The following is a 72089-nucleotide window of genomic DNA, read 5'->3' as shown; positions in this document are numbered from 1 at the left end:
ATCCGGCCAACTTATCCCCAGAATCCGACGTCTTCTCGGTTTCCATCGTCTGCAACTTTTCAACCAAGGGGATATCAATCGTCACCATGGCAGTCGATCCTTCCCTTCTCGTTGTTTCAATCACCGGTTCCAGGATACACCGGCGAGGTTTAATAGTCGGATGGCCAAAGTTTCTTTCCGTTCTCAGATTTTGGACGAGCCCAAATTTTTCTTCCCATCGCGGTTTAAGTTTCGCCAGCGCCTCCATTGCAGCAGCGTCCCCAGTGTCCACAACTCTTTTCTTTTTTTTTTTTAAGGAATTCTGACATATTGAAGTCTTGAGGAGATACAGCCTTCCCTTGTCCGCCATTGAAGGTTGAAGAAAACCCTAAAAATGGCGGCTCTCTAAAACCCGACTTACCCGTGGCCAAGTTTCCATATTTTTCATTCAAAATGCTTTCCCTCATCTCCATGAAGTCATTGGCAGCCTTATTTGCTGGAAAAATCCCATCAGACACCGGTTTCATGAACCTCGACGTTTCGTCTTCCACGGCGCGTTTTTTTGCAAAAAACCCTAGATCCAACGGCGCTTCGAATCTCGTTGTTTCACCGTCCAAGTTAACTTCCTTCTCAGTCTGAATACTTGCATCGGCATCCAGAATAATCCCTGATCCATCAGTCGCCGGAAAATGGTTGCGTGTCCTTTCGCTTTCTTTGCCGGAATTTGCTGTTTCTCCATAACGTCCGCCGGAATAATCACCAGAACTCCGGCCAGCCTCCTCCCCGTCTTCCTAAGTGATGGCCGGACCATCGCCGGCGGTTACATGGCCGGCCGGCGTTGACATAGAGGCTAGGTCACAAGTGTTCTCCAAAATACACCTTCTCCAAAAATTCTCTCTCTAAAAATTCTCTCTCTAAAAAATGGATTTGTTTTGCATGGTTTTATTAAAACAAGCTTGTTTCCCTTTTATAATAACTTGTAGTTATTATTTTGCTTAGGAATTTAACACACAAATTCTTGGGTCTAGACCTACGTTTGGGTCAAGTTTCGTCGATTTTTTAGAATGCTCAAAATTTAGCTGTTTTGCACGATTTTATTAAAACTAGTTTGTTTCTCTTTTATACTAACTTGTAGGTATTATTACGGTTAGGAAATTTACCACACAAATTCTTGGGTCTAAACCTACGATTGGGTCAAGTTTCGTCGAATTATGAGAACGTTCAAAAGTTAGCTGTTTTGCACGGTTTTATTAAAACAAGTCTGTTTCCCTTTATATTTACTTGTAGTTATTACTACGCTTAGCAAATGCATAACACAAATTCTGGGGTCTAGATCTACGTTTGGGTCAAGTTACATCGAATTCTGAGAACGTTCAAAATTAGCTGTTCTGCACGGTTTTATTAAAGCAAGTTTGTTTCCCTTTTATACTAACTTATAGTTATTATTACCCTTAGCAAATTTACAACACAAATGCTTTGTTCTAGACCAACGTTTGGGTCAAGTTTCGTCGAATTCTGAGAACATTCAAAATTTAGCTGTTTTGCACGGTTTTATTCAAGCAAGTTTGTTTCCCTTTAATACTAACTTGTAGTTATTATTTTGCTTAGGAAATTTAACACACAAATTCTTGAGTCTAGACCTACGTTTGGGTCAAGTTTTGTCGAATTTTAAGAATGCTCAAAATTTAGCTGTTTTTCACATTTTTATTAAAACTAGTTTGTTTCCCTTTTATACTAACTTGTAGTTATTATTATGCTTAACAAATTTTTTTTCGGTAATGGTAAATTTTATTAATAAAAATATGGTACAGTACAACAATTAATTGGGTAGTCCCTCGACAGGCCAAGGGATACGCCATAGTCTATAAAGGGCCCATGTACTAATCGAACTGGAAAGATTAAGGCTCAGAATCCTCTGCCTAACATCATCAATAATATGAGAAGCCAATACATTAGGCGGGTGTTCACTTTGTTGGAACCGTCTGGAGTTTCTTTCTCGCCACAAATGGTAAACCAATGACCCAAGTAATGCTCGGTATGCTGCATTGATGATATGCTTCCCTCTCCATTTTTTTACTGCCCATTCCACATCCATTGCCCATGTGCGATTGGGCCAATCGAATCGAATTATTTCCCGTATGGCTATAAGGCATCTTCTGCTATATCGGCATCGGAAGAATAAATGATTATGTGTCTCGGTTGTTTCTTCATCACAAAGAATACACCCTCCAATGTGTGTGAGCCAGGGTTTGTCTGTCGTTGGCAATTTTTCCTGAAAAGCCATCCATAGGATAAAACAATGTCGTGGGATCTTTAGTGAACCCAAAAGTAGTGACGTCCAGCCTACTTTTGGTCCGGGCGGGCAGATAAGTCTGTATAGGGCTTGGGCTGTGGGTCGGCCATCCGGGAAACGCCAAATGATTCTATCTTCTCCACCATGGATCTCGGGTAGTGTATAAATAATCTGAAGGCATTCCAAATCCGTTATGAGGGGCCAGTGCCATTGGCCCTCATCAATAACCGTATTGAGTTTGGTAGATTCATCAAGCCCAAGTAAACTCGGTCCTCGTGGAAATCGAGAAATCAGGGGGCCCAGGTGATGCCATGGATCCTTCCACAGAAAGAAGTTCCTCCCATCTCCAATATAACACTCCACCATTGGTTTGATAAGGCTGCGTAGATGAAGCAGTTTTCTCCAACCCCACGATCCACCCTTCTCGTCAACAGTCCAAATGGAATTATTGTGTAGTCGTCCGAGCTGTAGCCACTCAACCCAGATAGACGTTCGGTCACATCTAATGACATCACACAACTTCTTAGTCATTAGTGCTCGGTTCAGCGCATCAATATCTTTTATTCCAAGGCCTCCTTGCCCAATCGGTTTGCAAATATCCTTCCACGCAACTTTGGCATAACCCGTCATTGAGGTGCCTTTCCAAAGGAACCTTCGAAGGCGTTTCTCAACTTCCTTAATGATCGCCTTCGGTAGTATGAATGCAGAAGCCCAATAAATGCTCAATGTTGAAAGTACAGATTTAATGATTTGTACCCGCCCAGCATATGATAGCGACATACCCTCCCATCCCGCAATACGTGCATCAATTTTGGACAGAAGTGGCTGACAGTCTGATATAGTCAATCTAGATGAGATTAAAGGAAGGCCTAAGTACCTCATCGGGAGATGTCCCTCTTGAAATCCCAAGAGCGATAGCAACTGACCTTTCCTTTCGTGTGCAGATCGGGATATAATAATGTGGCTTTTTTGAATATTCAACCGAAGGCCCCACCATTCAGCAAATCGGTCCAGTCCCACCTTAAGAACTCTGACCGAGTCCAAATCAGCTCTACAAAACAGCAGGAGATCATCCGCAAATCCCAGTTGGAATACTCTTGCTAGCTCACACTTCCAGTGATATGTGAATTGCATATCCTGCTCAATTAATTGCAGATAACCAATATGGAGAACTTCCATAACAAGCACAAATAGGAATGGAGATAAGGGATCTCCCTGATGAAGTCCTCTCGTTCCATCAAAGAATCCATGAGGATTTCCATTAAGTCCAACCGAAAAAGAGTTCGTCGAGATGCATTCCTCTATCCACCTTGTGAAGGTTGGTGGAAACCCAAATAGTTGCAAGGTCGCCACAAGGAAGTCCCATTCAACCGTGTCATAGGCCTTTCTAATGTCCACTTTAAGTGCGCATCTAGGGAGAAGTCGCGTCTGATTATATCCTGTGAACAGTTCCTGAGCAAGCAGAATGTTGTCTCCAATGCTTCGTCCCGGGATAAACGCTGCCTGACTCGGATTGATTAACTTGTCCAGCACCACAATCAATCGTTGGACAAGTAATTTAGCAATGATCTTATATAAAACATTGCAGCATGATATAGGTCTAAAATCACCAACAGTCATAGGATTATGTACCTTTGGGATTAAAGCCAATAATGTAGAGTTAACTTGCTTAAGAAGTTTCCCGGTGGTGAAGAAATTCAGTACCGCCCTTGTAACCTCGGTCCCCACCACTGGCCAGGCTGCCTTAAAGAATCCAGATGAGTATCCGTTAGGGCCTGGAGCCTTGTCCTCAGAAATGTCGAACACGGCATTCTTCACATCTTCCGGTGTAAAAGGTAAACATAACTGGCGTGCCTCCTCATTGGTAATAATATGCCTCGCCCAAGGTCTGAGATAGGTAATATCCACCAATGTTTGACGTCTGTTACCTCCTAAGAGGTTTTGATAATAGGATACAAACTCATGTATAACCTCCTCCGGTTCTGCGTGAGTGCTTCCATTTTCATCATTGATCTGCAAGATCCTCCTCGCCGCCCTCCTTTGAGCGATCTTGCGGAAGAAAACCCTGGAGCATTGGTCACCCCCCTTCATCCACTGCATCTTAGCGCTTTGTTGTAGCATAATTTGTTCTATCTTGACCGCTTTAGCATACACAAAACGACAGCAGTGTTCAAGGTAGAGGAATAGTCCATTTTGTCTGTCCGAGCTCACCAAGTTTTGTGCCTCCTCGAGAAATCCCTTCGCCAATTGGACGTTATGTGACAAATCCCCTTTGTTCCTCCTTTGTTGTCTGAAGACCGGTTTCAGGGCCTTAAGTTTACGTGTCACCGCATACATAGGCACGCCAATCACCTCATGTTGCCAAATATTCTGGACACTGGGGATGAAATCAGGCGATAGGGTTAGGTAATTATCGAACCGAAACATACCTCGATTGTTATGATGCTGTGAGTCCCCAAATAAGACCAACGGCGAGTGGTCCGAAGTACGGGGTGTAAGACTATGATATGATGAAGTAGGAAACCGTGCTAGCCAGCGATCATTGATGAGTATCCTATCCAATCGTTTCCATAGGCTCCTCGTAGACGTGCTGCAATTGTGCCAAGTATACCATTCACCTTGCATAGGCATTGGCAACAATCCAGCTTCCTGAATACTACTGTTGAAATCTTCCATAGCAATCCTTATATCTCCCGAGTTGCCACACACCTCATTAATCTTGCGGACTGCATTGAAATCTCCTCCCACCAGCCATGGAACGTCCGTGCACTGTGTGGCAAGGGTTTGTAGAGAATTCCATAAGGCACGTCGACCACTCACTTCAGAAGCACCATAAACAACAGTAATGATAGCAATTTCATTGTCAGCCCTATTCGTGACTCGACAATGTATGAATTGTTCACCCAAATCAAGAATATGGACATCAATAGCATTATCATCCCATGCAAGCCATATACGGTTTCCCACATTTGCATAGTCAACAAACCATTTCCATTGAGGTAGTAGAAAAGATTGAATATGCATCACATTAGTAATACGAACGCGAGTTTCAAGGATGCCCAAGAAGTGTAACCTGTATTCCGAGACGAGATCCTTTAAAGCGAGCTGATGGTCTCGTTTATTCAGCCCACGTACATTCCAGACGGCAATATTCAGCATGGGTCATGTCCAATGGGGTTGCTTGTATTAGGACCCCCAGATTGCTCATATGTATCGTCAATAAGATGTAGAGCTTCAAACGCATTATAAATGACCACTTCCTTACCCCGATTATCCTGGCTATTAGTATTACTTCCAGTAGGGTTATCACCATTCTTCATACCATTAACCACCTCACAGTCCTGACGCGGCTTCCGTACCCTAACGTGTTCGGTTGTGGCCCGGGCGGTGAAAGGTTTTGGTACATACACAGCCACCGGTGGTTTTGTTGTTTTCTTGGGTTTAGTAAGTGGACATTCCTTAGTCGAGTGCCCCATTGTCATACAATCCAAGCATTTTTTTGGGAGCCATTCGTATTCGACGTCCACTTTGCATGGTGTCTCCCCGCCATCTTCATCTGGAGTCATGATGATGACATGATTTGGTAAATTCTGTGAGACGTCCACCATCACGCATACTCGAGCGAAGTCCAATCTCGTGCATGCTCTGGTTATCGCATCCGGATAAAGTGGTTTTCCTACTCCACTCGCGACAGTACTCAATCCATCTGTTGTCCAAAATTCCATCGGAAGGTGCCTAAGCTTGATCCAAACGGGCGCTTGTGTATGTTTTAGTTTCCTCATGGCCATCCCTGGTTCCCATTTCTGGAGAACAATTGGTTGTCCTTGAAATAGCCACGGTCCCCCCTCGATCACCTCCTCCATGTCAATTACTGATTTGAATTGAAAGAAAAAGAAACCATTAGTTGTAGCATTGACCTCACGAAGTGCCGGCCACACCGAATGAGCATATTCTTTTAAGTGGTGGTAATATGGTCGCTTCCCAAGAAAATATCCAACTGCAGTTGATTGCCATCGTTTTGATCCATCACGAACGATGTCCAAAGATGGCCGAACCACAACCTCTCCATTTTGCCTCATCGGTTCAACATATGAAAGTGTTTTCCGGGTTGAGTTATTGAACGCACGTGCAATTTTATCATCACCAAAACAATTCTCCAACGTTGTTTGAAGCGGAATATTCCCAACAAAAATGCCCGTATGTGAATTAGCAACCTTACCGTTTCGAAAATTGTTGGAGGTGTAGGAATCCGTTACTGTAGCAGTTATTTTAGCAGCCGCAACTGTAGCAGCCGGCACTGTAGCAGCCGGCACTGTAGCAGCCGGAACTATAGCAGCCGGCACTGTAGCAGAATTCGGATTTGCAGCTGTAGCAGTTTCTGTAGCGGCGGACGCAGGTGCTGTAGCCAGCGGAAAAACCTCTCCCACAACCGGTTCTTCGTCTGCAGGTGTGTCCATCGCCGGCTGATGGTATACAGTGGTCGGCCGGATAAATTCCGGCGCCGTCTCAACAGCGCGCACGCAGCGAATAGCCCTCGGAAACTGATCGGCTGCCGATTTCGAATTTCTGATTTCCATCGACCGGTTCTTCGTCCTAAGACGTTGTCGGGAGGTCTGCCTGAAGTCGCGGGCAAGAGGATACGAATTGACACTAATATCAGTCGCCGGCAGAGTAGGCTGTTCGACTTCCAACCGCGACCGTTCGCATCCAAATCGCGCCACCCATCTCCGTTTGAGTTCCATTAGTGCTTCCATGGACTGAGCGTCTCCTTTGTCGATCACCTTGTTCGCTAAGTGAAGAAACTCGTCGATATTAAATCGTTCATTCGCTGAGATTTTTGAGTTCTCGTCAATGGCGTCTCCCATGGCGGTGCCAAACCCTAATTATGAACCAGACGATTCCGGCCGCAAGTTTCCATCTTTTTCATATGGTTGGGCTCCATTCATCTCCATGAACGTCTGATTGCCATTGGATTCGTAAAAATCTTCGTCCGTCGCCGGCTGGAGTTCGCGCGACCTTTCGTTTTCCGCAACCGTACGCGGCTGTTCCTCGTCGAAATCCACCAGGGCATTCCCCACGTTCTGCCCGTCGCCGTTCCCCAACTCTCCGACGTTCGTTTCCTCGTCGCCGGCGTCTTCACCGGCCGGTGTTGATGAAGATGTGGGATTAGGGTTGCATGTGTGTGATTTGGGTGTGCTAGTGTGTGAGAGAGAAATTGTAGAGAGAGAATTTTTGTTGTCCATTTGCATGTTTTATGCTTAACAAATTTACAACACATACTTGGGTCTAGACCAACGTTTGGGTCAAGTTTTTTCGAATTCTGAGAATGTTCAAAATTTAGCAGTTTTACACGGTTTTATTAATCCAAGTTTGTTTTCCTTTTATACTAACTTGTAGTTATTATTTCGCTTAGAAAATTTACAATACAAATGCTTGGGTCTAGACCTGTGATTGGGTCAAGTTTCGTCAAATACTGAGAAATTTCAAAAATTAGCTGTTTTGCACGGTTTTATTAAAGCAAGTTTGTTTCCCTTTTATACTAACTTGTAGTTATTATTACGCTTAGCAAATTTACAACACAAATGCTTGGGTTTAGACCAACATTTGGGTCAAGTTTCGTCGAATTCTGAGAATGTTCAAAATATCGCAGTTTTGCACTGTTTTATTAAAACAAGTTTGTTTCCCTTTTATACTAACTTGTAGGTATTATTACGCTTAGAAAATTTACCACACAAATTCTTAGGTCTAGACCAACGATTGGGTCAAGTTTCGTCGAATTTTGAGAACGTTCAAAAGTTAGCTTTTTTGCACAGTTTTATTAAAACAAGTTTGTTTCCCTTTTATATTTATTTGTAGTTATTATTACGCTTAGCAAATGCATAACACAAATGCTTGGGTCTAGATCTATGTTTGGGTCAAGTTTCGTCGAATTCTAAGAACGTTCAATATATCGATGTTTTGCACTGTTTTATTAAAAAAGTTTGTTTCCCTTTTATACTAACTTGTAGGTATTATTACTTTTAGAAAATTTACCACACAAATTCTTGGGTCTAAACCAACGATTGGGTCAAGTTTCATCGAATTCTGAGAACATTCAAAAGTTAGCTGTTTTGCACGGTTTTATTAAAACAAGTTTGTTTCCCTTTTATATTTACTTGTAGTTATTATTATGCTTAGCAAATGCATAACACAAATGTTTAGGTCTAAATCTACGTTTAGTTCAAGTTTCGTCAAATTCTGAGAACGTTCAAAATTTAGCTGTTCTGCACGGTTTTAGTAAAGGAAGTTTTTTTCCCTTTTATACTAACTTGTAGTTACTATTACCCTTAGCAAATTTACAACACAAATGCTTTGGTCTAGATCAACGTTTGGGTCAAGTTTCGTCGAATTCTGAGAACATTCAAAATTTAACTGTTTTGCACGGTTTTATTAAAGCAAGTTTGTTTCCCTTTTATACTAACTTGTAGTTATTATTTCGCTTAGTAAATTTCACACACAAATTCTTGGGTCTAGACCTACGTTTGGGTCAAGTTTCGTCGAATTCTGAGAACCCTCAAAATTTAGCTATTTTCCACGATTTTATTAAAACAAGTTTGTTTCTCTTTTATACTAATTTGTAGTTATTATTACGCTTAACAAATTTACAACACCAATTCATGGCAAACACGGTTCGATATCCTTTAACATGCCTGAATTTTTAAAACTTGCACATACGGTTATTTATGATGGTGATAAACAAGCCTTGAAAGCGGTGAGTGACTTGAAAAACAAATGGACAGAACGATTTGGGGACGAAGCAACTACGCGATGCTTCGCACCATCCAAGGGGGCAACAACCACGCCGTTTTTGCCAAGGATCTTACGGCCGGCTATGAGGAATGTCCTGCCATCGGTCAGATGAATAGAGATTACAGAAACGATGTCAAACTGTCCGGATCCGGTTCCAACTAATTCGCTGGTTGGAGGAGGAAAAGTGGCTGACTTCGTATCAAACTCTAATCACATAGCAATTGTTGATGAGATGGGGTTTAACTCGGTCAATGTTGACCTATTCACTAATTACGTGGTCAAATGTGTTGCAGATAGGAAGAAGGAGACTTGTGTTGATGTGGTCAAAGGTGACTCAGTCAACAATGACGATATCAACATTGACTTGGTCAACAACGTAGTTAATGTTGACATGGACAACTACAGGGGGAAGGAAACTTGTGTTGAAGTGGTCAAAGGTAACTTGGTCAACAATGATGAGATAAACATTGACTTGGTCAACGCTGCAGTTCATGTTGACATGGACAACGAAGAAGACAGTGTTGACACGATCAAGGATGGTAATAGTGGTGGTTTCGGAGTTAGACGAACTTATGAGACAAACTCTACTTATAGCGGCTTACTTATAGGGAACATTCCGTTGCAAACAAGCTCAGATCCAGTCGTGGATGACAAGATTGCTAACGCGTTCAACAATTCATCTCGTAAGACTCTCTCATTCGGGACAATACAAAATGATGAAATTGTTGTCCGACCTACGATAGAATCTATACAAAACGGAGCTAGGCGATGGGAATCCACTGAGGTTGGTTACTTTCTGGGAAAGCGACCATATTTTTATTATGTCCAAAAGTTCGCCTTGTCAGCTTGGCCTGATTTACGGGAGGTTAAGGCCACCTCAAATGGATTTTACTTCTTCCAATTCAAGACAATTACATATATGGAAGAAGCAATTGAAGGAGGACCGTGGTTGTTCCATGGGCAACCGATTGTACTCCAAAAGTGGGAACTGGGAATGGCATTGCGAAAACTCAAACATACACAAGTCCCAGTTTGGATAAGATTGAGACATTTGCCGGTTGAACTATGGACGGTTGAAGGTCTTAGCACGGTGGCGAGTGGAATAGGCAGACCCCTATATCCGGATGCGATGACGAGAGCATGCACGAGATTGGACTTCGCTCGTGTATGCGTGATGCTAGATGTGAGTTTCAAATTACCAAAGCATATTATTATCATGATGCCTAAAGAGGAAGGAGGAGAAATAACATGCAAAATTGATGTTGAATATGAGTGGCTACCTCCTAAATGTACAAGTTGTATGACGCTAGGACATACGACAAAGGTTTGTACGTTCACCAAGCCGTCCAACCCAGCTAAACCACCGGTATTTGTCTATATTCCTAAAACGATACCTGCAAGGCCACCACCCATGCAGCCGACTCAAGGGATGGACAAACAGAGAGAGGGACGAGAGCTTCCTCACGGGGAAGACCAAGAGAGAATACCGCCGACTCAAGGGGTGGACAACCAGCGAAAGGGACGAGAGCATGAGCTGCCGACCCAAGAAGAGGACAACCAAAGAGAGGGACGAGAGCGTCCTCGTGAAAGAAGGCTAAGTCGTGAGGAAAAGGGTAAGGCAATTGCCATGTATAATACGTTTGATGCTCCACAATTGCTAGATGATGCAGAAGATACACCTCGGGGTCATATACCGAGACAGGAGACTGAAATACAGACTTTACATCATGTGTTGACCTCATTTGGAAGGGGAGCAATCTCAGACGACTCATGGAATGAACACCTACCACCATAGCGTTAGTAATAGTCGAGGATACTAGAAAGCGAATGCATAGCATCATCTTGCCTAGATCAATCAGTACACGCGCTTTATTTAGACTGAGGCGTGTCCCTTGGCCTGTAAGGGGAAACACCGCTAGTTGATCGAATTGCTTTATTTTCTTTCTTTATTTTTTACTTAATGCAACTTACTTTTCTCGAAAAAAAAAAACCGTGCAAAACAGCTAAATTTTGAACGTTCTCAGAATTCGACGAAACCTGTCCCAAACGTTGGTCTAGACGCAAGCATTTGTGTGGCAAATTTGCTAAGCGTAATAATAACTACAAGTCAGTATAAAAGGGAAACAATCTTGCTTTAATAAAACCGTGCAAAACAACTAACTTTTGAACGTTTTCAGAATTCGACGAAACTTCCCAAGCATTTGTGTTGTAAATTTGCTAAGCGTAATAATAACTACAAGTTAGTATAAAAGGGAAACAAACTTGCTTTAATAAAACCGTGCAAAACAACTAAACTTTAGATCTAGACCCAAGCATTTGTGTTATACATTTGCTAAGCGTAATAATAACGACAAGTTAGTATAAAAGGGAAACAAACTTGTTTTAATAAAACCGTGCAAAACAGCTAACTTTTGAACGTTCTCAGAATTCGACGAAACTTGACCTAATCGTTGGTCTAGACCCAAGACTTTGTGTGGTAAATTTTCTAAGCGTAATAATCCCTACAAGTTAGTATAAAAGGAAAACAAACTTGCTTTAATAAAACCGTGCAAAACAGCTAATATTTTAACGTTCTCAGAATTCGACGAAACTTGACCCAACCGAAGGTCTAGACCCAAGAATTTGTGTGCTAAATTTGCTAAGCGTACTAATACCTACAAGTTAGTATAAATGGGAAATAAACTTGCTTTAATAAAATAGTGCAAAACAGCTAAATTTTGAACATTGTCAGAATTCGACGAAACTTGTCCCAAACGTTGGTCTAGACCCAAGCATTTGTATTGTAAATTTGCTAAGCGTAATAATAACTAAAAGGTAGTATAAAAGGAAAACAAACTTGCTTTAATAAAACCATGCAAAACAGCGAAATCTTTAACGTTCTTAGAATTTGACGAAACTTGACCCAAACGGAGTCGAATTTCGAATTCAAAAAATTTCTCTCTCTAAAAAAAATGCTCTCTTCTCTAGCACACACTAGCACACCGTCAAATACACACACTAAAACCCCAAACCCCTATTTTCCTGCCGGCAGCCATGGAGACGCCGGAGATAAGGCGGCCGGTGGAGAAGACGACATGGAGGAAGGTGGAGGCGAGAATAATGGAAAAAAACAACAGGTTATGGAGGAAAAACAGCAGATTTTTTAGCAGTTTTGTGTAGAAGACGAAAGGTCAAGTTCGTCGAAAACTAGAGATTTTCTGTTAACCGAGGAAGAAGCACGGATTGGGGAGAAGGCTGGCACATCCCTGGCTGAGAAAGAACGTAGATCAGCCACTGAAATCGACGGAAAAATATGGCAGCCAAAGCAGCATTTTTTGGAAGACGAAAAGTCGGGCGCCCTTAATACGCTGGCAGCTGGTGTTTCCCTGAAAATTGAGGGTAGATCTAATCTTATGGAGACGAGCGGAAGCAATTCGAACGAAAAAGGAGGAAGTTTGGCAACTGGATCGATGGAGATAGAGGTGCCGCCATTTTTAGGGTTTTCTTCAACCTCCATCCATGGCGGACGCAATGGTGTGTCTTCTCCACACGACTTCAACATCTCTGAATTTCTATGTCTTGCAAACAAAGTTGTTGACAATGGTGATACCGGTGCAATGGAGGCCTTAGAGGGGCTCAAAAATCGATGGGAAGAAAAGTACGACAATGGCGGATCCAAAAAATCGGCGACAAATCTGCCATTTGGACGAAATCCTATTAAGGCTCGTCGAGGAAGCTTTTCTCCGGCCATAGAAAATGAAAACAGTGCCTTAGCCGGTTCCGCCGGCGACGAGGAAACAGATGGCTGGTTTTGGCAAGAACACGACGAGATTTGGGGAGAACTGATCGAAAAAAATGGTTGTCCTTCATCTAGCCAGATTCTGGCACCGGCGAGGAAATCCGGTCGTCTGACAGATGTAAAAAAGTTAAGGGGATCTGCTGACGCGTAGACTGCATCAGCGATGATGTCATCACTAAAGTCACATTTGCTGATGTCATGGCCAATGTCACCCCTACTGATGTCATCGCTGATGTCACTGAAGATGTGGAAAAAAACAGATTTTCTACTACACAATTGGGTATTACCCCCACGGGAGTGTTTGTCAGAATATTTCATTGCACGCAAATTCATACATGTATGATAAAATTGCTCAAGCTTTTAACAATTCTTCGACACCTGGTAAGGGTATGAGGAAACTGAAACATACGCAAGCTCCGATATGGATAAAACTTCGACACCTTCCGATGGAATACTGGACGACGGAAGGATTGAGTATTGTGGCGAGTGGAGTAGGAAAACCCTTGTACCTTGATGCGATAACGAGAGCATGCACGAGACTGGACTTCGCTCGTATATGCGTGATGATTGATGTAACACAGGAGTTGACAAAACATATTATTATCATGACGCGAGACGAAGATGGAGGGGAGACACCTTGCAAAGTCGATGTAGAATACGAATGGCTTCCCCCAAAATGCACAACCTGTATGACATTGGGGCACACGGTGAAGGAGTGTGCAATTAACAAGTCCTAAAAACCAACAAAGCCACCAATAACAGTGTATGTACCAAAAACAAATGTCCCACCTACAATACCGCCTAAAAAGGAACGAGAGAAACCCAAAGCTGCCGAACCGAAACCCACTAAGAGTGAGGTGCATGTCAAATGAAATGTCTCCAACAACGTGGATAGGGGTAAGGCGATTATCCTCTATAATGCCTTTGATACCTTACACTTAATTGATGATGCAGACGAGACTTCTAGGGGTCCTAACACATGCAACCCCGATGGAGGTGATCCATGTTGAACATTGCCATGTGGAATGTCCGAGGGCTGAACAAACGAGACCATCAGCTCGCTTTAAAGGACATGGTCTCTGAATACAGGTTACATTTCCTAGGTATCCTTGAAACCTGAGTTCGCTTAAATAATATCATACATATTCAATCCTTTTTTATGCGTCAATGGAAATGGTTTGCTGACTATGATACTGTTGGAAATCATATTTGGTTAGCTTGGGATGAAAATCTTATTGATGTTCATATTCTTAGCATGAGAGAACAATTTATACATTATTGTGTCACTAATAGAGTTGACGATGAACCTGTCTTTATTACTGTTACTTATGGTGCTTCCGAGGTGATCGCCCATCTGTCTCTTTGGACTACATTAGAGACATTAGTTGAACAGTACACGAACATTCCGTGGCTGGTGGGAGGGGACTTCAATGCTGTCCGAGATCTTAATGAGGTTTGTGGCATATCAGGTGACATCAGGATGGCCATGGATGAATTTAATACCGATATTCAAGAAGCAAGATTGATGTCATTGCCTATGCAAGGCGAATGGTACACGTGGCACAATTGTAGTACGAGCACGAGGAGTTTGTGGAAGCGATTGGATAGGTTCCTTATTAATGATAGATGGCTCGCAAAATTTCCCATGTCATTCTACCATAGCCTCACTCCGCGTACGTCGGATCACTCACCATTAGTCATTCATGGGGACACACAACAACAACACGGAGGTATGTTTCGATTTGATAACTACCTTGCCCTATCATCTGATTTTATTCCTAGCATGCAGAATATCTGGCAGCATAAGATGGTGGGTGTGCTTATGTTTGCGGTGACACGTAAAATGAAAGCCCTCAAACCGATCTTCCGAACGCTGAAAAGGAACAAGGGAGACTTAACACTCAATGTACATTTGGCCAAAGGATTCCTAGATGAGGCGCAAAACTTGGTGAGCTCCGACAGACAGAATGAACTTTACCTGTGCTTGGAGCACTGCTGTCGGATTGTTTATGCAAAAGCGGCCAAGCTGGAACAAATTATGCTACAGCAGAGAGCGAAAATGCAGTGGATGAAGGATGGGGACCAATGCTCCAAGGTCTTCTTTCGCAAAATTGCTCAAAGACGGGTGACAAGCAGAATCTTGCAGATAAACGATGAGAATGGCACCACCCACACAGAACAAGGGGAAGTCGCTCTTGAGTTTCTCGCATACTATCAAAACCTCTTAGGAGGTACCAGACGACGTGTACCGATGGATATTCGCTACCTTAGACTGTGGGCGAGGCATATTATTACCGATGAGGAAGCTGCTCACCTACTCCTTCCATTCTCACCGGACGATGTTAAGCAAGCAGTATTCGATATTGCAGAGGATAACGCACCGGGACCTGATGGCTTCTCATCAGGATTCTTTAAAGCAGCCTGGCTAGTGGTAAGAAGTTACAAGGGTGGTGTTGGAATTTTTTGCTGCGGGGAAACTTCTTCTACACCAAAAAAATCACACACACTTGCCCTAGCAACCACAACCACCGCCGGCGATGAGGGAGGGGCTCCGGCCGACGAGGAGGAGAAGGACGGTGATAGGAGACGGCCGAAAACTTAAGACCGACGACTGGTTTCCGGCGAAAAACATGTTTTCATGATGGAAATCGAAAAGACGCGCCTGTTGGGTGGCCGATCGGAGGCGGTTTTAGACGAAACTGATTCTCCTACTTGCTGCCATGGATTTAGTGAAGGTAATGGACGGTTTTTGGCCAGAAAAGGCGACCTTTTTAGTGCAGATTTGATAGACTCAAATCTAGGGTTTTGCGCCGTCGCGGATAGTGAACAGACACGTGAGGAAGACGAACCGACTCCGGTCGTTTTGGCCATGACAGACGAACAGTTGCTGATCTCTGAGGATGGTGACACTATTCCAGTTCATAAAGCTTCTAACTTGGCCGGGAATGAAGGAGACAAGGTGCGCCGCCCTATTCTAGGGTTTAATGGCGAACCTTTGAACAGCGACAATGGCAGACAGCAGGAAGGGGTGTTCAATATGCTGGAGTTTCTTCATCTAGCCAACACTGTTATCGACGCCGGCGACCGTGAATCGAGAACGGCGCTGAAAGATCTTAAATCGAAGTGGAAACGTCGCTTTGGGAAGGAGGCCGTTGCTCGCTGTTTTCCGACAACAGCACCACATAAGGTACGTCCGATCGTTAAACGCAAGCCATGGAGAACGCTGATTTCGACGGGGGATGGAGGACAAACGGTCGGAAACTGCTCTGGTTTGAAAATGGGTTTGCTGCCGACGAAAACTCGATTTTCCGGCGACTTTGAAGGTGGTTCCGCATCGGAAAAGATGGAAAGGGGTGCTGGATCAGATTCTGAACTGATTCCGGCGAGAAAATCAGAAGTCCGACCGACGATTGCTAGGGCTGACGTGGAGCGGGTGAATGATGATGTGGCGCCGGAAATTGATGATGCAGTGGCTGACGCAGTTGCTGACTGTTCTGCTGATGTCACTGCTGATGCAGACTGTGATGTCACTGCTGATGCAGACTGTGATGTCACTGATGATGCAGATTGTGATGTCATTGCTGATGCAAACTGTGATGTCACTGCTGATGCAGACTGTGACGTCAACAAAAAGATAGAAAATTTCAGCAATTTTGCTACGAATATGGCTCCGATTCCGCTGTTTATTGGGAATATTCCGTTGCATGCTAACTCGAACATGACTATCGATGACAAAATAGCTCATGCATTTCATAATTCAACTCGCAAGACCTTATCTTATGTGGCTCCAACGGTACAAAATGGAGAGGTTATAGTGCGACCAACATTGGATATTATACGAAACGGATCTAAACGATGGAGGGCTACCGCGGTGGGGTATTTCCTAGGAAAAAGGCCGTATTTTCATCATCTGAAAGAGTTTGCATTGTCTGTATGGCCGGGCTTGAAGGAGGTCACTGGTACTAATAATCAAATCAGTAGCTGATATGGAAGATGTTATTGAAGGAGGGCCGTGGCTATTTCTGGGGCAGCCTATTGTTCTCCAAAAATGGGAACCAGGGATGGTTTTAAGGAAACAACAGCATACACAGGTTCCTGTGTGGATAAAACTTCGTCACCTTCCAGTCGAGTTCTGGACAGAGGAAGGCCTTAGTACGGTGGCCAGTGGAGTGGGTAAACCACTTTACCCGGATGCAATTATGAGAGCATGCACCAAACTAGACTTCACTCGTGTATGCGTAATGGTGGATGTGACCTCAAACTTACCAAAGCACATTATAATTATGAATCCGGATGAGGACGGAGGTGAATCACCTTGTAAAGTAGACGTTGAGTACGAATGGCTACCACAGAAGTGCAACAGTTGTATGACATTGGGACACTCTGCTAAAGATTGTGTTCTCAACAAACCAAAACCAGTTAAACCACCGATCGCGGTATATGTACCCAAAGTGGGGATGCTGCAAGAACCAACAAGGCCTGAACGGAATCGGAACCACCCTAGGGAGGATGATGATACTACTAATATACCATCCCGGCCACCACATATGCCTTATCGGAATAAGAGTAGACCACCACCAGCTTCAGTGGTAGAAAAGCAGAGGGAGGGACGTGAGTACACTAGAGATACAACCGGCCCAAGTCGTGAGGAGAGGGGTAAGGCGCTTGTTATATATAATACTTTTGATGCACTTCACCTACTGGATGATACAGATGAGTCGTCTCGGGGTCCTAAGCATAGCAGCCCCATACCTAGTGACCCATGTTGAATGCAGCAATATGGAATGTTCGTGGCCTGAACAAACGAGACCATCAGTTGGCAGTCAAAGACATCGTTGCTGAGTTCAGGTTACAATTTCTCGGTCTCCTTGAAACTCGTGTTCGTATTAATAATGCAGCTCAAATTCAATCTTTTCTCTTACCCCAATGGAAATGGTATGTGGATTATGGATCTTCTGGTAATCGCGTGTGGATTGCATGGAATGATAGTTTTATTGATGTTGCTGTGGTTGAATGTGGAACACAATTTATACATTGTCTTGTTACTATCCGTGCAATACATGAGTCAATTGTTGTTACTGTCGTTTATGGAGCTATTAAGGTGGTTGATAGGAGAGAATTATGGAATGCCCTGGAAAATTTAGCTATACAGTGTGCTGATATCCCATGGTTGATTGGAGGGGACTTTAATGCAGTTCGCGACCTCAGCGAAGTATGTGGCACATCAGGGGATATCCGAACAGCTATGGAAGACTTTAATGCAGTCATTCAGAATACAGGATTACTACCACTACCCATGCAGGGAGAGTGGTACACATGGCACAACCACAGTGCGACACCCCGGAATCTCTGGAAAAGACTGGACCGCATGTTGATAAATGATAGATGGATGGCACGGTTCCCTAACACATTCTACTCGGTCCTTACACCACGCACTTCAGACCACTCACCGATGGTATTATATGGGGACCGACAGCAGCAATATGGAGGTATGTTCCGATTTGATAACTACCTCGCTCGTTCACCTGAGTTTATTCCTAGTGTGCAGAATATATGGCAACATAATATTATTGGGACGCCTGTGTATGCTGTGACACGCAAACTCAAAGCATTGAAACCAATCTTCCAAGAGCAAAGGCGGAATAAAAGGGACCTATCGCACAATGTCCAAATGGCGAAAGGGTTTCTTGAAGCAGCACAACTACTAGTAAGCTCAAGCAGGCGAGATGAGCTATAGATACAACTAGAACACTGTTGTCGACTCGTACTAGCTAAAGCAACAAAATTGGAGCAGATTATGCTACAACAACGAGCGAAGATGCAGTGGATGAAGGGAGGTGATCAGTGCTCCCGAGTGTTCTTTCGGAATATTGCCCAACGAAGATCATCAAGAAAGATCTTCCAGATCAACGATGACCAGGGATCCACTCACACTGATCCAGAAGAAGTTATTAATGAGTTTGTCACATATTACCAAAACCTGCTAGGGGGAGACAAACGACGAACAGCTATTGACATTCGGTTTCTCAGACCGTGGGTTAGGCACATTTTGAGTAATGAGGAATCTACCGCTTTACTGTTACCGTTCACACCAGCAGATGTTAAACAGGCAGTTTTTGACATTGATGAGGACAAGGCCCCAGGCCCGGACGGATACTCATCGGGCTTCTTCAAAGCAGCATGGCCTATTGTAGGACAGGAGGTGACTTCGGCAGTACTGGACTTCTTTAGTACAGGCCGACTTCTGAAGCAGATAAATACTACACTTTTGGTGCTCATACCAAAAGTACATTCCCCTATGACGGTTAGTGATTTTCGACCCATAGCATGCTGTAATATGATTTACAAGATCATTGCAAAGCTCATTGTCCAAAGATTGAGTGTGATAATGGACAAACTGATCAGCCCATGCCAAGCGGCATTTGTACCGGGACGCAGCATTGGAGATAACATCATGCTAGCACAGGAAATCTTTATGGGATACAACCAGTCTTGTCTACCTCCTAGATGTGCTCTGAAAGTTGACATCCGGAAGGCATATGACACAGTGGATTGGGATTTCTTGAGAGCAGTTATGGAGATGTTTGGGTTCCCTATTACTTTTCTGAAGTGGATTGAGGGGTGTGTGACAACACCTTCATTCTTTGTTGGACTAAATGGAAAGCCCCATGGATTTCGAGGAGCCAGAGGACTTCGGCAGGGTGACCCTTTATCACCCTACCTATTTGTGCTTGTGATGGAAGTCCTACACTTGGGCTTCCTGCAGTTGATTGATCAGGAGGAGATATTTTCCTATCATTGGAAATGCGAGGCAGCAAGGATCTTTCAGTTGGGGTTTGCTGATGATGTGATATTATTTTGCCGTGCTGATATGGACTCTCTAAGAATCTTTAAAGCAGGACTGGATCGTTTTGCCGAATAGTCGGGTCTTAGAATGAACATGCAGAAAAGCCACTTGATTATCTCACGCTCAGCGCAAGCATTGCGTGAGGAGATGTTGGCACTACTCGGATTTCAGGAAGGGGTTCTTCCACTCAGGTATCTGGGATTACCTCTTATATCGTCTCGACTAAGTATTGCAGATTGCCGGCCACTATTACTGAAGATTGACAAACGGATTGCTGGTTGGGAAGGTACCACTTTATTTTATGCTGGTAGAGTACAAATTATTAAATCTGTACTTATAGCACTGAGTCTTTATTGGGCATCGGCATTTATATTACCGAAGAAAGTCATTAATGAAATTGAGAAAAGGTTACGAGCTTTCTTGTGGAAGGAAACGACGAATAGTGGCTATGCCAAGGTTGTGTGGAAAGATATATGCCGACCAAAGGAGGAGGGAGGACTTGGATTCAAGGATATTAGTACCTTGAACCGTACATTGATGACAAAAAAACTGTGTGGTGTTATTAGATGCGACAGGACATCGATTTGGGTTGAATGGTTGTACCAGGGACGTCTATAAAACACCTCTATATGGACGATTACGGACCATAGCGGCTCATGGGGATGGAGGAAAATCCTTCGGTTACGGATGTTCCTCCGAACCATGGTAGACTACCGGATTAGAGACGGGAGAAATTTCTTCTTGTGGCAGGATCCGTGGCATCACCTTGGCCCTCTTTGTGACTTCCTCCCACGAGGACCGAGGCTACTTGGACTAAATGAGTCATCCAGACTTAGCACAGTGATTCATGAAGGAGTATGGTAGTGGCCCCTTATCACGGATCTTGAGTGTTTGGAGATCACACATGTATTACCCACTATTTTTGGAGGGGAAGACCGTATAACATGGAGATTTGAAAATGGTCGACCAACAGCACAGGCTATTTATGAGTTACTTGACCCACCAGGACCGAAAGTAGGCTGGTCTTCACTACTTTCGGGATCACTTAAAATTCCACGTCACATCTTTATTCTATGGCTTGCCATCCAAGGCAAGTTGGCTACGACAGATAAACCATGGCTTGCTCACCTTGGCACATGTATCCTATGCAATGAAGGAATGACAGAGACACATACACATTTATTCTTCCAATGCAGATTTAGTCGAAGATGTCTCACGGAAATTCGAAGAACGATATGATTCTTGTGGCCCAATAGAGAGTGGAAAGATGACATTACATGGGCTTCACAGAGATGGAGGGGTAAACACATCATCAACATGTCTTATAGAGCACTACTTGCAGCATGTATATACCACATTTGGAAGGAAAGAAACCTGAGACGATTCGATCACACCGAGAGGACGCCTACTACCATAGCATTACTGATCATTGAGGACATTAGACAGCGAAATCCATAGCATCCCACTATCTAGATCAGTCAGTACACGTGCTTTATTTCGATTATGGCGAATCCCTTGGCCTGTCGAGGGATAAACCATTTGGTGACCACATTGTTGTACTGTACCAATTTTACTCAATGAAACTTACTTTTACCGAAAAAAAGAAACTTCTTAAACAAATCAATTGCATGATCTTGGCATTGATTCCAAAGGTACATACACCCATGTCCGTTGGTGATTTTAGACCTATCTCATGCTGCAATGTTTTATACAAGATTATTGCTAAACTACTTGTCCAACGATTGAGTGGGGTATTGGACAAGATTATTAGTCCTTGTCAGACAGCATTTATCACGGGAAGAAGCATTGGGGACAATATTATGTTAGCTCAGGAACTTTTCACGGGCTATAATAAGTTACGCGTCCCTCCAAGATGTGCAATGAAAGTGGATATCAGGAAGGTCTATGACACGGTGGAGTGGGATTTCCTATTAGCGGTTTGCAACTATTCGACTTTCCAACAATATTCATCAAATGGATTGAGGAGTGTATTACCACGGCCTCATTTTCGATTGGACTCAATGGAAAACCTCACGGGTTCTTTGCTGGAGCGAAAGGATTACGACAAGGAGATCCTCTATCTCCCTACATTTTTGTACTTGTTATGGAAGTGCTACATTTGGGACTCCTACAACTTATTCAACAAAATATGCAATTCACCAACCACTGGAAGTGTGAGCCTGCAAGATACAAGTTAGTACAAAAGCGAAACAAACTTGCTTCAATAAAACCGTGCAAAACAGCTAAATTTTCAATGTTCTCATAATTCGACGAATCTTGACCCAGACGTAGGTCTAGACCCAAGCATTTGTGTGGTAAATTTGCTAAGTGTAATAATAACTACAAGTTAGTATAAAAGGAACATAAACTTGCTTTAATCAAACAGTACAAAACAGCTAACTTTTGAACGTTCTCAGAATTCGACGGAACTTACGTCCCAAATGTTAGTCTAGACCCAAGCATTTGTGTGGTAATTTGCTAAGCGTAATAATATCTACAAGTTAGTATAAAAGGGAAATAAACTTGCCTTAATTAAACAGTGCAAAACAACCAAATTTTGAACGTTCTCAGAATTCGACGAAACTCGTCCCAAACGTTGGTCTAGACCCAAGCATTTATGTTGTATATTTGCTAAGCGTAATAATAACTAAAAGTTAGTATAAACGGAAAATAAATATGCTTTAATAAAATCGTGCAAAACACCTAAATTTGAATGTTCTCAGAATTCGATGAAACTTGACCCAAACGTAGGTCTAGACCCAAGCATTTGTGTGGTCAATTTGCTAAGCGTAATAACAACTATAAGTTAGTGTAAAAGGGAAACAAACTTGCATTAACAAAACTGTACAAAACAGCTAAAGTTTGAGCATTCTCAGAACTCGACGAAACTTGACCCAAACATTGGTCTAGATTCAAGCATTTGTGTGGTAAATTTGCTAAGCATAATAACTACAAGTTAGTACAAAAGGAAAACAAACTTGCTTTAATAAAACCGTGCAAAACAGCTAAATTTTGAACGTTCACAGAATTCGACGAAACTTGACCCAAACGTAGGTCCAGACCCAAGCATTAGTGTGATAAATTTGCTAAGCATAATAATAACTACAAGTTAGTATAAAAGGGAAATAAACTTGCTTTAATAAAATAGTGCAAAACAGCTAACTTTTAAACGTTCTTCGAATTTGATGAAACTTGACCCAACCATAGGTGTAGACCCAAGATTTTGTGTGGTAAATTTGCTAAGCATAATAACAACTACTAGTTAGTACAAAAGGGAAACAAACTTGCTTTAATAAAACCGTGCAAAACAGCTAAATTTTGAACATCACAGAATTGGACGAAACTTGACCCAAATATAGGTCCAGACCCAAGCATTTGTGTGATAAATTTGCTAAGCATAATAATAACTACAAGTTAGTATAAAAGGGAAATAAACTTGCTTTAATAAAACAGTACAAAACAGCTAACTTTTAAACGTTCTTCGAATTTGATGAAACTTGACCCAACCGTAGGTGTAGACCCAAGATTTTGTGTGGTAAATTTGCTAAGCGTAATAATACCTACAAGTTAGTATAAAAGGGAAACAAACTTGCTTTAATAAAACCGTGCAGAACAGCTAAATTTTGAACGTTGTCAGAATTCGACGAAACTTGTCCCAAACATTGGTCTAGACCCAAGCATTTGTGTTGTAAATTTGCTAAGCGTAATAATAACTACAAGTTAGTATAAAATGGAAACAAACTTGCTTTAATAAAAACCGTGCAAAACAGCTAAATTTTAAACACTCTTATAATTCTACGAAACTTGACCCAAACGTAGGTCTAGACCCAAGCATTTGTGTTGTAAATTTGCTAAGTGTAATAATAACTACAGGTATAAAAGGGAAACAAATAACTTGCTTTAAAAAAACTGTGCAAAACAGCTAAATATTGAACATTCTCAAAATTCGACGAAACTTGACCCAAACGTAGGTCTAGACCCAAGTATTTTTATGGTAAATTTTCTAAGCGTAATAATAACTACAACTTAATATAAAAGAAAAATAAACTTGCTTTAATAAAACCGCGCAAAACAACTAAATTTTGAACGTTCTCAGAATTTGACGAAACTTGACCCAAATGTAGATCTAGCCCAAGCTTTTGTGTTATAAATTTGCTAAGCGTGATAATAACTGCAAGTTTGTATAAAAGGGAAACAAACTTATTTTAATAAAACCGTGCAAAATAGCTAAATTTTGAACGATCTTAGAATTTGACGAAACATGTCCCAAACGTTGTTCTAGACCCAAGCATTTGTGTGGTAAATTTGCTAAGCTTAATAGTAACTACGAGTTAGTATAAAAGGGAAATAAACTTGCTTTAATAAAAATAGTGCAAAATAGCTAAATTTTCAGCGTTTTCAGAATTCGACGAAACTTGACCCAAACGTAGGTCTATTGTGTGTTAAATTTTCTAAGTATATAATAACAATAAAAGGGAAATAAACTTGCTTTAATAAAACAGTGCAAAACAGCTAAATTTTGAGCGTTCTCAAAATTCTACAAAACTTGACCCATACGTAGGTCTAAACCCAAGAATTTGTGTGTTAACTTTGCTAAGCGTAATAATAACTACATGTTTGTATAACAGAGAAACAAACTTTCTTTAATAAAACCGTGCAAAATAGCTAAATTTTGAATGTTCTCAGAATTCGACGAAACTTATCACAAACGTTGGTCTAGACCCAAGCATTTGTGTGGTAAGTTTGCTAAGCGTGATAATAACTACAAGTTAGTACCGAGCCATCTTGGACTTGGAGAATCGGCCAACCTTAGCTTGGTAATTTCAAGAGGGGAGTGGTAGTGGCCTTCCGTTACGGATTTTTTTTTTTTGGGTAAATGTAAGTTTCATTAAAAAAATAGGTAAAAAGTACAAAGTACAACAATCAAATGGTGGTACCCCCAACAGACCAAGGGATACGCCAAAGTCTATAGAGTGCACATGTACTAATAGAGCTGGAAAGATTAATACTAATTATCCTCTGTCTAACGTCTTCTATGATGCAAGTAGCTAATACAGCTTCCGGCGGATGAGTGTGCTCAAATCGTCTCAAATTCCTCTCTCGCCATATATGGTATATGCATGCACCAAGTAATGCTCGATAAGCAACATTAACAATATGCTTCCCCCTCCACTTCCTCGATGCCCATTCCACGTCTCTTGTCCACTCACGATTGGGCCAAGTAAATCGGATATGATGTCGTATAGCTGCAAGGCATCCTCTGCTATATCGACATCGGAAGAACATGTGAGTGTGTGTCTCCGCTGCACCCTCGTCACAGAGAATACATCCCCCTAGATGCGTCATCCACGGTTTATCAGTTGTCGGTAGCTTCTCCTGAACTGCTAACCAAACAATGAAGTTATGACGGGGAATCTTCAAAGAACCCGAAAGTAGTGAAGACCATCCTACTTTCGGTCCAGGTGGACAGAAAAGTCTATATAGGGATTGTGTAGTGGGCCGTCCCTCTGAAAACCGCCAGTTGATCCTGTCATCCCCTCCATGAATCTGGGGTAACATGTAAATAATCTCCATACATTCCAAATCGGTAATGAAGGGCCACTGCCATTGCCCCTCATTAATGACTACTTGTAGTTTGGCGGATTCATCAAGTCCTAAGAGGCTCGGTCCCCTTGGGAATCTAGCAATAAGTGGGCCCAAGTGGTGCCACGGGTCTTTCCACAAGTAGAATGACCTCCCCTCTCAAATAAGAAACTCTATCATAGGTAGTATAGAGCTGCGAAGTCAGAGCAATTTCCGCCATCCCCATGATCCTCCCTTCTCATTAATTGTCCAAATTGAAGTGTTGTGCAATCGTGTCTGCTTCAACCATTCAACCCATATAGATGTTCGGTCACATCTAATAACATCACATAACTTCTTTGCTATTAATGAGTGGTTAAGGATACCGATACCCTTAATTCCTTGGTCTCCTTCTTTAATAGGTTTACACACATCCTTCCACGCTACCTTAGCGTATCCCGACGTAGAAGTGCCTTTCCAAAGAAAAGTTCTGAGTCGTTTCTCAGTTCTGAGATAGGGCGATAGAGGGTCTCCCTGTCTTAATCCGCGTGCTCCTGCAAAGAAATCGTGAGGGTTTCCATTAAGACCAATCGAAAATGCCGCCGTCGTTACACACTCCTCAATCCACCTGGTGAACGTTTGGGGGAATTCAAAAAATTGCAAGACCGCAAGTAGGAAATCCCACTCTACAGTATCATATGCCTTCCTGATATCCACTTTTAGGGTACAATGAGGTGGAAGCCTCACCTGGTTGTATCCCGTGAGCAGTTCCTGTGCCAACAAAATGTTGTCCCCAATGCTACGCCCTGGGATAAACGCTCCCTGACAGGGACTAATTATCTTGTCCAGAACCACACTCAACCGCTGGACAAGTAATTTCGCAATAATTTTGTATAACACATTACAGCATGAAATTGACCTAAAATCACCAATAGTCATAGGAGTGTGTACCTTTGGGATTAGTGCCAAAAGTGTGGAGTTGACTTGTTTGAGTAGTTTACTGGTACTAAAGAATTCCAGTACCGCCTTTGTAACTTCCTGTCCCACCACTGGCCAGGCTGCTTTAAAGAATCCTGATGAGTATCCATCAGGTCCCGGGGCCTTGTCATCTGCAATGTCAAATACTGCTTGCTTCACATCATCCGGTGTAAACGCCAATATAAGGTGGCCAGCCTCTTCATTAGAAAGAATATGTCTTGCCCACGGTCTGAGAAAGCCAATATCTAGTATTATCTGACGTCTGTTACCGCCCAAGAGATTTTGATAGTAACAGACAAATTCATTGATAATCTCTTCTGGTTCAGTGTGGATGGTCCCGTTGTCATCATTAATCTGCAGTATCCTCCTTGCCACCCTTCTCTTGGCAATTTTACGAAAGAAAATTTGGGAGCATTGGTCACCCCCCTTCATCCACTGCATCTTGGCTCGCTGTTGCAGCATGATTTGTTCCAGTTTTGCCGCTTTTGCATAAACCAGGCGGCAACAGTGTTCTAATAGTAGAAAAGCTTCATTTTGTCTATCTGAACTCACTAGCTGTTGTGCCTCATCTAGAAAGCCTTTAGCTAATTGAACGTTTAGAGTCAAATCCCCCTTCTTCCTCCTTTGCTCTCTGAAGACCAGCTTCAATGCTTTAAGTTTACGTGTTACCGCAAACATAGGCACCCCAACGATTGTATTCTGCCAGATATTCTGCACACTGGGGATAAATTCAGGTAAGTGTGTTAGGTAGTTGTCAAATCGAAACATACCTCCTGTTTGATTTTGCCTGTCCCCATGCAGTAGAAGCAGCGAGTGGTCAGAAGTCCGCGGTAAAAGGCAATGATAACATGAGGAAGGGAACCTCGCAAGCCATCTATCATTAATAAGGATTCGATCCAATCTCTTCCATAGACTCCGCGCGTTCGTGCTGCAGTTGTGCCAAGTATACCATTCCCCCTACATAGGCAAGGGTATTAACCCGGCCTCCTGAATACCAACATTGAATTCTTCCATGGCCATTCTTATATCTCCAGAAGTTCCACACACCTCATTCATTTCTCGGACTGCGTTGAAGTCCCCCCCCACCAGCCAGGGTTCATCCGAGTGCTCTCGAGCTAAAATTTCCAAGGTATTCCATAAACTTCTGCGATCAATCATCTCAGAGGCACCATAAACAATAGTGATTATGAGGGATTCACTATCTGCCCTATGAGTGACACGACAGTGCATAAATTGGTTCCCCAAATCAAGAATATGAACGTCCACAACATTATCATCCCATGCTACCCAAATACGGTTACCCACAGTTGCATAATCAACAAACCATTTCCAATGAGGAAGCAAAAAAGACTGAATATGCATGACGTTGTTAATACGCACACGAGTTTCTAAGATGCCCATAAAATCTAACATGTATTCCGAGATAAGGTCCTTTAATGCGAGCTGATGGTCTCTCTTATTCAGCCCCCGGACATTCCACACCACGAGGTTCAACATGGATCACTACTAGAGGATGCATGTGTTAGGACCCCTAGTATCCTCATCTGCGTCGTCCAGTGAATTCAGAGTATCAAAGGGATTAAAAGTAACCACTTCCTTACCCTTCTCTTTCTGCGATGAGGTGTAGCGTTTATTCTGTTTTGTACCTTGATCTCCTTTCACTTTACCCTCCACCACAACCACGGTCTGATGTTTCTTTACTCTCTCCTCGGTAACTGGTGGGGGGGGCGTTGGCTTTTGGTACATACACTTTCACCGGAGGCTTTGTCTGTTTCTAAGGATTGGTCAATGAACACTCCTTCACCGAGTGACCCAACATCATGCATCCTGTGCATTTAGGGGGAAGCCATTCATACTCGATATCAACCTTGCATGGGGTTTCCCCACCATCTTCATCTGGCGTCATTATAATAATATGTTTTTTCAATTTCTGAGTAACATCAATCATCACGCATACACGAGCGAAGTCCAGTCTCATGCATGCCCTCGTTATCGCATCAGGGTATAGTGGCTTACCCACACCGCTAGCCACAGTACTCAATCCTTCCGTCGTCCAGAATTCCAATGGAAGGTGTCGTAGTTTTATCCAGACCGGCACTTGTGTATGCTTCAACTTTCTCATAGCCATACCCCATTACGGATTTTGAATGCTTGGAGATTACTCATAACCTGCCACGAATTTATGGAGCGGAGGATTCGAGTTGTTTGGAAATGTGACAAGGGACAACCCACTACACAGACCCTCTATCGGTTATTTGATCCCCTAGGGCCGAAATTAGGTTGGTCTTCACTACTTTCGGGGTCCTTGAAGATCCCTCGTCACTTGTTCATATTGTGGCTCGCAATTATTGGCAAGCTTCCCACTATGGACAAACCATGGCTATCCCACCTGGGAGCTTGTACTTTATGCGACGAGGGGGCTACGGAACTAATTTACACCTTTTTTTTCGATGCAGATTCAGCCGACAGTGCCTCATTGAGATTCAAAGATGGATTCGTTTTCATTAGCCTAATAGGGATTGGGCAACAGATATTGAGTGGCCGACACAGAAATGGAGAGGCAATCACATTGTAAACATCGGTTATCATACACTACTGGCATCGTGTGTCTACCACATTTGGAGAGAGAGGAACTTGAGCCGATTTAAACACACGGAGTAGACTCCTAGCACTTTATGTATCCTGATCATTGATGATGTCCGACAGAGGATACTTAGCATAATGGTGTTGATATTGTGAATTTCTTGTACAAAAATTGGCATGCATATATATAATGCATGTTGTAGTTTATTTATGATTGCTAGTTGGTGAAATAATTTAATTGAACAATTGATTTTGCATGTTATGAAAATTGATATGCTTGCTGTTGTGAATTTTGATACTCTGATTTAGTCATAAACAATTAAGAAAAATTGAAGAAATTGGTGTTATACTTTTTGCACTTGATGTTTCTTTGACATCTTTGCTCTTAATGTTTTTCTTGAATTATGTGATAACACAGCTTTGGTTCTTGTTCAATTGATCATGAGTAGACTAATAGAAGAACATGAAGTCTAACTTTTGAAGTTATTATATTTCTGGATTCGATGTGGGAAATTAATGGAATTAACCAGTTTTTCCTTACTGAATATTTCTACTGCGTGTTTTTCGTCTTATTTCATGAATTCAATTGAGTAGACATTTTCATACAATCAATGTATGTTCGTACGTTTATAAGCAACTGACAAGCCTGATTTCTCTATTACATGTGTCAATTGGCTATTATGTTGCTATATGATTTCATCTGTTGGTTGTGATGTTTATATTAAAAAGTTTGCCCGTGTTTTATTACCATTTCCATGTATTTATTTATGTCTAAATCATAAAGGGATTTATTTGCTACCATTAATGGAACACATTATAGCAGTCATTACAACATGAGATTTCCTTTGATAAATGTAGGACAAGTTATGTTTGTCTTCGTCATGTAATAAAAGCTTCTTATAGTTAATTTTTAATATTTTCAAAGCCTACTATCCATCTATTATATTCAGTGATTTGAGAAGCTTTTGTTCATTGAGTATATATCGTAAAAGTTTATGTTTTCCCTCATTACATGGTGAAAAACTTGTGTTTTCTTGGTACCTATGTTTGAGAGTTTAGTACAAATTTCAGTCTCATTCCACCTCATTGATCGATTTTGCTTGTCATAACTTAATGATATATTATTTACCTTGACTATGACAACAGCTTTGTTAGAGTGGTGCATGTATCACCATAAAAATGCAGACCAGATCATTGCAACATAGGATAAACATCTCTAGGTCTAAGGTAGTTCAGAGAGTACCTCTTCTGTCCTTGCTAGTGATATCCTCCGCAACAACAAAACTAAAAGAAATGGTTTTGTTACCCGATTCCAGAAGGTTCTTCCTTCAGCAATCTAAAAGGTTGTAAAGAACGGTAAGGATGATGAAAAGAAAGTCGTATTCAGATTGGTAAGCATATTTTTTCCAAAACTATTCTCATACATTATATATTTAGGTTCTTCACAATGTTGATTTGGATTAACTTAAATTTGCTTGACTGATAATATCTTATTATTCATAGATTTGTATATGGGAGCGAAAGAAAGTTTTTGGCTCTCCCAGTAAGTAGCCTTAAGGATATTATGCTTGGAGAAGGATTGCCTCGGTCTTTGGACCTTGGGAGGAAACGTTCTTGCTCGGTCAAGATAACCAAAAGGGAGGAACAATCCAAAAGAACGGTGAGTAAATGGTTTCTTCATTTTTATTTGCTTCTATAGCTTAGAAAGACAACTCATTTTCGGTCATTACACATTGATTCATTCATTTTTCTTGAACTAGAAACTGTGCACTGGAGGTCATGAACATGCTGATGAAGACAGAGAAATGCGTGAGTGCAAGTTGGCAGTTTATCGTGTTGATGAAGATGAGAAAGATGACAACAAAGCATTGAAGAAAGGTAAGATGATCGGGGAGAACAATTTATCTTTTGTTAGTGGAATTCTAAACTAAATTTGTGATTTCAAGTTTTTGCAACTAAGAATTCAATAAAGAGGAATGTCACTAAATGATTGAAGGAGGAAGAAGAGAATTTGAAGAAGTTCAACCAACTAAGAATCATTGAAGAATATAGAGTTGCGGTTGTGTTTCAACGGCAGGATGCACTTTGTGAGTAGGTAAGTGATCATTTCTACATTAGAAGTTGTCTTTTACTCAATTTTCGGACTTTTTATGCTATTATATAATGTTCCTATGATTGTTTCTAATATTTTAGGAATCCAAACTTGAGAATGTTCAGACATTAGATATAGGTTTGTGCTTTGTCCATTACCTGTTGCATTTTTCAAAAGTGTAAAGTACCTAAGTTACATAACGAAGAGTACTATTTGTGCTAAATGATATAAATGTATGATGATTGTTGGGAGGAGGTCACTAATTATTCATTATGATACAATTGTGGGAAGAGGACTTAAATTGATATAAAAATGAACCATTATTATTAAGAAATTAATCATAAGAGCACATAAGTTTATTGTTTTTAGATACTTTTGATTATACTGATTATAAGGTGTACGATGCGTTGCGCATGGATAATTAATATTTATCTTATTTTTTAATTCATTTTTGTAAAAGATAATTACAAATTCAAAAAAAAAATTATAATTCTGAATTGTTAAAAAATATAATTTATAATTATTATTTATCAAGTACTAATTAATAATTATATGTTAAGCACCAATATAATAATTGTTATATGGCTTATAGTAGCGACAACTATTATAAGATTTTTTTTTCTTTTTTAGGAAATGTCCTTAATGAATATAGTTGTGTTACTTTGTTTGTGAATTTTGTTGATTCTATTTTTCAATTTCTTTCTCTTGATTGTTTAATTCATAATGATGTTGATACAATTATTAAGAAATATAGTTCTAATCTTGATTTCTGTTACGAAAAATTTTAAGAAAAAATAATTTTTTTAATCGTGTTAATTGTAGTAAATATACATATATGTATATATGCATTTTGCTATCGTACTTATTGTCTTTTTTTTTTTGCCACTTAATATATTGGGTGTTTGTTTCTCTTTTAGTAACTATAATGATGTTGCATTTACTAATTTGAAGTACTCATTTATAACTTAGTAAACCAAGCCCTTGATTTTACGGACCACCATACTACGTATCGTAATAGATGGTTCACATGTAGTTGACTCATTCAACCACGGATGTGGTGAGATGTCTACCACCAAGATATAGGGTAGAAAACCAGTAAGAAAAATATAATAGTAAATTTTTTAAATGCTACAGTTCTTAATATTATGATAAAATGAACTGATTGAAAAAGAATTCGATATGAATACCTCAAAGTTATCTCAAGATTTAAGAGAGATTCAAAAGACAACTCAAAACTATTGAGGTTTTTATCATAAAATATCTGTAACAATTTTTTATAACAATTCAAAGTTTGTAACATATTCGTAATTTTATAATTATATTCTAAAAAATAAGATAAATATTACAATCATGCACGTACACCGTACTAGTTTCAAGGGAAAAAAAAATATACGTACAAAATGCTAACCTTAGAAGTGGTCTTAAAAATTAGAATTACATCACTCAATTAACATTTTGAGTCTCATTTATATAGAATGAGATTTATATTATCTACTTTTGGGAAAAAATTCAGAGACCCCCCTGTAATAATAGGAATATTCACAAAACTCCCTATGCAAATTAAAGTATCAAATACTCCCCCTATGATATAAAATAAAGTTCAAAAAACCCCTCCGTACAAAAATTGGGCCACACGCGCTTTGACTGCAATTTTCCTATGAAAGTACCTTTTTTTTATATTTTTGCCCTTCTCTCACTTGTAATATATATACTATTATATATGAATTTAATAATTAAATATTATTTATATAATAATTATTTAATTAAAATATTATACATTTTTAATAATAATCAAATATTCTTTTATATAATAATTAAAAAAAAGCAGCAGTCATCGCCCAATGCAACGAGGGCGACGTCGGTCGGCCAGATCTGGGCGACCAACGACGCCCAAATGGACAGTGGGGGGAGGGAAGGGGAGGGGGAGGAAAGGTCACCGGGAGGAAGGGAGAGGGGTAGGGGGGGAAGAAGATGTTGGGGGGGTTATAATTGTTATTTTGAATTTTTTTATAAATTATAATTATATATATTATAAACATATTGTAATAATTATAAATTATATACATTATGAATTAAAATAATTATATATTAATAAGCCTAGTTTGTCCGATCGACTAGAAGGGCTATTTTAGTCATTATTTTTAAAAATAGACTCAAATTAACCAAAAAGCGGTGTGATTATTTATTCGTAACATAGGAGTGATTTTCTACATTAAAAATTTCATAGGGGATTTTTGATATTTTGTTATATCACAGGGGTCAAACTGGATTTAACCCTATATTTTTATTTTTATAAGTGTAAAATTAGAATTTTATCAATATTTTTGGACAATTCCTAATGGATTAAGTATGAAAGTTTGAATGGTGTATGTAATTTTAGAACTTTTTGGAAGAAAATGTAATTTCTCATTTTTTTAAGTTAATGTTGCTTATTGTTATGTGGTTAATTACTATGTAATTTGTTAAACATAAGGGTGTTTTGCCTATTTTCCAATCAGAAGGGGGCTTTTGCTGAGTTTTTAAATTACATGGGGGTTTTATGCAATTTGGCCCGAATGATTACACTGTCTTTCCCTGAGATCTGGTATAATTACACGTAGATCTCCTATGATTTGAAATTTTATATTTAGTATGAGGTTTGCTTTCGTCTAATAAATTTACCCATTCGTCATTTAAAATTCATAAAAATTGCTGATATTTTTTTAAAAAAAGGATGACAATTCATATTTATGCCCAATTGACTTATTTCAGATAAAATAATACTATCTGACTAAACTAGAAAATATACTTCCTTACATGCATTAACATGTGAAGATGTAGGGTAGTTTGGCTATAAAAAGATTTGTTTGACCTGCAATAAGTCAATAATAAGTGAACTGGGGGTAATAATGGATTTTCATTCAATTTTTTATTCATATTAGCAAACTTTGTGAACTTTGAGTAACATAAACAAACTTTAGGAATACTAGATTTAATTTTTTCAAATTATATAAAATTTACGTGTAGTTGCACCAAACCTTAAGAATGGGAGGTGTAACTATCCCATAAAATATATGTTATCACACATAACTTTGTATCAAATATTAAAAATAACCGATGTAATTATCCCCATAAAATATATATTATCACACTTAATTTTGTGTATATATATATAACTAAAGATTTAGACATTATGCAAGTGTCGAGATAATCACCCCAATAATTTATAGTGGTTTGCATGCAATTCTGTCAGGACTATGTTCTGAGGGTGTTTGCTTGTGGAGTAATGCATTTGTTATGTTGAAAATTTAAACATGGTGTTTGGATTGATTTTTAAAGTGTTTTATTGTATTTTGTGGACATAAAAAGAGAAAATAAAAATAAATAAGTATCTGTTGGAAATAGTGTGTATATGTTATCAGCTTATTATTGAAAATAAATTTTGAAAAAATATTTTATTTTATAAACATTATTTTTAGAATTAAATTTTTCAAAGTTAAAAATTATAAGCAATTTTGTATCATAAAATAATAAATATTAAACTGTTTTTTGAAAATACTCTATTACAATTAGTTTTTTCTTCTCTCTCACATTCTCTATATTTATTTTTCTTACAAACTTTCATATTTTTAATAAAACCAACAATTATAATTTTTTCCCTTTTTTACACACATTTCTTTTTCCTCACATACTTCTTTTTTTGTGAGGCAAACAATATAAATTAAACCCACAAAGCAAAATTCAGTCTCACAATAGTCAGAATAGTTAGAACATTGATGATGGGCTTTCATAGTAACCCCCAACCCGTACCACACTTTTACGGTTTGGAAAATACATTATTTCATAAAAAAACAGAAAAGAAATTGAGAGAAATATATTTCATATTATTTTGTAAAAAATATATTTAATTACCTCTTTTCTCTTTATTCGCCACTAGCAATAAAAGGCAGATAGAGTAGTGTTTGTTTAGTCTTTTCACAATAATAAGAAGGGAAAAAATCCTTTGAAATCATTCCTTCATTCATTCCCAATTTGCAAAAACCCTAAACCGCTATTTCTCCTTCTCCTTTGTGCTCTCTCTCTCTCTCTCAACTCACTGCTGCCACAATGGCACCGACGACGTCTTTGGATGAAGAAACCGCGAAGAAAGTCATTCGTCAGGTGATTTGCAAAACATGTTTTTCTTTTTTTAGATGATGAAGAATATTCATTGTATTTGAATTTGTGTTTTAGTTGTTCTGTTTTGTGTTTTGAAAATAGAGAGAGAAAAATAGAGATAAGTAAGTGTGTGTTGAAAATAGATGATATGTTTGGATTTATGTTTTGAGATAATTTAAAATATTTTAAAATAAGTGGTGTAGGTTTGATGTTGGGATTTAGGAGACAAAAATCACTGTTCATTGTCAAATCATATATTTTTATATATATTGTTCTATATAAATATGTATATATATAAATATTTTATTTTAATATTGTATTTTTGGGAGACAAAAATTATTGTTTATTGTCAAATCATGTATATTTTATATTATGTATATATATTATATATAAAAAGTTGAAAAACAAAAAAACATACACATATTTGGTACAATAGAGATTTTCTTTGCTTCAATAAAAATATCAACATACACATATTTATTCATCAAAGTGAAAAACATTGCACATCCCGATCTATCTTAATTGGAAACACCATTTTCCGTCTTCAGCAACTTAAATGTTTTATATTTAAAATATATCTGTAACTTAAAATTATTCCTAGAAAGACCAAGTTTTTCATACAAAATCGACTCTAGTTCAACAAATATAGTACTATAATATATTTTCATAGTGAAAAAAAAAAAGTGGAAGACAAAAGAAAGCTAGAGAGAGAAAAAATGGAATCTCCACATCTCTCTCTCCTCTCTCACATACTCACACACCACCCAAAACACACACTAATGCGCAATCTTTACATACACCAGCCGGTGACTTGGAAGACGAGGAGGAAGGGTCAGCCGGCGACGGGACGGTCAAGGAGGAGGATGGCCAGAGTCAGGAAGCCGGTAGTGGAGAGATTTCTCGAGTTTTCCAAACGAGGCGCGAGAAAGATGAAGAAACGACTGTTGAGAAAACGATGGTGGCCAATTTTTTTCCGGTGATAGAGGATGAATCAACGATTGGGGAATTAAAGGGGGCTTCGCTGGTCCAGAAAGATCAAAGTTTCGCCATTGAAATCAACAAGAAAAAAGGCCAAACGCAGCAGTTTTTTCAGGAAGATGAAAGGTTTGGTTTTGCTGGTTCTTTTCCGGCAATTGAGGGTTGCAATCGATCTTTGGAGACGAAAGGAAACATTCCGAACAAAAAAGGAGGAAGTTTGGCCTCTATTTCGTCGGGGTTAGGGGCGCCACCATTTTTAGGTTTTGGTGAAGCTTCTTCAACCTCCATCAAAGGCGGACAAGGGACTGTTCACGACTTCAAAATCTCAGAGTTCCTATTCCTTGCGAATAGAGTCGTGGACGTCGGAGATATTGCTGTAATAGAGGCACTGGCGGCGCTCAAAACCCGATGGGAGGAAAAGTTTGGCCCTAGCAGAAATTTGCAGAAACCTTTTGGCCGACGACGATGGCTGGAAAAACTTTTGGCCGTGGAACTCTCAGAGCTCGCCACTATCTCCTTGGGCCGGCAACGGAAACGCGACGGGAGGATTTAAGGACTAGTGGGTCGATGGAAAATGGCTCGCCGCCGCTTGGAAAAAAATCCCAGATTCCGGCGCGGTTGTGTGACTCTTCTTTCGGCAACCAAGGTAATTAAACAGTAACTGAGACGAGTGAGAAACTGGCCGCAATGATTTTCTGGCGAACTGGCGAAGGTCCGGTCACTTTTGCGACGAACAGTGACGTGCGACGGGCGGCTAACGTGGATGCCACGGTGGAAAGGGCTGGAGCTGAGGTGGTCAGCGCTTTGGGTGACATGGAGGTTGACTTGGCAAGTGAGAGGGCTGCTGACATCAGCCCTAATAGGGCTGATGTCATCACTACTGCAAGGGCTGCTGGCATCAGCCCTATTAGGGCTGACATCATCATTGATGCAAAGACTTACATAAGCAATTACACAGTTGCTGAGGTCAGCGATGCTAGGGCTGACATCAGCAATGACACAACTACTGACATCAGCATTTCTATAGGGAAAAAACAGGATTTTCATGACACAACAAGAAAAAAGGCTATCGGTGTTCCCGTCCAAACAGGTTTGTACGTTGGCAATATCCCGTTGCATGCATGTCCTAAAAATGCGACTTTGGATGACAAAATTGCTCATGTTTTCAATAATTCTTAGCGAAAAACTGTCGTATGTGGAGCCCACTGTGCAAAATGGTGAGGTGATTATTCGCCCTTCGTTGGAAATTATTCGGGATGGATCGAAACGATGGAAGGCCACGGCAGTTGGATATTTTCTCGGAAAAAAAATTATATTCCCACCACCTAAAAGAATTTGTCACGTCAATATGGCCAGCGTTACGTGACGTCACTGCTACGGCAAATAGGTTCTTCTTCTTCCAATTCAAATCAATCATAGATATGGAAGAAGTAATTGAGGGTGGACCATGGCTATTTCAGGGACAACCGATCGTCCTTTAGTAATGGGAGCTAGGAATAGCAATGTAAAAATTGAAACATACACAAGTCCCCGTCTGGATCAAGCTAAGACACCTTCCGATGGAGTTGTGGATTACGGAGGGATTGAGCATAGTGGCGAGTGGAGTCGGAAAACTGTTGTACCCGGATGCCATAATGAGAGCATACACGAGACTGGACTTCGCTCGTGTATGCATCATGCTAAACATCACCTCAAAATTATCAAATCATATCATTATCATGACCCTAGATGAGAGAGGAGGGGAAACACCATGCAAAGTCGATGTCGAATATGAATGGGTTCTGTCGAAGTGTACGGGCTGCATGAGCTTGGGCCACTCTATCAAAGACTGTCCATTGACGAAACCGGCTAAGCAAACCAAACCATCAGTGTCTGTATATGTACCCAAAGTAGCGGGGCCACGAATACCTAGGAGGGAGGAGAATTTCACTAAAACGTTAAGGGTTCCACAACTAGAAACTCCTCGGAATTCTTCCAGACTACAGGTGGAAGAGAGCGAATCACTACCATTGGACACGCATGCATCTCCCACTCGATGTGGAGACAAGAGACGAGAGGACAAAGGCAAGTCATTGGTTATTTTTAATACTTTTGATGCCTTACAGATGCTTGAGGATGTAGATGAAACTACTGGGGATCCTAATCCAAGCAGCCCCAAGCAAGGTGATCCATGTTGAATATGGCAGTTTGGAATGTTCGTGGCCTGAACAAAAGGGACCATCAGCTAGCAGTGAAAGATCTTGTTGCTGAGTTCAGGTTTACATTTCCTTAGTCTCCTTGAAACCCATATTCCTTTGAATAATGCTTCTCAAATTTAGTCTTTTTTATTACCCCAATGGAAATGGTTTGTGGATTATGTGACGACGGGGAATCGTATTTGGATTGCATGGGATGATAACTTCATTGATGTTGATGTGGTTGAGTTGGGTACACAATTTATACACTATCATGTTACTATTCGAGCACTTCAGGAATCAGTTGATGTTACCATCATTTATGGGGCCACTAAGGTAGGGGACAGACGAGAACTCTGGGACTCTCTGACGACATTGGGCAGACAATGTGTGGATACCCCGTGGTTAGTTGGGGTGATTTTAATGTTGTTCGGGACCTTAGTGAGGTTTGTGGGGCTTCTTGAGACATACGGCTGGCAATGGAGGAATTAAATAATTGCATCCAGAATGCAGGATTGCTTCCTTTACCCATGCAAGGAGAATAGTACACATGGCACAATTGCAGTGAAAGCCCCCGGAATCTATGGAAACGATTGGATAGGATACTCATTAATGACACATGGATTGATCGTTTCCCCACTTCATCTTACTCGAGCCAGACAAAATGCATAAAACCCCCCTGTGTTTTAAAAAGTATGCAAAAAGCACCCCCCCTGTTTTCAGAATAGGCTAAAACCCCCCTCATATTTTATTTTAGTCAGTAAAAAACCCCCATTCTATTAGAAACTAATGGGAGGTGGAGAAGACGCGCGTCTGCTGCGTTTGGTAGTGTTTTTCTATGATTTAGGTTGATATTTAATGACTCTTTAGATCAAAATACCCCTCTATGAGTCTATATAACATGCAAAGGGGTTTTTTGCTTGTTTTCTATCTTCCTTTTGCCATTTCTCCCCCAAAAAAAGGTATGAAACTATTTCCTTTTTTCTCTTTTATTTTATGTGTTCAGTTTAATTTTGGTAATTTAATTATATCAAATTATTTTTTTTATTTCATTTTTGTAGAATGAGCTATTCTAGGAAATCCCCTTCAAAAAGAGAAGAAATTACAGATTTGAGATATAAAAATCCAAAGTGCTTTTGTCAAAGAAATGCCGCTATTGGAGTTGTCGGTCCGACAAAAGAAAGTGAAGGAAAATTGTTCTGCAATTGTAGAGCTGGACAATGCAATTTTTTAGTTGGTTGGAACCAATCAGTGTATCTCGTACAAACTCACAAAGTTTCCAAATGCTAGAAATGGAAGAAGAGGTGGAATCAAATATAAGAGGTATGGAAGAGAAATTTTCTGAACTGATCTCTGTATGCGAAGACCTGACTGGCAAAGTGAAGCAGCTTGATGCCAATCAAAAAATGTTAAAGGCACTAATTGTAGCTATTTTATTTTGCATGATTGTTGTATTATTTAAATGAATTTGTCAATGCAATGTTGTTAAGTGAATTTGTTAGTGTAATGTTAATGAACCTATAATATAAATAAAAAACAGCAAAATGCATCAATGCATCATCACAATTTCCCAACAACAAACAACAAAAACAACCATCATGAATTTCATTTTAGTTCAAAATGGACAAAGTGCATTCACTGAAACATGTACACAACTAGATTTTCATCCTGATTTACAACTATACATCCAAAAATTCTAATTTGCAACCATCAGTTTTGCAAAATCCATCACTAAAACATCACAAAATAGATAAAAATTGAACCTCAATTGCACCTCATACATTTCTTGTGGGCTTTGATATTCCATCAGTATTTTCATCATTTTTCTTGGTTTGTCCTGGCCTATATGAGTTGGCCAAACCCTTGATCAGTGAAGAAATAGATGGATTTCTCTCTGCACAACATTTTCTCTTGAATTGGGAGGACTGATCTGGAGCATCTTGTTGTTGTCTCTTAAGCAATTTAGTTGAAGAAGATATTGGCTTTTTTTGCTTTCTAAGAGCTTTAGGTTTTTGCTGTAGTTGCATGAAATTATTTTAGTCCAAAGTAATAAAGTTAAAGGGACATATACTCAATGAATCATTAAGAAAATTACCTGATAAGCTGTTGAGGATTGTGGATGTTCTTGTTGGACAGGTTGTTGAGTTATTTGCTCTGAATGAACAATCTAAAACACAGTAAATGAGACACTGGTGTGAACAAATAAACCAGTAAATTCTACTTTATTAATACAACAAGTGACATACCTGTTCATGTGATGGTTTATGCACATTCAATCCTCTAGTGATAGTCTCACCTAGTGTTGTTCTGCTACTCTGTTTAGGAATCTATAAAGTAGATTTTTCATTATAAAAACCTCATAAATTGAAGCATGGTTGGTATGCAAAAATTACGTACCTTAAAAGGTTATCCTGGGGCTATTTGAGGTGGTAGCTGAAGTGGAATTGGTGGTTGAACTGGAAGTGGGGGCTGAACTGCAATTTGTGGCTGAAGTGGAAGTGGAGGCTGAACTGCAATTTTGGGCATGGAATCTTGAGATGGTTGGGAATAAATTGGAGGTACCTGCAGCACATGACAAAGAGTCAAAAATTGGTGTATGACAGTCAATAAGCTGATATTAAATTAGTATTACCTCTTCTTGAATTGCCTCATTCTCATCAAAAGGTGGATGAGGTGGGGTACTAGGTCTTTTAGATCCTGATGCACCATGTGACTTGCTGGATCTTTGTCTGCCTTGGTTGGGATTCTGCAAAGACATAATTAAAGAAAGACAAAAATAATTAAAGCTATTAAATAATATCTGTCAGATAATAAATGAACAAATAATAATTAAAGTAAGGAAAATTACTTGCTTGAATTTGGAATTGGGGTGTGGGGGATTTGTGCAACTTCTTTTATTCTGCCCTTTTCCCATACATATTGCACAAGTGTGGGTAAGACCTCTTCTTGAAGTTGTTTCCCTCACATCATTTGCATCCTTCCTTCTACATTTTTTTGGCCTTCCCATCTTGATTACTGCATCAGGAGGATCCACTTTTCCCATTTTTGAATCTTCAAAATCATGCATCCTTGGCACTGGGTGGATCATGTGACTGTATACCTTTAAATACACTTTCTTCTTCAAGCATTCATCAATGAAATCCTCCACTTTCAGCCTGTGATAATCAATTGCAACTGTAACGTCCGTAGAATTTTTTCACGTAATTGGGAGACTAATTGGTAATTATTAGAAATTTAAATTTAATTAGTAAATGAATTATAGATTGGATTTAGGATATAATAAAACTTGAATGGATTAAATTGAAGTTCATTATAATATTTGAGGCAAATTATATTAATTAAGAAAATCAGAAAGGACGTAATGGGTATTTTGAGAAAAGTTTAATTAAATAAATAAAATAATAATAATATTATATATAATATATATATATATCTATATACATAAATGTATCATAATAGTAATAATAATAATACTATATAAATATATGTATTTAATATAAGAAAGGAGGGGGGTGCCCACCGCCCAACCTCTCATATATATATATATATATATATATATATATATAATAGAATCCAAACTTTATCCTTACAATTGCATTTTTTCTTTTCGCCTTCAGTGAAGCGCAGCGAAGTAATACTTCATATTTTAATTATTATTAATTTATATAATTATATTATTTAATTAGTTCATTTATTAAATGTTGATTATACTGAGCGGTGAACTATTTAATCGGAGTACTTTATGATTTTGGCTATTTAAATTAGTGTCAAATTAAATATCACAATTGCTATAAAAATGATATAGTTGGTTGATTAAAATATTAGATTTGTTAGATTTAATTATCGTTATAGCTAATTTATACAATTCCATCGGAATGATTAACCAAATATGTAATTCTATGTATTATTGCTTAATTAAATTGTATGGCAATGATAAATTGACAGAAAATTCATAGAAATATTTTGGAAGTTATATTTTAGAAATATTATGTTATTAATGAGGGAAAATGAGGTTTCAGTAGTAGTATAATTTACGAATATTATTAAAAATGATAGTTATAAATATATAAGGGGTTTGATTAAGTGAATTCTTATGAATTATTTAGTAAATTAAATATATTGATTATACGTATAATATTCTATTATAGGATTTGACGACAAAGTAGAGGGTTGAGCAGTCCCTCGTGAAATCGAAGCATTTTGGGATATAAGGTAAGTAGAGCTAATTGGATATATATATAACTATATGTGTAGTATTGTATATATTATATGTATTAGTTTCTTGGATATGATCGCGAACTTGGATTTATATTTATATACATTGATTGTGTATATTGATTGTTTATATAATTAATTATGGATTATTTATTAGATTACCATAATATCGGCGAAATTGTTACTATGTGTTATGATTATAATATAGGGACATGCGGGATATGATTATGTGATGGTTGTACAATTGATTGTTGTATGAAATCGAATTGGGAGCTATTATTGAGGAAGTAATTATTATAAAAAATAGAATGATGATTGTGAATTGAAATAAAAGATGATGCTTACCTAGTGGAAGCACAGTCAATAGTTTACGAAAATATGGTCGATGATGATGTGATTGATAATGTGATATGAGAAATATCTGAATTAAGCTAGGTACCATGGCGCGTAGGGTACCGGGGTATTCCGAGGCAGCAGGGAATATCCTGTGATGCATATGATATGATGATGGCCGGCGAAACCATTGACTGATGTACTTCACCTAGAGTAAGTGGGGCCCTTAACTAATAAATGATAACAAATGAATATTATGTCGTGGATTGATTTACAGTTGTGAGTATGTATTACTGTTTATATCTAATGTTGTTGTATGACGAATGACTGTTGTCGGTGTGACTGCATGTACGTGAATCTTTGTTTGTGTATATATATATAGACTGATCAACTATACTTATTGAGTAGGCAGCTCATTCCTTACCACGTACTTTTCAGGAAATAGGTCACACTGATTAGCCACATTGGACTTTGAGCGGTGCCGTCGTCTTTATTAGGTGGGTCAGCCGTGACATCTAAAGCCAGAGTTTTTGATTGTTGGGTTGTTAAATATACTGGTCTTTTATCGGGATTTGTGTTTAAAGTTGTGGATAATTTTCCTTGAGGTTATGTACATGAGAACATGTAGTGAGTGTAAATATAACTTTTGGTGGTATATATTATCTTTTGTGATATATAATATTATATTGACAAATTATAATTTATTTTACGAGTTGAAAGAGAATTACATATAGAATGAGTTTTGATTAAAGTAAGGATGAAATAGTGATAATTAGATGTAGCGAGTAAGGGGTGCTACAGCAACAATGGCATGATAGCAAGGATATCCACAAGCTGAAACATGCCACAACTGCAAACTTCTCCTTGAGGTAAACTATGTGGTTTTGCATAAAATGCATTACCTCGTATTTGTCTTCCCCTGCCCAAGAAGGAAAGCGATTTCTACTCTCCAGCCTTTGCACTTCAGTTTTCTTCATGATATTAGGACAAACAACCCCCTCGTATTTTTCCATCCCCTCTCTTTTCACTTGAATTCTTCCCATGAACTTCTTCCTTATCCATTCAAACATCTGAATTATTGGTAATTCTCTTGCCTCCAGGATAATATGATTGAAGGATTCGTTCATGTTATTCACAAGCACATCACACTTTGTCTTAGTCGGGAAGAAACATTTTGCCCAATGTACTGGAGGTATTTCAGCCAACCATTCGTATGGTGTTTGTTCAGCATCTTTTTTTTGGTACATTTTTTCAATCTCAGTCATTGTTTTTAAGTGTTGATTAACACTGTAAGTTGATGCAGCTTTCCAAAACATTTTTTTTCAGTTGTTGCCCTTTAAATTTTTCTTTAAAATTATTGTACATGTACCTCAAACAGAATCTGTGTTCAGCCCCAGGTGCCAGTTCAGCAATGGCCTCTAGTAACCCCTTCTGCCTATCTGAAATGAAGGCCCATCCCCTCTTATTTTGTGACCCTATATCTCTAAGCAAAAGGTTCAAAAACCACTCCCAACTATCATATTTTTCAACCTCTACATACGCAACAACAATTAGATAAATGTCTTCCCAATAGCAGCCAACAACTCCCCTTTGAATAACCTCTTCAGAAAGCACCCATCCAACCCAATTAATGGTCTACACCCCTCAATGAAACCATCTCTCATGCCTCTCAAGCAAAAATACATTCTTTGTAAAACAGGTAGATTCACTTCTTTGTTCAGCTCCATTATTAAAGAGCTCCTAGGATTATGTTTGACTATTGTATGATAGTAGTCATAAAGTCTTGCATATTACTCTTTCACATCACCTGTTACCAATTTGAGAGCATGTTTTTTGGCTCTATGAACTTTATGAGTTGAAACGTCAATCTGCAATTCTCTTCTGACTTTGTTCTTCAATGATTGAAGAGACTCATTTGGATTGTCTTTTACAAACTTTTCAATTACATTACCAATGTACTTGTAATTGGCTTGCTTATTTTCAACTTTACGTGCACAGGTATGTTCTCCCTTAATAGACTTTATCTAAAATGTTGTGGATTTCATGATTGAAGATGCCCTCAACTTCCAATTACACCCATTTTTACAAGTTGCAACTATCAAGTGTTTTTCATTCTTCACCAAACTTCAAATCTCATCCCCTCCTCACAGCCCAATCCCTCAGCACATCCCTAAATTTGGCTCTTGTCTCAAACTTCATACCTACTGTCAAATCTACTTCAGCCATATTCATCATCTCATCCCACACTGGACACCTATCTCCCTCATTACCCAACTCTTCATCCTCACAATCAGTAAACCTCTGTCCATCTCCCCTACTAGTCCCTTCACCCCTCTCATTTTGTTGCTCTTGCTGTTTTTTTTTTTTTTTTCTTTCTTTCTCTCATTAAAGACCTAGAGTCTTTAGCATTGTTCTTGTGTAGTTTTCAGGCCTACAAGTGAAAATATCATAATCCCATGAACCCTCTAACATCCATGAAGGGCAATCAAAACTAATGATGAATCAGAATTTGACTCATCATTTTCTACCTCTTTCTCAACCCCTACTTCCTCACCCTCTACACCCTTATTGTCACCATCAGCCCCATCCTCAACCCCTACACCCTCATTATCACCCTCAGCCCCTTCCTCAACCCTTACTTCTTCACCTTCTACTCTCTCATTGTCACCCTCAGCCCCATCCTCCACCCCTACACCCTAATTTTCACCCTCAGCCCCTTCCTCAACCCCTACTTCTTCACCCTCTACTATCTCATTGTCACCCTCAGCCCCATCCTCCACCCCTACACCCTCATTTTCACCCTTAGCCCCTTCCTCAACCCCTACTTCTTCACTCTCTACTCTCTCATTGCCACCCTCAGCCCCATCCTCCACCCCTACACCCTCATTTTCATCCTCAGGCCCTTCCTCAACCCCTACTCCCTCAAAAACAAATCTTGCACTCTCATTTTCAGCCTCAATCCCTTCCTCATTCCCTATTTGTTCAACATTATATTGTAATAGTGGCACAGAATTTTCACAATGAAGGACATTACCACTAACATATGTAGACAACAAAGGGCCTGCTTTTTCTTCAATGTAAATTGATATAACATTACAACATTTATAGTCTCTTAATAACTCTCTAATATACCCTCATCCCCTTCTAACTTCTTTATAGACATTTGTAATGTTTGTTGAGGAAATGAATAATAAAGTACTAAGTTACTACCCTTGCCGCCAGCTTTAGTGTATATTGTTATCAGGTTATCATAGAATAATCTTTCTTTATCAACTCCTGAAAAAAAGACAGTATATCCCCCAACATATCTAATGGTTGGTACCCATTCTATGACCCCACCTAACCACAGAAAAAAGTCTGCATAGTCTCCCAAAATCATTCTCTACAAATTAATTAAGAAATTAATTTAGTCATAACATATAAAATTAACAAGAAGCATTACAGAAACTGTAAAAATTTCTATGATTAACCATTATTACAAATTTAAAATAATAGTAAATAAATATTAAGTATGCAAGGTGACTCACGGTACAAATGCAAATAAGTTTGTTCATGTGAATAAATCTCATCCAACAGAAACTACAACAATTATAAACCAACTCCACCAGCCACATGTTCCCTGTAAACTTGTATTATGTATTGATTGCACATCTCCACCACCCTACAACTCTTTCTCCAAGCACATTGGCACCAAAGAAATTGAAAGTGTAAACATTTATTGAAAACAATTAACACACCCATCGAGGCATCTCTTCTTGAAACTTGAAAGATATGCATTTATTTGATGAATAAAACAATATCACAGTATCACTATCAGATTCTGAAAATAACAAATAGAATACCAAATAAAAAGTTCGCATATATATATATATATACCAAACAGAGAGAAAGAGGACATGGATTCTAGAATAGCAAATGGAATACCAAACAAAAATAGAAAAATTTCTGTAAACTCTGCAAGAATTACAACAATTTCTCACAAAACATAAAAAAATTTAAACTTACCAGTTCTTCTTCAACAACACGAACGAACTCTCCTCTCCTCGAGCACAAACCCTAAATCTAACTTACAAAATCTAAATCAGTATTTTTCGTTCTATTTAGGGTAAAGAAACACAAGTTTTTTGATCAAATTCCCTCGTTTTCTCCCTCTCAATTGCAAACCCATAAAATTCTAGTTTTTTTACTTTGGTAATTCTAGTCTCGCTGTAACTCTTTCTCTCTCTTTGAATTCACTCTTTGACTGTAGTTAAAGAGCAGTAAAGACAGCAAGGTTATAACGGTCAAATTAGGAAGAAAAATGACGTCGTTAGTGCTCATTTTGAAAAAGGGCACGTGAGTTGACTAAAACAAAACAGGAGGGGGGTTTTAGCCTAATCTAAAAACAGGGGGTGCTTTTTGCATATTTTTTAAAACATAGGGGGGTTTTATGCATTTTTTCCTACTCGAGCCTTACACAGCGTACCTCAGATCACTCACCGATGGTCCTGTATGGGGACCGACAACAGCAGTTGGGAGGTATGTTTCGATTTGATAATTATCTTACCCTCTCACCAGAACTCATTCCTAGTGTGCAGAGCGTTTGGCAGCATAAGATAGTTGGCATACCGATGTACGTGATGACTCGAAAACTAAAAGCTTTGAAACCAATTTTTCGAGAATAGAGGAGGAATAAAGGTGATTTATCGCACAATGTGCAGTTAGCTAAGGGTTTTCTTGAAGCGGCACAAATCCTGGTCAGCTCGAACAGACAGGAGGACTTGTTCTTATACCTATAGCATTGTTGTCGAATGGTTTTGGCCAAAGCGGCGAAGCTAGAGCAAATCATGCTTCGTTAGAGAGCAAAAATGGAGTGGATGAAGGGGGTGACCAATGCTCCATGGTTTTTTTTCACAAGATTGCGCAACGAAGGACAGCAAGGAGAATCTTGCAAATTAACGATGAACACGGAGTCACCCATATGGAGCAGTAGGCGGTGGTAAATGAATTTGTCTCCTTCTTCCAAAACCTGCTAGGAGGAGAGAGACGACGGGATGTAGTTGATATCCGGTTCCTTAGACCATGGGCATGACATTTGCTGACAGACAACGAGGCCAACTCTGTCTTATTGCCTTTCACCCCGGTTGATGTTAAATAGGCAGTATTTGATATTGCTGAGGATAAAGCGTCGGGGCCCGATGGGTACTCATCCGGTTTCTTTAAAGCGGCATGGCCGATTGTGGGACAGGAGGTAAGGGAAGCGGTGTTGGATTTCTTTAATACCGGGAGGCTCTTGAAACAAATCAACACCACTTTGCTGGCAGTTATACCGAAGGTTCACTCCCTAATGTCCATAAGTGATTTTTGACCCATTTCTTGATGTAATGTGCTTTATAAGATTACCGCTAAACTCATTGTCTAACGATTGAGTGTGGTTTTGGACAAACTCATTAGCCCCTGCCAAACGGCGTTTGTGCCTAACAGAAGTATCAGTGATTATATCATGCTAGCCTAGGAATTCTTTTCGGGATACAACCAGACACGCCTTCCTCCCAGATGTGCGCTGAAAGTGGATATTAGAAAGGCGTATGATACGATTGAGTGGGACTTTCTGTCTGCTGTTCTTGAGTTATTTGGGTTCCCGAACATATTTACCAGGTGGATTGAGGAATGTGTCACTACAGCATCTTTTTCAGTCGGGCTCAATGGAAAGCCCCATGGATTCTTCACGGGAGCTAGAGGGCTACGACAGGGGGATCCTCTTTCATCGTACTTATTTGTGCTCGTCATGGAGGTGCTACACTTGGGTTTTCTCTAGTAGATTGATCAAGAAGGCCCTTTTACGTTTCACTGGAAATGCAAAGCAGCGCGTGTGTTCCAACTTGGGTTTGCTGACGACCTACTATTGTTAAGCAAGGCTGACATTACATCCATCGGAGTTTTCAAAATGGGACTTGATCGATTTGCTGGATGGTCAGGGCTGAAGTTGAACGTCTAAAAGAGTCATCTTATCATCTCAGGGTCAACACAGGGACTGAGAGAAGATATGCTGACTTTACTTGGGTTCCAGGAAGGGCAACTGCCGATGAGGTACCTTGGTCTTCCTCTCCTATTTTCTAAATTGTCGGAATGCCAACTGTTATTGATAAAAATTGACCAACGTGTTGCTGGGTGGGAGGGGCTTGCACTTTCATATGCCGGAAGAGTGCAAATTCTAAAATTTGTGCTCACATCACTTAGTGTTTATTGGGCCTCTGCATTCATTTTGCCGAAGAAAATCATTAAAGAAATTGAGAAAAGACTACGAACTTTGTTATGGAAAGGAACGGGGAACAGTGGATACGCAAAGGTAGCATGGAATGACGTGTGTCGGCCTGTTGAAGAGGGAGGCCAAGGAATCAGGGATGTTGCTACATTAAATCAGGCATTAATGAGCAAGAAACTCTGTGATGTAATCCGATGCGAGAGGACATCAATTTGGGTGGACTGGTTGTACGCTAGTCGGTTACAAAACACCTCTGTTTGGACAGTACGGGATGATAGGGGTTCATAGGGTTGGAGGAAATTGCTACGTCTTCGAAGTTACATTCGCCTAGTGGTGGATTACTGTATTGGAGATGGAACGAGTTTCTATATATGGCAGGATCCATGGCACCCTCTTGGGTCACTTATTGATAGATTCCCACGCGCTCCGAACCTATTGGGACTGGATTTGTCGACCAAGCTTAGCTCGATCATTTGTGGAGGTGAATGGCGATGGCCCACTATCACGGATTTCGAGTGCCTCGAAATAACTCATGTACTACCTCCAATCCATGGAGAAGCAGAGAGTATTAATTGGAGAGTGGACGGTGGACAACCCTCAACTAAGGCCCTTACTAGATTATTTGATCCACCAGGAACGAAAGTAGACTGGGTTTTCCTACTTTGGGCTCCTGTAAGATCCCTCGTCACCTCTTCATTTTATGGATGGTAATTCTTGGCAAACTCCCAACGACGGACAAACCATGGCTATCTCATCTCGGTGATTGTGTCTTGTGTGATAGGCGGATGGAGAATCATACTTACCTTTTCTTCCAATGCCGATATAGTAGACGGTGCCTTTCCGAGATCCGCAAATTGGTTCGATTCCCATGGCCCAACCGAGATTGGGCAAATGACATTGATTGGGCAACGCGAAAATGGAGGGGCAAGCACATTGTCAACCTTGCTTATCGAGCATTGCTAGCTTCTTGTGTTTACCATATTTGGAGGGAGAGGAATCTAAGACGATTCGAGCATCAACAAAGAACAGCGACCACTTTGGCCTCCTTGATTGTTAATGATGTAAAGCAGAGGATACTTAGTATTAATCTAGCTTACTCGGTTAGCACATGTGCCTTATACAGACTATGGCGGGAGAAACCAACTCATGAACACAGTGTTGTACTATTTTTATTTAGTTAATGAAATTTATATTTACCCAAAAAAAATATATTTTCAAAAATATGACTAAAGAGTGATCATAACTCACAATCATATGAATCAATCCGTTGACCTCTAAAATAAATAACAATAGCAATATTGTTTTGCTATGCCATCTTTTCACAACAAAATAAAATATATATATATAAACTTGAGTTAATAACATTTATAACAAAAACAACCAAATGTATAAATATAAAAAAAAAAATTAGTGAAAGGAACTTACTATGCTAGTTTTGATTGTAAAAATCCTCGATTGAAAATGTCAAATAAAATAAAATAAAATTTTGGGTCAAATGCGCTTTCCACCCCTAAAGTATACATAAAATCGTCATATATACCCCTTCAAACTATAAAATATAACAAACTCCCTCATAATATAGACCAAAAATTTTATAACAAAAATACCCTTATTGTTTGCACCCTCTAAAATATGTTTATTATAGTCATCACCAAAAAACGTAATTTGAATTATTATAACTTTTTATTTAAAATAAATATTATCCAAAATTTATAATTTTTGTAATTAGTATGAAAATTTGAATAAACTCTATAAATTTTCAATTCATTTATTTTATATAATTTTTAAAAGATTTACATAACTTTTATTTTGTATTGTTATATATAGTGAAGTTTTTTTCTAGAGGAATTGTCAACATCATCTAAAAAATTATTTTGAACATTTATGTATACGTGCTATAAAATATGCTACTTTGTTGATATAATTAATCTATAATATTTTATTATTTTATGAGTGATGATATGCTATATTTTAAATATTTGTGCATGTAATTTAATATAAAAAATATTTGTACATGTAATTTAATATAAAAAATATATAAGTTATATAATATTTTATTATTTTTTATGAGTGATGTGTTTGCAAACCAGTTGGGGAAGGGGGCCAAGGAATTAAAGATATTGGTATTCTCAACCGAGCCCTAATGACAATGAAACTATGTGTCATTAGATGTGACCGAATGTCTATTTGGGTTGAGTGGCTACAGCTCGGACGACTACGAAATAATTCCATTTGGACAGTTAACGAGAAGGGAGGATCGTAGGGTTGGAGAAAGCTGCTTCGTCTACGCAGACTTATCCAATCAATGGTGGAGTTTCATATTGGTGATGGTAGGACCTTCTCTCTTTGGAAGGATCCATGGCATCACCTTGGACCCCTGATCACTAGATTTCCAAAAGGACCGAGATTACTTGGGCTAGACGATTCCACCAAGCTCCATACGGTTATTGATGAGGGCTAATGGCACTGGCCCCTCATCACAGATTTGGAATGCCTTCAGATTATCTATACATTACCCCAGATTCATGAAGGAGATGATAGAATCATTTGGCATTTTCTGGATGGGCGACCCACCGCCCAAGCTCTTTACCGACTTGTTAGCCCGACTGGACCGAAAGTAGGCTGGTCTTCACTACTTTCGGGTTCGTTTGAAGATTCCACGGCATACTTTTATCTTATGGATGGATATTTAGGAAAAATTACCAACGACGAACAAACCATGGCTCACACACATGGGAGGATGTATACTTTGTGATGAGGATGTAGTTGAGACACATTTTCATTTATTCTTCCAATGCCGCTTCAGCAGAAGATGCCTTTCAGCAATACGAGAATTATTCGATTCGGCTGGCCCAATCGAGCATGGGCAACGGATGTGGAATGGGCAGCGAGAAAATGGAGAGGGAAGCATATCATCAATGCTGCATACCGAGCGTTACTTGGATCATTCGTTTACCACTTATGGCGTAAAAGAAACTGCAGACGGTTCCAACAAACTGAGCATACGGCAAATGTATTGGCTTCTATCATTATCGACGATGTTAGGCAGAGAATTTTGAGTATTAATCTCTCTAGTTCTATTAGTACATGTGCTCTCTATAAACTATGGTGTATCTCTTGGCCTGTCGAGGGGTAACCAATTCACTGTTATACTGTACTATTTCTACATAATGAAACTTACCTTTACTCAAAAAAATATTTTATGAGTGATGATGGATTCTTCTTAAGCCTATCATACAATATTGTTGTATCTTGGGCAAGGTTCTTATAGTATGGCCTATATAATTCAAGCTACTATATTTTAAATATTTATGCATGTAATTTAATATAAAAATTATAAGTTATATAATATACTTTTTTATAAAATTAAATTGAGCTTGTAAATAATTTTCTTTGTAAAACATATTTTCATATTGAACTTGTAAAATTTTTTTTATGTATTATATAGTTTATATATAGCTATACATTTTGAACATTATTGTTTAAATAAAAATTTGAGTAAAAATTTTAAAATTACTAAAAGTAGTTTTGAGAGAAATTTTTTAATTAAATATACTTAAAAAGTGAAACAAAAAATATAAAAATAAGTTAAAAGGGTGTTTTGTTCTGTCAACACTAAGTTTTTTTTTTTTTCGGGAACTTTTGTTATAATAAACATAATTCAGGGGTCAAAATGTATAATAAAAATTTTATAATTTTGTAAAAGGTTTAGTAGCGGTAAGATGGTCGCATGGTAAAACATCTTTCAACTCTCTCCTCTTTCTCTCTCTCTCTCTCTAGGGTTTTGTTTTTCATCGATTGCACGAAAAATTCCCCAATTGGTCGTATCTATTCGATCGAAATGGTAAGCAAATGCGCGTTCCTGATTTCCAATTAGCTTATACGCTATTGTTGGCTTACCCATTTTGTATCTCGTGCTGTGATTTGTCGAATGTTTTGGTTTAATTTTGTAGGAAAATGGAGGCGGAGATTTGGAGGCGAAAATTGAGATGTTGCTGAATGTGGAGAAGCAGATGAGGCAAGTGGGTGATGTTGCAGGTACGAGGAAGGCCATCACACCTCTAGCAATTCTTCTTCTCACACCTCAAACAATACCCCTCATTTTCTCCCTCCAAGAAAGCCAAAGCCGGCGAAGGAGAGACGCCGCAGTTCCGTCCTCCCACCGCCAAAATACCCTCACCCAACCCCACCATCAAACCATTTCCCTTCTCCTCTGTTCACTTCTTCGAGGAAAAAAGTTAAAGAAAGCAGGTGAAGTTCATGGTGGTATGGCAGACTCAAAGGTTCGAATGTGATGGTACGGCAGCACCCGCGGGAGAAGCAGCTGCGGATGTGGGTACAAATCCAAGAAAGGAAAACCCCGCTGGTAAAAACCCTTAAACCACCGTTTTCTCCCCATCGTCAAACCCCACCGACACTCACATGGTGAAACCCTCTCCCTTCATTTCTTCTTTCTTGTGTTCATTTCTCACCCAAGAAAACAGAGTAAAGAAAACCAAGAAAAGCAGGGGGGAGAGACAGAGCGAGGAGGAGGCCTCAAATTATGGTATTGCGAAATGTTACTGCTGTTTGAACAATCCTTCTTGGCCCAATATTTTCTCATTGTTCATATATTGATAGATAAAGGAGGAATACTGGAATACTCTCTGTTGATGTCCTAAGTTTGCTCTCACTTCCTTGCTTGCAAATACTTTCTCCCTCCATCTTACATGTCATCTTTATCTTGCTTTCTAGTGCTTCTTTTATTTAATTTTTGCTTTGACAATCTAATGTGTTTAACTTGCTCTATTATAATATCATATGGTCAGTAATTTTCTTCTACTTAAAATTAGAAAAATGTTGCTAAGGATTGTTGGAACAGTTTACATCTGAATTTGATGAATGTCTTCTTCTAGGTTTGGGATTACACTGGTTTTGGATATACAAGGTACAATGCCAGAGACATTAACAAAGAAATACTAGGGTAAGCACAATTCTGCAGCTGTCTCCTTCCGTGATGAAACCTGTAATGTTCACAGATAATCTTGTTTGTGGTTTTCATTTAGGTGTGTTGTGGAGAATAAAGTGCTTCATAGATCTTTATTATCATGCTTCATAGGCCTTTCCCTCATTTTTTTTTCTTTTTTTCGTTTAATCCGTAATACCCAAACCTGAGGGTATGTGTCTGTATAATTATCCCGTAATCTTCCTTTGTTATTCCAGCTCTTAAGATGTGACAATTTGTAAGACATGAACATTTATCTAAATCATGAGCGTTCCATGGTTGCTCAGGTGTCATTGCTAAGAGGATATAAATCAGACAGGAGACCTGCAAACTTGACAATGATGGCAATTCTGGATGGCTTTCAGAAGGCATATTCCATTGATTTCAGACCACTCAATGTACTGCGCGCTGCTGCATTCCAAGGGGCTCATTATATTTCACCATTGAAAAGGCAAATAATCTCGTATGCATCTGGTGAGCAGAGATTTCTGCTTTTCTTATGACTTGTAACAGTTAATTTTCAGAACCATGCTAGTTCTTTTTGAATGATGAATTCTATTACATGAAGTTTTAATGGAAGCCACTTTTTCTTTTATGATGTTTCGTCCCCTTGACCTGTCCAAATCCAATTTTCATCCCTCTTTATCTTCTAATTCAAGAACCAACTTCAATTTCTGATGGTTTTAAGGGCCTTCACAGTTTATCATTGTTGGTTATTACCATGAACAGTTCAGTCTCCTTTCCAAGTTGAATACATTCATCATCTAATACCATATTGTGAGTGAGAGGCTGTTTCTGCTGTTTGAACAATCCTCAAATTAGGATTTTCTGTACAGTTTGGTCTTATGTAGACGCTATTCGTGATATTCCTATATTTAGTCAGTTTGGGTAATATTGAAGCTGATGAGCTTCTGCTCAAATATTGTTTCATTTGGTAATTTACTGAGTTGTGGAGCTTTGTGAGTACATGTATCATGAATGATTATGCTACTCATGATTGATTTATGATCAGCTACCCCCAAAACAGTTTCATTTTTTTTTTCTCGAAAATATTCAACTTGTTAATAGATCTGAAACTTATGCAAACCGATTCATTAGTTCATTGGTAGTGCTAGCTATTCTTTTGAGTGGATGGGTGGGCTGGTCCTCGTCCTACGTTTATCATTTTAGTGTTGTTCAAGGGTTGAAGGAGTATAATATTTGGGCATGGAGATTGGGTGGTATTAAGTTAAGCACTAGTAGCACAATGACATTGGGAGGAGAATAAATGGAACATAAGTATTGTCAAAATCTTTTAGGTACCTTTGAGGACTTACCATGCTGGCGATCAATATAACAAAGGACGACGGTCTTGTTTATAAGAGTGTCACTTTTGGCTGTGTTTGTGTGTATGTAATGATTCATGTTGTTCTTAGTTGTATGATGCCCTTATAAGTTCATGATTGATGGTTGGTTAAGGCTTCATCTTAACAACTACTTATCTTTTTAAGCAATGCATTGGCTGTTCATATATATATATGTGTGTGTGTAGACATTTGCCACATCTAATGCATTTGTCAACGTCTTTGTGTTTCAATGTTTCTGGACCGCATAGGTAACCAAGCTTGTACACTCGTTTAAGGAAGGTTCGGAGGAATGGTCCAAGAAGGCGGTAGAGCTTGAGGATTCATGAAGACTTTAGAAGTAAGTTCTATTTGTAATTTATTTATCCAACAATATCGAATGATGCACAGTACACTAATTCCTCTTGTGAACATGCAGTTTGGTTGTGGAATTTCAAAATTATCTGCTTGTCTTATGTCTTCATGCATGCTGGATGAAGGTGTATGAGGTGGCAAAGACGGTCTTTGAAAACAATGACACAGAAACTAGAAAGTCTTTGCAAAGTGATAATGGTGGTAAAAAGTTGATCATTTTCTTGGCTTTCACTCTTCATTTCATCCATCAAGCATTCCTTTATATGTTTGCATTGTTATCTTGTCTTGATATTTATCATCTACATTATGGGGTTGTGATTTTCTTTTTATCTATGGCAAGTTTGTTCCTTTGATAAATAGTGTTGGATGCTTTTTTAGTGGTTTTCAATTACTTTACTATTGTGGTGTGGGTGTTTCTCATCTTGTTTAATTTGGTTGTGCTTTTATGTTATCTCATTCAAGTAAACGACGTGTATTGTGTTCTTTGTGGTATATCAAGCTCTGTGAGACATTTTGTTGTCGGGATGTCTGTTATTGTTTAGCATTTTAGGATTAGACTCTTGGTTCAATTGAAATTACATGAAACTTCTAATATTCTAATTTTGATTTGAACAGCCCAATTCACCTTCCAAATGAGATAAAACCATTTCAAAAGTAAAGAATTCCATGACATATATGTAGTGTTAATTAACACATAGGAACCAGAGGGTAACTTTTTTTTTAAATTTTTGTTCATCTTTTGTTATCCTATCAAACTACTTTTGTTTTGTTTTCTTTTGCCAGTTACTATCAAACTACTTCCGTTTATATTATTTTTTAGTAATTTGAAAAATAAATGTGATTTAGGAAGTCATAAGATTGAGACATGAATGTGCACTAGCGTTATGTGATTGTTGCTTTGATTAACTGTGGAGTCGTTGAGGCATAATTTCATGCATTTTGAATTGCTTTGAAAGAGAGTTGGAATTTCTTTGCTTCTACTAAATCTTAGGATTCTTGTGAGATCATATTTGTTTGCTAAAACTCTACCCGATTGATCCTTATATCCCTAACATGGGACATGCATCCATTTTGAAAAATTCAAAGGCCCTTCCCCTTCCAGAAAAAAAAGAAAGAAAGGAAGAAAAGTAAGAAAAAGGAAATTACATCTACTCCGCTGGTTTAGGTCACTTAGTAACTGGGTAACTTCATCACAAATGTTGTTATTCACGTAAAATGGTGGCCGGAGCTATGAGTATGCAAAGCACTTTAGGTAAAACGTCTTTTGGTTGAGTAACCGGGTGCCTTCACCACAAGTGTTGTCATTCGCGTCAAAAGGCCAGAATGCGACATTTTTTGGTTGAGTAACCGGGTGCCTTCACCACAAGTGTTGTCATTCGCGTCAAAAGACCGGAAAACGGCCTAAAGAACACAAGTCGCGGGCAAAAACAAAGGAAAAAAAAAAGAAAATAAAAGCCGTGACTAAAGCAAAAGGGGAAGAAAAAAGAAAAAAAATTCATTAGTGGCCAAAGAAAAGAAAGAAAAGCGAAATCCGTCCCGACTAGGTAGATGTGAGGAGATAAAAGGGTATTGTGCTAGCATCGAGGATGATAACACTTTGAAATCCATAGATTTTGTGGAAGCTTGATTGTCCTCCTCTATACTTGGCGAAACGAAGTGCTGTGATGTGATTGGCCTCTTACCCTCGTTATGATAAGTTAGCATTTGCATAATGTGTTGCGGCGTTTGTGTTTTGAGATTATGTGCACATAGTATTTCATTCTGTTGGAGGCAATAACTTTAATGACACTGCGGCAGTCCTTTCTTTTCTTTATTGATTTATTAAAAAATTGTCACATTTCTTGGTGCTGAAAATTTTTTGTGTGTAAAATCCTCTACTTTGGCATGCCTTTTCTTATGTGACTACTATTTTTGGTTGGGAGGAGGAGGAGATAGATTCTGGCCTTGTATTTATTGTAACAATATTTAAATTCTATATTATTATAGTTTTCTTTAATCTTAATGAATTATTCCCTTTAGATTGCCATCCCAGCAGGGTGAGGGTGCAAGTTCAGTATATAGTGGTAGTGCATCTTACATGACCGCCCCCTAAAAGGAAAACGTATGTGCTTGCATGTAAGAGTTAAAGAAGTCTACCATGGTGCATATAGACAAGTATTATAAATTTTTCACTTCTAATCTTTACTGGCCCATGAATGCGGTATATCCAGGAATGTGAGGTTGGGAATCATTGTTAACTAATAATTGAAAATAAAATCAGATTCCTTTTCTGTGTTCCATCTTCTGTTAAACTCTTTAATGAAGTTCATCAGATATCTTTCAGTTACATTTGCTACACTTGGTGAGAACACGAGATGATGTCCCTGGATGTGCTTCTTAGTGCTGGTGTTCCGTGGTGCAGGTGACTATTTATATGCTATCATATCATCTTTATCATTTGTCCCCTACACTCTTATGCAGAACCCACTCATTAGTTCATTGGTAGTGCGAGCTATTCTTTTGAGGGGCTAGGTGTGTTAGTGCTCTCCTGCATTTATCTTTTTATGCACTTGAAGTGTTGAACGAGTAAAATTCAAGTCCATACTCGACAATAGATATTGGGTGGTATTGAGTTATGAGCTCACAGCAAGGTGTTTTAAATGAAAAAAGATTACATCATGAGAAGAATATATGGAACATAAGTACTGTAAAAATCTTTTAGGTACCTTTGAGGACATAGCATTCCGCTAGGGATTTTCTTATCCATTGAAAATCAACAGATACAATTAGATACCATCATTTGTTAATATTAGGCCTGTGTTACTTTTTGTTGTTCTGCATCTTTAATGATTTAATCTTTGATTGCATTGTAAGTCACTCTCTTAAATCAATGTTTTTCTTGACTACTGGTGCAAAAAGCTCGAGAATTTGTTGTCACTTCCCAAGAGCTTATCACTCGGGGTTCAGTCCTGGTAAGTCACTTGTACTGGCTTAATCCCTATCGATATTTATGTTGATCTATCTAGAGAAGTTATTTAATATCAATATCTGAAATTAAAGTGCTTATTCTGTTTATTCGATCTTATTATTGTTTTAGGATATTATTGTGGAGATGTTGCTGATATGGCTAATACTGAATCGTCGAGTGTTGCAAGAGAAGATGCAATACATAGTGCAGCTATTAGGTGTCCTCCAATGGTGTCTCGCTTCCAGTTATCATATGATCTTGCAGTCTCGTTATGTTCAAGGTTTGTTTTCTTTTCTTATGTGTGATCCTCTTCTGGTATCACGCAGAATGGTCTCTTGGAAATTTAGTATTTTACCGGCATTCCTTTTCTTGTTATGCCCCTGTGCAGAAACCTATGGTAAGATAGTAATTATTATTTAAAATTGAAATATATGCAAATAATTGCTTCATTTATGTAATATATGACTTTTGATCACAATTGGAATGTGTCGCGCTGTAGAATGATGCATGTTAGTTGGAGCTAAATGAAGGTAATTTGGTGGATATCTCTAAGTCATAAAGTATCAGAGCATTTTAGAGGATGCTTGATGGTTTTGATTTTTTGAGTGCAATAATGGCAATATACTAAAATCGTCCACAACAGTAGACATACTGTCCCCATATTCTTTTACTATTCCTTTCTCGAATTATGATATGCCTGTTGCTATGTAAATTGTTGAACTTATGTACATGAGCATGCAATTGCAATCTCTGGGATTTTGGCATCTAACTATTTGGACAATGCTCTGGTCCGTTGTTGTGGGATGGGATGTTTGATGCTACATTTAGGATATTCTATACAGTTTGGTCTTATGTAGACGTTATTAGTGATATTACTTTTTTTTAGTCAGTTTGGGTAAGATTGAAAGTGATAAGCTCGTGCTCAAGTATTGTTTCATTTAGTAATTTACTGAGTTGTGAAGCTCTGTGAGTACATGTATCATGAATGATTATGCTAGTCAAGATTGGTTTATGATCAGCTACCCCCAAAACCCTTCTATTGCATTTGGTCTCTGAAATATGCAACTTGTTAATAGATCTAGATCTGAAACTTTGAAATAATTAAGCAGGCTGTTCAATTTGAGAATTGGAGTTCATTGGGTTTAGGCCTTGAATTGGTATCCTTTTGTCTATACCTGTATCATCCAGAATGGTACCGTGATGCCAATCAGGATCACCATGAACTCTGTGCTTCCTGTTTCCATCATGTCTGCTGACTTGTATTGAACTACTCTAGCTCTCTTTGCGGATCTTGGGGATCTTCAATAGCACTGAAGTGTTGTTTATATATCAAACTACTGCTGAACTGATGGAGTTGAATTAGTATCTAGTTTCTATAGAGACTAATTACTGGACTACAGACTATGATCATGATCATTCTGTTGCAGTTTTTCGCCACGGAATATGAAATAAAGTAATTTCTACTGTGATAACGAAGAATTTTTCGCTCTTATGATCATCTACATTTCTTAGACTAAATATATTATTAATTAGTTACTGAACGAGGTTCTTTCTTATTTACTTTGTTATTTAAATAGGATATCTATGGTAGAGAAATTTCTGTTTTTCCTGCGCCAAAGGGACAAATAATGACATGGAGGGAGTCTATACTTGATACACCTACCTATAGTTGGGTATGCTTGTTTTACAATGTTCCTAAAACGGGCGTGTTCTTTTTCAGGTAGGAGATGTGGCATTGTCCATATTGCACAGTATGGTAGCCGCTCATTCAGGTATAGATGATGCTGGAGAGATTGTTACACCAACCCCCAGAGTAAAGAGGATCTTGTCAAGCTCACATTGTCTTCCACATATTGCACAAGTACTATTTTTAAGTGCCTGTCCTTCTATTGGTTGTGTGTGCTCTTGTCCCAATTTGGCCAACTGAAAAATCTACTCAGACTTATTAGAATAAAAAATTGCTAAAAACGCAGAAAGTTATGCTTATTATTGTATCTTTTGTTTATTTACCTGGAGAGCCTGAAAAATGTAAAGGTTGATATGTGGTTTCAGATAAGTTCCATCAACCTTTGTCCTCAAATATTTGAGATTTTCAATCTGGCAGTTCTATGATTTGTATTCGCTTAGGGATAGTAAGTCGAGGATTATGTTGATGGATATGCGAGGGTGGTGTACAGCATTTCCGACTTCTGTTAAAAGAGTTCTAAATATTGCTTGTACGTAGATCTGGTACAAGTTGGTTCAAAAGAATTATGAAGGGCTGTTCATTTTGTTTTTCCCTTCCCTCAATCTTTACTCGCTTCAATGAGCAGGCCATTCTTTCACGTACATAAAGCACTGGGCCCCTTAAAGCATTCCTTTTGTTATGAGCTTGGTTACATAAAAGATTGATGTGTGGCACGTAGAGTAAAATAGGATCAGAGCTTTATCCTACAATAAACCGGTTGCCTTGCAAGCCATTTAAAATGGGAGTCAGTTGTCCGGAATTTATGCTTATCGTCACATGAGATGCACATTGGAGACTGATTGAGAAAACAACTGTAGAAGGGTCACTGGAACTATTGCACCTCCTTAAACTAAGATATAGTTTTCCTGTAATATGCACTTAGGATATCCACGTTTACTAGTATCCTTAAACTCCTGGTGTTTTAAAGATGCAACTTTTCATATTCTCTTGTGCCTTGTCATGGTAATTATATTATAACACTTTCACTTTGGAAGTGGGGTAACTTTTGTTCCTTTCTTTGCCTTCCACACAGGTTTGCGATGTTTTCGTTATTTTTTCTTTTGTTTTTAAGCTGAACTAGGCAGTGGCTCGATGTTGGCTCCCTCAATATGCACATTGTTTCTCAATTTCAGAGCTTCAGTTAATGAACCAAATTCTTTCCTCTATTTCTTATGTGCAGGCAATGCTTTCTGGTGAACCAACTATTGTTGATGCTGTTGCTGCTCTGCTGAAAGCTATAGTTACTAGGAACCCAAAAGCAATGATCCGACTATACAGTACAGGCGCATTTTCTTTTGCTCTGGCTTACCCTGGATCTAATCTTCTTTCAATTGCCCAACTCTTCTCAGTGACTCATGTTTATCAATCTTTTCATGGTGGTGAGGAAGCTGCAGTTTCCTCTTCTCTACCTTTGGCGAAACGAAGTGTTTTGGGCGGCCTCTTACCTGAGTCATTGCTTTATGTACTGGAACGTAGCGGCCCAGTTGCTTTTGCCGCAGCAATGGTTTCTGATTCTGACACTCCTGATATTATTTGGACACACAAGATGCGAGCAGAAAATCTGATCCGTCAGGTAGCCCTGAATCTGCAACTGGAGTTTGCTACTTGTCTTTCACCCCAAGCTTCTTTTGTTAACATTTAGTATTTACATTCTAAAACATGGTGGTACTTGAGTCATCCTCAATGCAAATAAGTGCTGCATTTAACTCTCAGTTTTATTTGATTAGGTTCTTCAGCATCTTGGTGATTTCCCTCAGAAATTGTCACAGCATTGTCATTCCTTATATGACTATGGTCCAATGCCACCCGTGACATCCAGAGCTGAAAGATGAAATGTGGTGTCATCGTTATTATCTTCGAAACTTATGTGATGAAATTAGATTTCCTAATTGGCCTATTGTTGAACATGTTGAGTTTTTGCAATCATTGCTAGTAATGTGGAGAGAAGAGTTAACTCGAAGGCCAATGGACCTTTCTGAAGAAGAAGCTTGCAAGATACTAGAGATTTCCATGACACCCCTAAGAAACCAAGTTTTGAGTCAGTTGAGGAGATACCTGATATATCAAAGCAGATTGAGTATATTGATGAGGAAAAGCTCAAGAGACAGTATAGGAAACTTGCAATGAAGTATCATTCGGACAAAAATCCTAAAGGGAGGGAGAAGTTTCTGGCAGTGCAGAATGCTTATGAGTGCTTGCAGGTATGCCAAATTCCTTGATCCTGTGTGAGGATCTGTCGTTACTCATAAAAAACGGAGACTATATGATTAAGCTTGAGAAAAAAAAAAGAACATATAGACAAGGGATCTTATAAGCTGCCAGATCTTATTTCCAATGAATTAGTCGACTTGTTTAGACGTCGTTTTCACAATTAAGCTGTTTATTTGACTGGTAGAAAGTGCTCGAAAGGTATTTATGCTGTCAAGATGAGCCAAATGCTTTTTTGCACATAAATGGATATCGGTATTGATTTTAAATATATCTTGGAACTAGGAAGGACACGGGACTATATATATATATATATTTAATTCTTAGATATGATACTACCTCAATTTAAGGTGTGGACCAAGAAATAAATTTAAATATATAAATTTAAGTGGCTTTTGCGGAAGAGTGAAAATGTAAATCATAGGGCTTTCCTATGAGGTTTGGACTACTTACATATGTTTCCCTTTGGTTTTGTTGCCTGCCACTAATATTTCATTCTGCAATCAGTAAACTTCTTGGAATATGATCAGCAAAGTTGGACAAAATTCCTAAGTTGAACCCTACATATGACGGTTTTTATGAGGCATGTCTTTGGCCGGAATGCAATCCTCTTTAATTGGTTGTATTTCTTCATATTTGAGTTCCATGTTTCATATTTTCTTTTTAGTGATCTACTGCTTTCTTATTCCTCTCCCTTAGGTGACCGTGCAAGGATTGCAAGGTCCCCAGAGTTGGAGGTTATTGCTTCTCTTAAAGGGCCAGTGTTCTATATAGGCGATATGGGAATGTATTGATGCCATTCAAATATGCTGGATATCCTATGCTCTTAAGTGCCATTACAGTGGACAAGGATGATAACAATTTTCTTTCCTCTGATCAAGCACATCTTCTAGTTGCATCCTCGGAGCTTGTTTGGTTGACGTAAATTCATCATCTGCCTTTAATTTCCATATCATTCTTCTTTAGATAAGTACTTTGTAAATGTACTTTTGCTTATGCTATTTCCACATATTTAACTTTCAGGTGCGAGTCTTCATCATTGAACGGTGAAGAGCTTGTGAGAGATGGTGGAATACCTCTTCTTGCAACCCTCCTTTCCCGTTGCATGTGTGTGGTCCAACCAACAACTCCTGCCACTAAACCGTCCGCCACTATTGTCGCTAACATAATGCGAACCTTTCCAGTTTTGGGTCAGTTTGAAAGTGCGAGAACTGAGATGCTCGAATTTTCAGGATTAGTTGATGACATTGTTCATTGCACTGCACTTGAGCTTGTTCCTGCTGCTATTGATGCTGCCCTGCAGACCATTGCTCACCTTTCTATCTCCTCTGAAATTCAAAATGCCCTTCTGAAGGCTGGTGTACTGTGGTAAGATAGATCATTATATTGTTATGATTATGCTTTCATCAGTTTTCTAGCATGAGATTCTAGTTTCTGGAAGTTCGCAGAACACTACTGTTTCTGTTATGGATTTCTGGACCGTCCTTTTATATTTATCGCTTAACCTGGTTCCAAGTGGCATATTGCTTAGTGACTTAGTTTCTATTCGTTCATTACTTTTCACTCTTTTGCCCATATAATTCTTCGTAGCTCATATATGGATATTGAATAATGAAATTACCCATATTGGTCTATTTATAATGCTCTTTGTGCTCATGTGGATGACTTTGTTGCTGGAATTTTCTCTGTGTCTGTCTGAGCTTGTATAGAAAACTTATTTGCTTGTGAAGGTGGTCATATTTTTATTTTTTTAAATTGAAGAAAATGTTGGAACTCTAGTGTTGAAGATGCTTTGTGGTGACTATTCTTTGAATGCCAGAATATACTTTTTCTACGTGAAGTGTGAAAACTTAAGCTTTATGAACAATTTGAATTTTGAAGCCACTGCATCAGCTGGCACATGACTGTTACATCTTACAAAAACCACTCCGATGTTTCTCAAAAAACTGCCGTACCTTGATGTTATAGTTTTCTCTTGTGGTCTGTTACTTGAATCGAGGTCCATTTACAAACTTGAGGGTTCATAGAGTTAATGTTTATTTGTTCAGTACCTTTTGTCGAGTCAATTTGCTTGCAAAGAGAGTCCAACTTTTATTTTAAAATTGAACAAAATCTTGGAACTATTGTGTTGAAGGTACTTTATGGTGACTATTCTTTGAAAGACAAAATTTCATTATTCTATGGCACTGTGGAAGTTTATGGTTTATGAACATTGTGAACTCGAAGGCCTCTGCATCAGCTGCTATGTGCCTGTTATATCTTAAAAACCACTCCACTGTTGCAAACTGCTTTATCGTGATGTTATGGTCTTTCTCAGGTGGATTTTTTTTTTGAAATCCAGGTCCATTTCAGAAACTTGTGGTTTTATAGGGTCACTTTTTGTTTATTCAGGTACCTTATACCATTGTTGCTCCAATATGATTCGACGGCGGAGGAATCAGATAAGAGAGATGCACATGGTGTTGGAATTAGCGTTCAAATAGCAAAAAACATACATGCTGTAAAAGCATCTCATGCCTTGTCAAGGCTTAGTGGTTTGGTTGACGAGGAGATCCCGACACCCTACAATCAGGCTGCAGCTGATGCCCTTAGAGCTTTACTAACCCCTAAACTTGCAAGCATGCTGAAAAATAAATTTGCAAAATGACCTCCTATTCACATTAAACTCAAACTTGGAGTCCCCTGAGGTAAATGCTGCAGATTTTGCATTTTGACAAAGAAAAAACGTATTGGGTGCTACTTGAGCATTGCCTCATCTTCCTGCATCAGTATCTGCATAGTTTCTTTGAATGTTGTGAAACTCAGAGCACTATAACGGGGCAGGCTTCTTAACATACCTTTTCTGATATGTAGGCAATATTTGCTTCTTCTTCTTTTGTAAGTACTTTGTTGGTTCTATTAGAAGTAGATAATTGGGGGAAAAAAGAGAGGAAAGCAATATGTTCTACAAGTTTGTGTTATTAAAAGTTTTCAAATTGGCTTTAACTACTTGGTATGTAGTTGTCATGAAGATTCTATAACTGATTCAAGTTTCATTTTTTTTTTCTTTTCCTGATTTACTTGTTCCGGGTGGTTTGGTGGCATATTCTGGACGTTCTGCATTCAGATTTAGAGAACTTAATTTTCTTTGAACTGTCTTTTGCACTGGACATAGTATTTAATTCAAAGAATCTCTTGCAGCTCAACTATTGGTTCTTTAAGGGAAGAGGTTATTTGTTTGCATCTAATAGAGTATCTTCTTCCGTATATCTATCTTGTCTGATCAAAGAAATTTGGTTTTGGGCCTTAAAATCTATGCCCTTCCTATCTATGACTAGTTGTGAAGTTTCCATGCATTTCTTATGTTTGATATGCGAACCTATTTGCACATTTTCCTCCTCCCCACCCCATAAAAAAAAAACAAAAAAACAAAAAAAGAAGCTTTTGCACCAGAAGTTCTTTTCACGAGCCTGAAGGTTTTATTTTTTGCATAATGATTAAGAAAAGGGTATCTATTATGTGCAAGCTATAATTCTAATCTATATATTGGTTGTCTTTCTGATAATAATTGGGGTGTGGGTGTTACTTTCCATAACTATCTAGATTGAAAATGTTTTAAACACATATACTGTAGTTCCAAGTGATGGCCATTTGTAGATGCTCTATGCCATAGTTGATGACGTTGTGGGACTCTTAGATATCATGACATAGTTTCACTTGATCTTTCATTAACAGATAATCTGGAATTCCTCCACCTGAGTAGAACTTTTGAAATTTGTGGAAGAGCAGCGTGCAAGCCTTAGTCATCATGGTTCGTATGACCTTAAAGATTCGCATTCCTTTGTTTATGAAGCATTATCTAAGGAGCTCTATATTGGCAATGTATACTTGAGAGTCTATAATGATCAACCAGATTTTGAAATTACTAAGCCTGAGGACTTCTGTCTTGCCCTTGTTGATTTTATATCACATCTAGTCCATAATGCACCCGCTGCAAGCATGGATACTCATGTTAATAGTGATGTAACCACTGATGGATCTGCCGAGCAGCATCTGATGATTCTTCAGTATCACTTGATGGGAAAAGCTTGGAGAGGGAGGATTTGGAACTAGTTAAAAATCTTCAATACGGTCTGCTATCCCTTCAGCTAGAAGTCTGGTGGTTTTTTGTCTGACACTTTTTTAGTCACCCTTGACACCTTTTTTTCTGTAATTTCTGTAATTTCAGCACTTGTTGACAAAGAATCTGAATTTAGCTTCAGTGGTCTCCACAAAGGAGAAGCTATTCCCCTCTTTGAATGCTTTTCTCTTCCTGTTTCTTCATCAAGCAACATTCCTCAGCTATGTCTACTTGTTTTGTCACGGTTGACAACATATGCACCTTGTGTGGAAGCAATGGTCACAGATAGCTCTGGTCTGCTTGTTTTATTACAGTTGCTTTACTCATCTTCCAGCTGCCGTGAAGGAGCTTTGCATGTTCTCTATGCCTTAGCAAGCACGCCGGAGCTAGCTTGGGCAGCTGCAAAGCATGGAGGGGTGGTTTTCATTCTTGAAGTTCTCTTGCCAATACAAGGTATGCTGATCTCATAGATAGCGGTTTCTTAAGAATTCTATCTTGCGCTCTAAAATGGAAATTTTGTGTAGAAGAGATTCCGTTGCAGCAAAGAGCCGCAGCAGCTTCGCTATTAGGGAAGCTTGTTGGCCAGACTATGCATGGGCCTAGAGTGGCGATAAGTCTGGCAAGATTTCTGCCTGATTTCCTTGTCTCGGTAATCAGGGATGGTCCTGGTGAAGCAGTTGTGATTGCTCTTGAACAAACAACAAAACTCCTGAACTAGTCTGGACTCCAGCAATGGCTGCATTGTTGTCTGCACAAATAGCAACTATGGCTTCGGATCTGTACCGTGAACAGGTGAAAGGACGTGTTGTTGATTGGGATGTACCTGAGCAGGCCTCTGGCCAACAGGAGATGGGAAATGAACCTCAGGTATAACTGCTGTGTGCTGCAGATGTACTCTTTTGTTTTTGATTGATTACATGGATGTTCTAAAGAACGCTAATTCTGTTTAATGACTTACATCATGTATTGCTGTCTAGGTTGGAGGGATCTATGTTAGGTTATTCCTGAAAGATCCCAAATTTCCACTTAGAAATCCCAAGAGATTTCTTGAAGGGCTGCTGGATCAGTACCTTACATCCGTTGCCGCCTCACAATATGATGGCCAAGCTGTTGACACTGAACTTCCTCTACTTCTTTCTGCTGCCCCGGTCTCTTTACTCAGGATGTACCCCGCTCTTGCAGATCATGTTGGATATCTTGGTTATGTGCCCAAACTTGTGTCTGCAGTAGCCCATGGAGCAAGCAGAGAAACAATAGCTTCAGAAACCTATGTATCTGAGGATGGTTCGTCGCAACAAAATTCACAAACTCCTCCGGAGCGAGTTCGCCTTAATTGTTTACGTGTTCTACATTAGCTTGCAGGTAGCACCACCTGTGCAGAAGCTATGGCAGCCACTAGTATTGGGACACCCCAGATATGCCGTGGTTTTAAGCAGCCCCCCTTTCTTCCCCTCCAAGAAAATATCATACAAAAGATGTGTTTATCTGATTAAACATCTGTTGCTAAGTTTGGTATTGTTCTGATGAGCTTTTTCTTCAGGTAGTTCCACTTCTGTCGAACGCGATTGGTTGGCAAGGTGGAAGCATCCTAGCTCTTGAAACCTTAAAGCGTGTTGTAGTTGCAGGGAATCGAGCAAGAGATGCACTTGTTGCACAGGGTCTCAAGTGAGCATCAATATCTCTTTAGACCCTAAGTTGTAGAATTGTTATGCATGTGAAATGTGCAGACGTGGTTAATGAAACAATAATGCGCATAAATTCATCTGTGTTTTCATGATAAATTTTCTAAGATGGGTGCATAAGTAATGCAAATCATGCAATTAGTATTTATTAGATACAAAGTAATTTTCGGCCCACAACGTGCAATTATCTGTCACCTGGGCTAAGATATGGGTGGGTGATTGAGTCTGTTTTTAGAATATTATTGGGATATGCATCCTGATAAAACTACTGTTGCATGTTCTCCGTGTCATGCAATAGTAACATGGCATATAATTGTTGTAGGGTTGGTCTTGTGGAAGTTCTTCTTGGCCTTCTTGACTGGCGAGCTGGGGGAAGAAATGGGCTTTGTTCACAGATGAACTGGAATGAGTCAGAAGCAGCAATTGGCCGGGTTCTTCAAATTGAGGTCTGTACCATATCATGATTTGTGTGAACACATACTGCCTTTTCTGCATGGTGGTTTGGAAAATTCAGATGGTGCCTTTAGATTAAATGATAAATGGCTTTATATCCAAGTATAGAACATTTGCAATGAACTAACATAAAATGCCAGACCAACCTTGTGGGACAGAAGTGGTGCATAATTAGCAAAAGAAATTATGTTCTGAATTCATATGATAAGTTGCTCAAGGTGGTCTGAGTTCTATTTTTTTTAATTTCTCCAGAAATATATTTGTGTTTATAATCTCTTTGTGGTCATAATCCTTTTGTTGTGGGATCTTCCATGTTTCCTTCAAAGGACAAGGAAAAACAATATGCACACCAAAATGAAAAGCTCTAAAAGGATTAGTAGTTTACAAGTCCTTGTTAAAAGCTTTTCTTGAGGTATTGCGATTGTTCCGTGAGTTTTTTGATTAGCATGCGAGAATACTAAGTGAATAATGATTTATTTAGGCTTAAGAAAATTAAAGCTGTTGAGAAGATTTCTGTATCTTCGTTTCACATGTATCTTTGATCTGCTTTGCACTGTAGATGCAGGCTTATTAAGGAGTTCTTCCATACTCTCGCATAGGATGGGCAGGATAAGGTCAGCTAATACTGGGGTCTAGTTTTGATCTAGGTAATAGAACCGCCAGGATAATAGATCATATGCTCTGAATTTGTGGGTTGATCATGCATAGTGTATGAGTTTTAATGCATTTAGTGGGTAATGTTGTGACACTGCAGATTATCAGGAAACATGGAGTGTAAATGAATTTTTGAAAAGCATGAATTGTTCTGAAATAATTTACATGCCAAATGTATGTGATACATGAATTAAATATTGAAAAGCATATTTTTTTTTAAAACTAATTTGCACACCAAGTATATGTGAAACACAATTGACAGATATGATGGTTTTTAGAATTCAATGGATCTTTTAGTAATTTAATATTCAGAAAAAGATGTCATTTTGTTGTAACGAATCTTCCAATAGACGTTATTGGTGATATTCTTCTTTTTTAGTAAGTTTGGGTAAGATAAAAAGTGATGAGCTCCTGCTTAAGTATTGTTTCATTTGGTAATTTACTGTGAAGCTTTGTGAGTACATGTATCATGAATGATTATGCTACTCAAGATTGATTTATGATCAGCTACCCCCAAAACCCTTCTATTGTATTTGGTCTCTGAAATATGCAACATGTTAATAGATTAGATCTGAAACTTTGAAATGATTAAGCAGGCTGTTCAATTTGAGAATTGGAGTTCATTGGGTTTAGGCCTTGAATTGGTATCCTTTTGTCCAGAATGGTACCGTGATGCCAATCAGGATCACCATGAACTCGGTGCTTCCTGTCTCCATCATGTCATCTGTACATTGTACTAACTTGTATTGAACTACTCTAGCTCTTTGCGGATCTTGGGGATCTGAATTAATACATTATTCAATTTCTATAGGCAGTTGCTCATCATCTTGTAATAAAAATTATTGGAGGTTTTCGCTGGTTTTACTCAATCCAGGCTTAAAACTCGGCTTCATATTGCACAGTTGGTGAAGGTGAAGGATACATCAGCTAAACTTAAGCAAGCTAGTGAAACATAATATCAAGTTGAAGTTAGTGTCATTTTGTCTCTTTGCTTAACAAATGATCCGGCAGTTGTATTGTGTCATATTTCATCTATTCTGTCTATTTTAACCATTTATGTGTCATGATTGCCTGCAAATTGTGGTGTCCTAGAAATCTTGCAATCTCTTGAAACTCAAACAATGCAAATAGACTTTGTTTGTAGTTTTTTTGTTTAAAATTTATGGGGCAATAAAATGATGTTTGAACTTTTTCTTGCACCAATCTCTGATGCGTGCTAGATGGTCTAGATGGTTTGATTTCCATACAGGCAACGAAGAAAATTACACCGCCAAACTTGCGAAAGACTTTCACGCATATTTGAAAGTCTGCTTAGAGGGAGACGGCGAGTACTCCTTTTGTTCCCCAAGCCATCTTCCTTCTAGGTAATATATTCTATGGGATAGGATGCTATCCAAATGAGTTCAACTCTGGAATTTTCTTTTGTTTGTGTTTTCGGTAATGACAAAACTATGGACAATATTTTATAGTTTGTGAAATTTGCATTGACTGGTGGACCATTTACGTAATCTCATACCACTTTCTATGTTAAACTATATTGTTAGGATGTGGCTTAGATTTTGAAACTACTATCTCCTGCAGCTACTCAGCAGGCGATGCAGATATAAGAGTCCGATACAGTGAGCTCGTCTTGTGAATCTAGGAGGTACACCAATTAAGGAATTTTAACGTTTGTGGTAAATGTAATTTGAAAATGGCAAACATATAATAAACCATCTTTTCATCAACAGGCCATTGTAAATTTGGTTTAGCATGAAATTGAAATGAGATTCACTATTTGCGGACTATACATAGTGTTTGTAACTTTGTAAAAGTACTTGCATTTGTGGTTTCTCATCCAACATATGTTATGGTACCCGTCGCATATGCAACTTCATCAAATTTGTCTTGTCGCCCTCTAATTTATAGTTCTTTCTTTTTCTTTCATTTTTGTCTTCCATCTTTCTTTTAAACTCTTCCAATGAAGTTCATCACATAATTTTCTTTCAGTTGCATTTGCTACACTTGTTGAGAAGACCACGGTGATGTTTCTGGAAGTGCTTTAGTATTGGTGTTCCGTGGTGCAGGTGACTATTCGTATGCTATCATATCATTTTATCATTTGTCCCCTAATGTTGTGTTGTTGGGTTCTCATTTTATTGGATTTTTGACTAATTGGAGCGTATTTCTTCATTGTTTTTGCTGCTCTGATTAATTTATCTAGTAATAATAGTGTTTGTGTTCTACCACCTTGCATATTGGCTTCTTTGCTGCTAAAACTCTGTTATTGTTCTCCATTTCCAACTTTCTTGTTTACAGCATATATAGAACTAACATATTGTAGAACTCTTGTAAAGCTAATCTACTCTTGTGGTAGAGATTGTGTTCTTGCTTGAGTCCATGTTGAAGTAACTTCCTCCTCGCTTATACAACTCTTTGACAGCATAAGAATTGGCGGGTGAGTAATACAGTTGTTGAACAAAACCTTCCTGTCAAAAAGGTGAGAATAGACCCATCCTCATACACTCTCATTTATTATTTAAAAGGGTATCAATAAAATATAAGTAGTGTTACACTTTTATTATAGTATAATATAATAATATATATAACTGTAAATGAAAAGGATACTAAGTTATTGTATATATTATAAATTTATGAATGATTTGATATTATATTTC

At 38.7% G+C, this 72089-nt stretch overlaps 1 protein-coding gene, 1 long non-coding RNA gene and 1 pseudogene across 4 annotated transcripts; 1 reads left to right on the top strand and 2 right to left on the bottom strand.

Moving 5' to 3' along the window:
- Positions 1 to 39769: 39769 nt before the first annotated feature.
- On the bottom strand, positions 39770 to 40718 carry LOC110011846 (uncharacterized). 2 transcript variants are annotated; one of them, XR_016065363.1, is made up of 4 exons: positions 40588 to 40718; positions 40437 to 40517; positions 40286 to 40357; positions 39770 to 40205 (listed from the first exon to the last, which is right to left on the bottom strand). It is a non-coding gene; the product is annotated as an uncharacterized LOC110011846 (long non-coding RNA). The 2 variants fall into 2 exon arrangements; XR_016065362.1 differs by lacking the exon at positions 39770 to 40205 and having other exon boundaries at positions 40278 to 40344.
- Positions 40719 to 40807: 89 nt separating this feature from the next.
- On the bottom strand, positions 40808 to 45901 carry LOC105158642 (uncharacterized). Its single transcript, XM_088880040.1, is given in 10 exon segments — positions 40808 to 40936; positions 41039 to 41308; positions 43538 to 43569; positions 43572 to 43595; positions 43598 to 44060; positions 44062 to 44306; positions 44309 to 44762; positions 45267 to 45427; positions 45479 to 45712; positions 45871 to 45901. Coding segments are annotated over 10 exon segments (2043 nt in total).
- Positions 45902 to 52707: 6806 nt separating this feature from the next.
- Positions 52708 to 71655, top strand: LOC110013307 (dnaJ homolog subfamily C GRV2-like; annotated as a pseudogene). Its single transcript, XR_016065169.1, has 22 exons — positions 52708 to 52826; positions 52936 to 53528; positions 53878 to 53945; positions 54254 to 54440; positions 55561 to 55649; positions 55728 to 55864; positions 57987 to 58064; positions 58562 to 58614; positions 58740 to 58890; positions 60331 to 60471; positions 61517 to 61909; positions 62064 to 62537; positions 63244 to 63465; positions 63568 to 63912; positions 64936 to 65231; positions 66259 to 66677; positions 66752 to 67096; positions 67168 to 67510; positions 67621 to 68308; positions 68648 to 70796; positions 71014 to 71077; positions 71422 to 71655. The product of XR_016065169.1 is annotated as a dnaJ homolog subfamily C GRV2-like (transcript).
- The last annotated feature ends 434 nt before the right edge of the window (positions 71656 to 72089 follow it).

Source organism: Sesamum indicum, linkage group LG4 (genome assembly GCF_026168435.1).
Source record: "Sesamum indicum cultivar Baizhima isolate 11 linkage group LG4, ASM2616843v1, whole genome shotgun sequence".
Lineage (NCBI taxonomy): Eukaryota > Viridiplantae > Streptophyta > Magnoliopsida > Lamiales > Pedaliaceae > Sesamum > Sesamum indicum.
The sequence above is the reverse complement of the archived record's forward strand: the minus strand, read 5'-3'. Positions and strand labels throughout refer to the sequence as shown.